This window comes from Lactuca saligna, chromosome 4, assembly GCF_052625555.1.
Source record: "Lactuca saligna cultivar CGN05327 chromosome 4, ASM5262555v1, whole genome shotgun sequence".
NCBI lineage: Eukaryota > Viridiplantae > Streptophyta > Magnoliopsida > Asterales > Asteraceae > Lactuca > Lactuca saligna.
The window spans coordinates 64,293,747-64,365,835 of record NC_136420.1 but is presented as its reverse complement, the minus strand read 5'-3'; the positions used below and the strand labels follow the sequence as shown (position 1 = coordinate 64,365,835).

The 72,089-nt window shown below is 36.8% G+C and overlaps 2 protein-coding genes across 3 annotated transcripts; one reads left to right on the top strand and one right to left on the bottom strand.

Annotated features, from left to right (window-relative positions):
• Positions 1 to 42,766: 42,766 nt before the first annotated feature.
• Positions 42,767 to 46,904, bottom strand: EMB2279 (pentatricopeptide (PPR) repeat-containing protein). Of its 2 annotated transcripts, none has more exons than XM_078990384.1 (10): positions 46,692 to 46,904; positions 45,073 to 46,074; positions 44,777 to 44,968; positions 44,596 to 44,677; positions 44,316 to 44,507; positions 44,130 to 44,243; positions 43,955 to 44,045; positions 43,719 to 43,876; positions 43,195 to 43,626; positions 42,767 to 43,112 (listed from the first exon to the last, which is right to left on the bottom strand). In XM_078990384.1, the coding sequence occupies exons 2-10, from the start codon at positions 46,002 to 46,004 to the stop codon at positions 42,789 to 42,791; spliced, it is 2,517 nt and encodes an 838-aa protein (XP_078846510.1). In that variant the 5' UTR covers positions 46,005 to 46,074; positions 46,692 to 46,904; the 3' UTR covers positions 42,767 to 42,788. The 2 variants fall into 2 exon arrangements, with proteins under 2 accessions (XP_078846510.1, XP_078846509.1); XM_078990383.1 differs by having other exon boundaries at positions 46,698 to 46,904.
• A 13,648-nt stretch (positions 46,905 to 60,552) lies between these two features.
• Positions 60,553 to 66,014, top strand: LOC145042029 (GDSL esterase/lipase At5g45960-like). The gene is made up of 5 exons (XM_078990382.1): positions 60,553 to 60,987; positions 61,124 to 61,254; positions 62,005 to 62,238; positions 65,184 to 65,451; positions 65,547 to 66,014. The coding sequence occupies exons 1-5, from the start codon at positions 60,693 to 60,695 to the stop codon at positions 65,738 to 65,740; spliced, it is 1,122 nt and encodes a 373-aa protein (XP_078846508.1). The 5' UTR covers positions 60,553 to 60,692; the 3' UTR covers positions 65,741 to 66,014.
• Positions 66,015 to 72,089: the final 6,075 nt, after the last annotated feature.

Genomic DNA, 72,089 nt, shown 5'->3' with positions numbered 1-72,089 from the left:
GATTTATATCAATAAAAAAACGTTTTGGTAACTATCCCACAGCCACAAGAACACAAAATCCCGATTTTCCCTCTTTCTGACCAGCTAACTCGTCGAGTCAGGCATGGACTCGGTGAGTTCACCATGGACTCGGCGAGTTCAGCCCCCAGAAACCCTAAATTTCGATCTTTAAGCAAGGATAATTCATAATAGCATCAAATACATCAAACAAACGACAATGGCTCTGATACCACTGATGGGTTTTGAGCAAAACATCATCCCTATGGTGTACATGCAAACCCTAATAGCTTTCGGATCTAGGTTGTCTAAAGAACATGCAATTGAATATCCAAAGCTATAAACCCTAGATCTAGCATACAATTAATCATATTAACATAAGATTGGGGTTTAGATCTTACCTTGATTGTTATGTAGCAATAACAATCTCAAATCCTCCTTTGTAATGGCTTTAGAAAGCTTAGAGTCACAAGTATCACTCCTCTAATGGCTCACAAACACCAAGAGCAAGAGGATGAAGAATGATAAGAGAGGAGGCACCCAAAAAACGTGTAGAAACCCTAAGGAATTAGTTGGCCACGTTTTTGGTGCCCTAAGGATCCTTAAATAGTGAGGCTATTAGGGTTATTTTTTTTTTTTTTTTTTTTTTTTGAAAGGGAACTTCCCTAACGAGGGTTTCCGGGCCAGCTTTCGCGCACCGACTAATCCCCCGCTGCAAACATAAAGCTTTTGCTTCATGCCCTGGAGTCACTGCAGACGAACCTCCATGGCCACAAGGGCTGAGTGGTGCCAGGATTTGAACATGGGTCAATAGGTTATCCACCATATCTTCCACATGCCTTACCAAGTCACCACAACCCAAGTGGTTAAGGCTATTAGGGTTATCTAACAAGGAAACCCTAATTTGACTGCTTAGGCCCTAAGCAACCCATGGACTCCCTCCTTAAAGGCCTTGGACGATTTCTAGTGGGTTTCCCCACAGAATTCGTCCACTCAATCCTTTATGGAGTCCATTAGCCCAATATCCAACTATCACACAATTGACTGTTCTAGTCCCCTTTATTTAATTAAGATCTTTTAGCCACAAAATTAATTCTTATTAATTCTTGACTAATATTAATTAAACAATATGATTTCTCCTTTAATATATTATTCCCATAATATATTTATAAATCATAATTAATCCTCTCTCTCTCCATAATTCATCCTATCAAGTTGTTTTGGTGAAGGCAACCCAAAAGGACCATGCACGATCAGGTAAAGTACATACCAAAATAGTTATGGACTTAGACACTAATCCAACAAACTGTTCTATTATTTTTTTTTGTTGGCTCATGCCACAAATGGGAAGTATAGTTATTACTCAACCCATTTAACTGGTTTTGTAAAATCAGTCATAAAATTGACTTAAAGTTCAAATTTGGTCCTTATAGTTTGCAAAAAATTACACCACATATAGAAAACTTGGTTTTATGTTTTGTAACTTCTTTATTTTCATTTATTTTTTATTTTTTAGTCAAAAATAAATTTGGTGTTATATTTTTTTTTCATTTTTTAAATATTTTTTGTATTTTTTTTGTTTTTTGTTTTTTTTATGTTTTTCGTATTTTTATATTTTTTATTTTTATATTTTTCGTGTGTGTGTGTGTGTGTGTATATATATATATAAATTTTCATTGTTAGATACAATTTTAATGTTTCCGCTTTGTTGGTATTCTTGACCTGATTTTATTATTTCATATTTTTTGTATTTGTGTATTATAAAAAATTTATCATTTTTTCTTCCTATTTTAATAATTATAAATCGCAAATATCACACATTGAAATATTAATTCTCAATAAACAAGTTGTTTGATTTTGTTTTCATAACACAAATATAATAGCACTAATTAATAAAAAATAAATAAAAATAAAAGAAGTTGGGCTGATAATAAAAATATATAAAGATAATTTTTTATTTACTTCAATAAAAATAAAAAAAATTACAAAACCACAAGTTACCAAAATTATAAAAAAAAAATAGAAAACCAAAAAAACAAAACACAAAAATTATAATATAGTCTAATATGTGGATACATTTTACATTTTTTAAAAAATGTCAAGAAAAAGTTATCAAATTCATGAAAAATAAAAAGAAAAAATTTAAAAAAAGGTACGAAAAAATTCAAAAATAAATACGAAAAAAAACTAAAAAAAATATGAAAAATATAAAATATATGAATGTAAAATAGTATATAAAAATGAAAATAAATAAAGTGTGTGTGTGTGTGTGTGTATATATATATATATATATATATATATATATATATATATATATATATATATATATATATATATAAAGAAGGTTTAGTTTTGACTATAAAATAAAAATAAATGAAAAAAAAAAGTTAAAAAACATAAAACTGAGTTTTGAACATGTGGTGTAATTTTTTACAAACTATAGGGCCAAGTTTTAACTTTAAACCCAATTTTAGTACTAATTTTGCATAAAAGATAACGGAGTTAACTATAAAACATGTTAAATAGGCTACAGTGATAACCCTACATCCCATTTGTGGCCAGAGCCAACAAAAAAATAATAGGACTTTTCACAATTACACGTGAAAATGTTGGGGCTTTTATGGTATTTGTCATTTCTAATTTATTGCGGTGAAATCAATAAAAAAAATTTGATTACTTTATGCCATCCTGCCATGTGCATGGGTATTGGTGTTCAAATCCTGGCACCACTCAGCCCTTGTGGCCATGGAGGTTCGCCTGCAGTGACTCCAGGGCATGAGGCAAAGCTTTATGTTTGCAGCGGGGGATTAGTCGGTGCGCGAAAGCTGGCCCGGAAACCCTCGTTAGGGAAGTTCCCTTTCCAAAAAAAAACACAACTTTGTTTTTCTTTTTTTTTTATCTCTGACCATTTCATTTATATATTCTACACTGAATTTACTCCAAATTTAATTTGTTAACCACCCCTCTAGGAGTACCAATGTACCTCCCCCTTTTGTACATTTGGTTTCTGATTCAATTTAATCAAATTCTATTACATATGGTATGTACCAAGTTGGTAATTTCAATTTAAAATTTTGAAAACATCATGATGTAAAGTGTAAAACTTAACTAAAAGAATTTCCTATGATTATCTTCTATGATGCATTGTATTCTACTTTATAGCGCTCTCCTATGACTCGTATTATCCCTAAAGTACAAGCCACAAATCGATCACCCTTTGATTTGATTTCCCTATATATTTTTTATTACCAAGTCTTTTTCTTACCTTATAGCACAAAAATAGTTTACAACATAATTCCTACAAATCAATCATGGGACCTTAGAATTTCTTTACAAGATTTCATTAAACTCAAATGAATTGTATTCGGTTCTTCATTTCTAGACAACAAAGTTTTACCTTATGAAGCATGTCCTCCTAAAAAGGTTAGGATTGTCTCTAAAAAGATGCAACCATGACTTTCTTGAATATTAATGCAATTCACTTGAAGGAAGAGAGATTAAATAGGAGAAAGTAGCAGCATAATCCTTTTTCCTCTATGTTCATACAAAATATCCCATCAACAAGAAGTGGTGGTGGGATTTGATCACCCTTAATCAAGTGTTTCCACGTTGACTCCACCAAATTCACCTACAAAATGGATTATTTAAGTAATCAACAGTCGAAAATATTTTATTAGAAAAGAAAAAAAATTACCTTTCCAGCCTTCCTGGCTTCTAATATGATACGGGAATGACGTATTGGGTTTAAAGTGGAATCCATGTTGTAGCGTCTTTGTGTAGATAAACTCAGCATCGTGCCATTTTTTATTCAAAAAATATGTGTCTAACATCAAGTTAAATGTATGAATATCTGGTAACACCACATGCCTATAATCATCATTACTTGTAACACATTTCCCATTCTCCAATAATTTACAAAACAACTTTTGTGCTTCTTCAAACCTATTATGATCAAGGTACCCTTTGAGCATAATATTATAAGTAACTAAATTTGGCTAGAAAAAGTTGCACATATTGTTGAATATCTTGACTCCACTTTTGATTTTCCCTGAATCTAAACAAGCTTGTATCAAACCAATATAAGTCATCACTAAAGGCTGATTCGCCACCTTACGTACCTTCTCGATATGTGCATGAAGAAAATATGTTACAAAGACTTGATAGCAAAACCACTTCTTTTATGATCTTCCTTCACAAACAAGAATGCACAAAACTCACTCAAAAGCTTCAACTCTCACTCCCAAGGCTAGGGTTTTTGTTCTTGGGGTTTAGAGGAATGGAGGCTGAGAGGTGAGAAGGGTTGGAGCCCATAAGGTCCTTAAATACGGTTCAAAGCCTAAAAATTAGTGTTTATCCCCTGCTTGCATACCCCCTGCATACATGTACGTACGCCCAATGTACGTGAGAGGATCCTGATTCACATGAAAGGCTCTTACGCCTGGTGTACCTGGCTCATACGCCCCACGTAGGGACCAATTTTCCAACTTTTAAGAATTATTGCTACAATGGAAAATTACCTGGGGCAATGACATTACACACCCTATAGTTAATCGAAAAGATCATCAATCCTAGGAAGTGGGTAACTATTCTTCATCGCCAACTTGTTCACTCCCGATAATTTATGCACATACTGTAATACTTGTTCAAGGTATTATTTAATTTTTCACGTTTTAGGGTTTTATGCTAGGACTTGACGAGTTGGGGAGCTCCAACTCGTCCAGGAGAGATCATTTATGAGGATGCGGGAATTAGATCCTACTCGACAATTCGGAAGGCCCCGACTCGACGAGTCAGTGCTGTAAAGGAAAACCCTAATTTTTAGGGTTTGCACCCTATATAAAGGACTTAATCCGCCTCTTGTGGCCTCCCTTACCACTTCATTACCCAGAGAAGAGACCATAAGCTGTTACTTGTTGTTCCTTGTGCTTGAGAGGCTAAGAGAGGGTTTTTTGTGCATTTTGTTGAAGGAGTTTGAAGGTTGAGAAGCTTGGAACGGGAAGGAGATTGTAGATCTAGCACCTACAACGTTTGGGCACTCATTTGAAGGCAACAAGTTGTTACCTTGATAATTCTAGCATTAGATCCTCTTTTTCTTGGGTTTTAGGCCATTTTTAGTATATTTGTGAAGCATTTCGGGTGTTGGGTAAGATTTGGAGTTGCAACTTCAGATTTGGACTCCTCTAAGTCCTTAGAGTTATAACGTCATTGAATTTATTAAGCATGGGCTCTTCTCTTTGGCTAAAATCCCTTCCTTAGCTTGGTTTTGACACTTAAGAGCTTGCATGCATGTAAAGTTTGCAAATTTAAATGGAAACCATGCCTTAGGAGGCTATATCTACAATTTGGAGCTTTGGGGTAGCTTAAAAACGTCTAGACACAAAAATGACTTAAGGAACTCATCGAAACCCTTAGCCAACTCAACGAGTCGGGTAGGGTTTACCCGTTTTCGAGATTCCGAGTGATTTCCATGAAGGATGGAGTTTTCTGTCTACAAGGGTTTTCAGTCTTCTGGACAGAGGAGAAACTCGACGAGTTACACAGGTAACTCGGTGAGTTGAAGAGTTACTCTGGTAACTCGACGAGTTGCTGGATGCACTCGATGAGTTGAGGTCAACATTGACTGTTGGTCTAACTTTGACCAAGGTTGACTTTGAGGACATTTATGGTATTCTAGGATTGTAACAAGTTAATCACATGATGATTTTAGGCAGTTGAGTCGGAGCAGCGCGTGGGATTTTGTGACAACCCGATATTTCAACTATATGTAAACGACCTAAAAAGTCAAGTATTGTAACCACGTTCGTTATAATAAAATTTACTTCGAAAATAAAATATCCAAAAACCACTAATTAAATTACCTATTATGTTAGATGTCATTAAACCATGATCGTACGTAAAAAGAACGCCCAAAACCGACTTCGTATAAGAAAGTTAGAATTTTCCAAGTTCGGCTTAACGACAAACGGCTAAAAACTGGAATCGGAGATCGAGCGACTTTTGGTTGGAATGACCTAAACGAGAAATCGAAGGTCTCGACAATGGTATTTCAGTGGTAAAAAGTCTGGCAAAAACTGACGTCAGATAAAGAAGTTATGAATTTCTAAAGAAATTTTCTTACCGCGGCCTTTTAAAAACAAATAATAAAAATAATTTCAAAATTTGCCGACGGGATCTAAACGAAAGTTGTAGAGTATGGTCTCACCTTCGTGTGGATATAAAGAACGTAGAAAACAGAGTTCGTATGAAGAAGATATGAATTTTTGAAGTTTATTAAATAATTAAAATATAAATTTTAATTATAAACCTTGGTATTATCCGAAGGCGAGTCATCAGATAAGGCCGAGTTACGCCCAGCGTACTCGAGGCCTTGGCCTCGGATCGTCCACGTCGCGCCCTATGTGAGGCTATGCCCCGTCCCATCCGAGCTCCGAGGCAGTCGAGGATTCGGTCATGCGTGACGCACGCGTACGCCCAGCGTACCGAGGCGGTTCCCAGCCCCTATAAAAGGGATGCGAGGGTTCCGGAGAAAAGGCACCATGTCTCTCATTTCTCTTGCGTTCTTGCCTCGTTTTCCGTGCCTGTGCTACCCCGAAGCCCCGATCACTTTGCTCAAGTCCCGAAGGTCGTTTGTGCTCCCGAGATTCCTGAGAATCCCGAGGAAATCCACTTTCTCGAGTCGAAATTCTGTCCGGTTTTCATCCCGCCTCCTCCAATCTTTCAAGTGAGTTCATACCCCTACAATTCACACTTTTAAATGTTTTATGAGTACTATTATATGCTTTTAGGGGGGGGAATACAAGTAAAACACTCGATTATTATTGTGTGTTATATAAACTTTCACTATACGTGTTTTATCAAAGGAATCATATGTGATTTATAACTATTATAAGGAAACTTTCATATGCAAATTATACCACGACAACGTTTTATCTTTTGAAATGAGAAATGATTTATGTATTTATATAAATCAGACACTTTGCTTATACTATATTTATGTGTGTCGGTTTTGGCACTACAAAAACTACACTTTTCATAACAAGTGAAACACACTTTTAGGAAACTATAATAGGTATAGTTTTACGACAATACTACGAACTTTTACGACAATACTACGAACTTTTACGTACATGGAAATACACTTTTAGGAAACTATAATAGGTATAGTTTCACTAAGGGTTTATTATACAAACGAAACACACTTTTAGGAAACTATAATAGGTATAGTTTTACGACAATACTACGAACTTTTACGTACATGGAAATACTATTTCAAGAAGCTACTTTCATATGCAATAACAAACGAACATTTTCACACGTAAATCTGTTTTATACTAAGTTTTGTGAGACATTAAACTTTACGTACGCATGAGTACACATTTCAAGTCTTGTATTATATACCAGAATCCCTTGGAGGGGGAGCATGGTGTTTGTGTATAGATCTATACGGGCTTGACAACCCCGCGCCCTGACTGTTAGCTACAGTACACCATTTGGGGTGACAAACGTCAGAACATTCCAACGCCTGAAGAACGTTGTGTATAGGCATTCCTTGTCAATAGCATGGTTATAAAACTCACATAGAGTATTAAAAACACATTGATTTACGGGGGTTTTCAGATATAATGGAGGTTTTATACATACATAAAGTTCATTTATTTTATGCATGAAAAACCCAATTGGGATATAAGTTTGGAACTTCTAACTACCACTCATAGATGGAAAAACATCAACTTTTTAACATATATTGGTCTTGATTTAAGGCTACATTTATACCAATATGAAATATGGGATTTTCTAGAGTCTAACGAACAAAAACGAACCATTTCATTTTCATACAAACACTATCATTAAATGCTTATGAAACTCACCAGCTTAAATGTTGATCTACTCTTTCAAAACTACTTGTATGTCCCAGGGACTCAGTAATTACAGTTACTAAACAGCTTTTGAAGAAGGAACGCTGCGACACTAGTTCAATTTCATATTTTGACATCATATTGAAATTGGTTTTGAACATGTACTCTTTTAAACAATGTAAACTTTCAATTATATATATGATGGTTGTATTGCTTTCTTTACTATGTATTCATTTGTTACGTTACCACATGAAGTCATCCGCCCCCGAACGTTTCCGCCGTTCTGGTTTGGGGGTGTGACAGATTGGTATCAGAGCAATGTTTATAGTGAACTAAGTATATCGAACCTCATAAGATATACAAACTATAAATGTTTTGGGACTCAAAGTCTCTAACAAAAGTTTTCATACCTAAAATCCTTATTTCATTTAAATAGATTATTTTAGGTCATGAAAATCCAAAATACATGCATACAACGACATATTTTCATGATGAGAACTATACAAAAGTATTAAGACAAGTTGGACACTACGATTAGTTCACGAGATATGTAATCAAATTTGGGACGAATATAACCTGATCAACTATGTTTATCCGAAACTAGACTAACGTATATCGAGGAATGATCGTAGTAAGCAACAAGTCAAAACTTACCAAAAATGGACACTAGTATCGAACATACAATTTAAACACTATAGGAGAATTTGGTGCATACAATAGATTAATTAGTATTACATGTTATCAAGTTTTGTTCAAATCTTACAACCCTATTCTCGTATAGTCAAATGGCTGGATTTCACCCGCATGGGGACCCCTACTACCCAAACCAAGGCAACGGAGGATGGGTAGAGGAGGATCCGGAAGAGGATGAAGAGCCTATCGAGTTGGATGGAGGGGACGACTCTGGTACAGACTCGGAACCAGAAGTAGTCAACCCTCCATCCATTAGGAGGAACTTCCAAGGACCGACTCCCGTTTGGGTAAGTCACCTCATCCATTGGAGCCAACAACAAGGGATACGCTCTCCCTACGGTATATGTCGAGACTTCTACGACATCAGGGACGGAGGTTCAGCTGACCGAGCACTTCCGGTCATGGTAGGTAAACTGGCCAACCAGTCCTTCCAATCGGGGGTCCAAGCAGATCGAATCCGCGAAGTCAACGTGGAAGTACAAGTCCACACGGCCGATATCCGTCGTCTAGATATGTTGCAGAATGACACCCACCTCTGCGCCGATGCATTCCAAACCCAAATGAATGCAGCCCTCGCAGAGTTGAGGGAACAACAAGCCGCCTTCGATAGGCGTCTTATGGAGTCAAAGCAATCAGATGCGGAGTGAAGCTCGAAACGCAACACACATCGCAAGTAGTACTTGTGAAAACCTCAAAACTTTGTTATAAGATAGGACATCGGCTAAAAGTTTTTACTTCCTTTAAATTCTTGTAATCGGAGAACCTTTTAAGGGTCAAATTTTCGTGATCGTTGTATCATCTATTATATTAATATAATTCACACGCTATTACTACTACGTTGAGTATCTCGTTCAATCTTAAAAATATTATGGAAAAACCATACGCTTGTTCATATATTCGGATTTACAAATAACCTTCGCTCTTCTATCTTTGAGACTCATACTATCATCTGTTGTTGAACTATAGCAATTTAGTTCATGAGACACATACATTTTCTATACTATGGACTTCTTACCCTTGTTTTTTTCAATCTTTAGTTGAAGGATGCCTCCGCGTAGAAATCCGAGATGAAACAACGGTGGGGAAGCACCGATACCACCACCACCTCCACCTCCACAATTTGATGTTGTCATGTTCCGGGCAGCAGTCACCGCAGATGTAGCAGCTACCATGTCACAGATCAATACCCCTGTTACTACTGGTTCAGGAATTGCCATACATCCTTCCAACCATGGCGATAGTCATGGGCAACCCCGGGAGTGCATCTATAAAGACTTTACAAATGCTAAGCCCCGGATGTTTAATGGAATGGGTGGTGTGATGATTTTAAAGCAGTGGATTGAAAGGACGGAATCGGTATTTGAAATATGCTCCTGCCCAGAGCACAGCAAAGTCAAGTTTGCAACTTACACACTTACTGATAGGGCTTTAACTTGGTGGAATGGCCACGTTAAGGTACTTACCCTGATATTGGCAAACTCAATAAGTTGGGATAGCTTGAAAATCATGTTGATGAGGGAGTACTGTCCACGAGGAGAGATTCAAAAACTCGAGCACGAACTCTGGACTCTGGGAATGATTGGTACCGACATAGCAACTTATACCAACAGATTCTGCAATCTGGCAATCCTTTGCCCAGATATGATTGCTCCCAAGAGCAAGAAAATAGAGCGATACATTTGGGGACTGTCGCCCTAAATTCAGTCAAGCATGTTAGCTTCAAAACCTGACACTTTTGAAAGTGCCAAGGAGCTGGCACAATCGCTTATTGATCACGGAAATCATCAAAACTCAACAACTTCTGCACCAGAACCACAAAAGGGAAACAACAATAACAACAACAACAAGAAGAGAGGGTGGAATAAGGGGAAGGGTGGGTCTTCCTAAGAATCCTCGAAGAAACAACAACTAGTTGCCGTAAACGTTGCGACGGTACCTACTACCGTTCCTACAAATCACTACCCAACAAATCCTTATGTGGGCAACCTCCCAAAGTGCACCAAGTGCACAATTACCACCACCACAGACCTTGTCGGGAAATGCAGTGCTCCAACTGCAACAGAAAAGGACACACTGTCCATTTCTGCAAGGCCCCCGTAAAACCGATCACTCAAGTTCCCAGTGCTGGTGTAGGCCAAGCATGCTACGGTTGTAGCGAGGTGGGCCACTACAAAAGAAACTGCCCAAAGGCAGCAAATATCGGCGGAGTGGGACGAGTATTAGCTATTGGTCACGAGGAAGTCGTAGTTGATCCTACATTAGTTGCTAGTACGTTTCTTCTCGATAATTCATATGCATGCATCCTATTCGATAGCGGAGCAGAGAGAACCTTTGTGAGCCAAAAATTTATTCACTTACTTAAACGTAAACCTAGCATGTTAGAAGAATCATTCACTGTAAATGGCAAATAGAAAAACGGAAAACACTAATTGCATATACATGGGTTGTACATTAACTTTAGACGGTCACTCTTTCCCAATCAACCTTATGCCAGTCCAAATAAAAAGTTTCGACGTTATAGATGGCATGGATTGGTTAAGTCCTCTTCGCGCCGACATCATCTTCTTTGAAAAATCCATTCGTCTAAATCTCCCTAACCATGAAACATTAGTGATTTACGGCGACAAATCAAGTACAAACCTTCGCATCATTTCGTTTATCCAAGCTCGAAAGTGTTTGCGGAAGGATTATCAGGCATTTCTTGCACACATTGTCGATACGAGTCGGGAAGTAAAGGATATAAACAACATCCCAGAGGTACGTGACTTCCCCGATATCTTTCCAAAAGAACTATCGGGATTACCACCACAACGCCAAGTTGAGTTCAGAATCAATTTAATTCCAGGGGCCACCCCTGTAGCAAAACCGCCTTATCGTCTGGCACCAGCAGAGATGCAAGAACTTTCCAGTCAACTTAACAAACTTCACCAAAAAGGATTCATTAGACCAAGTTTCTCACCTTGGGGAGCATCGATGTTGTTTGTGAAGAATAAAGACGGATCGTTCCGGATGTGCATCGACTACCGAGAACTGAACAAACTCACTGTCAAAAATCGTTACCCTCTACCCCGCATTGACGACCTATTTGATCAAATTCAAGGAGCGAGCTACTTCTCGAAGATAGATCTACGATCCGGATATCACCAATTACGAGTGCTGGAGGAAGATGTTCCCAAGACAGCCTTTCGAACCCGTTATGGACACGACGAATTTGTAGTGATGCCGTTCGGATTAACCAACGCACCAGCAGTATTCATGGACCTAATGAATAGAGTGTGCCATCCTTACTTGGGTCAGTTCGTCATCATATTCATCGATGATATACTTATCTACTCCCGAAGTAAGGAAGAACATAGTCAGCACCTACGAAGAGTCTTAGAAACACTACGATCAGAGAAGCTCTATGCGAAGTTCTCTAAATGTGAATTTTGGATTCGAAGATTCGAATTTTTAGGCCACGTTGTTAGCGAAAAAGGGATACATGTGGACCCCTCCAAAATTAAAGCCATTAAGAACTGGTTGACACCAAAGACACCTACAGAGATTCGTCAATTTCTAGGTCTAGCTGGCTACTATCGCAGATTCATAAAGAACTTCTCTAGCATCGCGAAACCTCTTACTACATTAACCCAGAAAGGAGTGATCTTTGACTGGGAAGCAAAACAAGAGAAGGCGTTCCAAACACTGAAACAAGCCTTATGCACCGCACCAATACTATCCCTCCCCGAAGGGATAGAAGATTTTGTAGTGTATTGCGATGCATCGAATCAAGGGCTTGGTTGTGTTCTTATGCAACAAGGGAAGTGTAACGCCCGTGTTTCTGGGCTTGCCATTTTTAGCAATGCAATAGTCTAGGTTAACCTTTGTAACCCAATTTGAAATAATAAGAACGTGTTATTTGAATATTATGTGTTTTGTGCTTAATTGCTTAATTGTGTGATATGATTAATTAAGAATAAAATGAGCGTCAAAATGTAAGTGTAAAATAAACTTGATATCATTGGATAATGTTGTAGTAGTTGAAACGAGGTTTCCGAATACATATAGAACGCCCAAATCTGACTTCGTATGAGGAAGTTATGATTTTCTGAAGTTTCGATGTGGCAGTATGCAGCCCGAATACTCGATTTGAAATCGAGCGGTTTTTAGCTGAAACAATCTAAACGAGAATCGAATATCTCATTGTTAGTAGCGAAACGATGAAAAGTTAGGCGAGAACGGACATCAGACGAAGAAGTTATGAATTTATAACGAAGTTTTTCTGTCCCGGCCTTCTAAAGATAAATAATAAAAATAAAAGTCAAAATTACCCGACGGAGTCTAAATGAAAGTTGTAGAGTATGGTCTGACCTACGCGTGAATACAAAGAACATCGAAAACGGAGCTCGTATGCGAAAGTTACGCAATTTAGAAGTTGACGAGTCAAATTACGTCGAGCGTAATTTGAGTACGCCCAGCGTACTCAGTCGGATGCAACTTGTCTGACCAATACTCGAGTGCCACCAGTCGACGCACACAATGATGTCAAAGTACGCCCAACGTAACCCAAGTACGCCCAGCGTACTGAGTACACCCAACGTAATTTGAAATTACGCCCAGCGTAATCCCAGACCCAACAGCCTATAAATAGAACTCGAAATAAGCCATTTTCTCTTGTTCAAACTCTTTCTTCCCTCTAGTTTTTGCCTCGTTTTGCATGTCGTTTGTACCCCGAAGCCCCAATAATATTTCCGAGCCCCGAAGTAAGATCCGAAGCCCCGAGGATCCCGAAGAGTGTTATTCCCGAGCCGAAGTGTTGCCCACGAGGAGCCGGTTTTTGTGAAGATCTTCCAGATCTACGGAGAAACACCTCTTCTGCAAGCCGTAGTGCTGCCCGATCATCTTCTGATCAAGTGAGTGTGTAGTTATTTTCATTCCAACGCAATATTATGAAGTATTTTATATAAACTACGTGTTATGTGTATATATTTGGTTGTTATACGTGTGAGTGCATATTCACTCTCTTCTATCTTATAGATCTGATGTATTCTCTATGAAATACGTGTTATGTGTGTATGCCTCATCTGTTTTGTGGAATATGTATTGATTAAAGCATGCTATACAGGTTTTTAAACAATGTATAAAAATGTATATTTTTATCTACTAATGTGTTGGGTAGAACATGGGTAGGTAATTGGTGTGTAATAAACAGATGAGAGGCCATGGTGTTATTGGTGTTATTCTAGTCATTCAGCAGAGCATGGATGACGACCACGGACTATTCTAGACTATCCTGTGGAACACTAGTAGGCTCATTACCTGTAGGTGTTGTGAACGACGTGTTCACCGGTGTACTCTATCCCCCACATGGTTGCCTTTAGGACACTTATTGTTGAGGAAGCCCCTCTGCAGTAATGTCCGTCCCGATGAAAATCCTGAATTAGGTTCCTTGTAATAGATGTTATTTTAGGGACGTAAAGTGAGGATAACGGGAATGGGTAATCGGGTTTATTGTTGATTGTTGAATTAAATATAATTATTTATTGTGGGTTGAAAACCCTACATTCTCGCCAGGCTCCCAAGTCTGACCCACTCAGTTTATTTGTATTACAGGAAGTGGCGCAAGAGCTTAAGATGGGCGAATCATCAAGTTGTTTTGTTTACAAGTCTGTATGTATATATCTGTTGAATGACTTGTAATGCTATCGTTTATGCTTTATGATCTGTATCGGAACATGACATCCCGACTTTTGATTATGAAATGAAATCATATTTCTTTACGAAATGTTTTGATAAATATCTATTTTATCATGTTTTGTTTTTGGGAACAAATTTTGCATCTCTTTTAAAATTAAAAGAATTTACTCTGAAAATGTTTAAAAAGCATAAATGAAATCGGTCTTTTCTGGCCGAGATTTTGGGGATGTCACAGTTCGTATCAGAGCATTAGTTTAAGCGAACTAGGAATTTGTAGGATTTCTAAACTTAAACTTAGAATGCTAAGTAGAGATTGCGAGGTGTGTGTCTGTTAAATTTTAGACACAAGCACTAGTTTATTTTAGGAAAGTTGCCTAAAATGCTTTTATGTGCTAAATGTTATATGTTGCCATATATGATATTATTTGTTCGGATCTACGGTTTGTTGCCAACCAGATCTGAAGGTTTATGTGTTTAGGATTCTAACCGTATGTCTACGATATTAGAACTAGCATGTAATCGTTTCGGAGTGATAAGGATGATTTGAATATCCATCGTGAATGAAGAGCTAAATTTCACCTTATTCGGTGTATAGATCAAAAATGGTGAGAACAAGAAGCAGTGTTGGAAACGCAAACGAGAACAGGAATCAACCGCTTGTAATACAACAAGTAGCTGTTGAAGCTGCAGCACCAGAACAGATCACCATGGCTGGAGTGCAAGCCATGATTCGGGCTATGTTAGCCGAACAAAGGGAAGAAATGCGACAGATGTTGCATGGAAATAGGGACGAACCTATCATACCTAACGTGGAACCCAAACCAATTCCCGAACGATCGGAGGAAGGGAACAATAGTCACATTGTGAGTCAAATTGGGACTCAAGAAGAACAAAGGAACAATCTGGAAAGGAGAAACAACAACGATGGGCGAATGTACAAGAATTTCTTAGGCGCCAAACCGCCAAGTCTTTCTGGGAGCCCAAAGCCTGTTGAAATTATGGATTGGATCTCCGAAATGGATATGGTATTTGAAAGTTGCGACTGCAGCAACAAATAGAAGACTGTCTTTGCAGTTAGGCAACTGAAGACTGGAGTCTTGAGCTGGTGGAAGTTGTTGGCAGATACTATGTCATGAGGAAAAGCTTTGAAAATGTCATGGGAGGAGTTCTTGGAACAACTAAGGGCGCAATATTGTTCAGAGATAGATCTGATTGATCTAAACAATGAGTTCCAAAACTTGAAGAAAGGGAAGATGAGTGTAGATAACTATGCTACGGCATTCACTGAGAAAATGAAGTTATTTCCGTACCTAGTGCCAACAGAACTCTCCAAAATTGAGAGGTTCGCTAATTGACTGCCTGCCGTGTAACATCCGGATTTTACCAGGTATCTTGTAAATCTAATTTTGTCATATTGTGAGAGGGACTCGGCGAGTTGGAGCTCAGACTCGCCGAGTAGAGACGCGGAATTGAACATTGGTGCGCGCCTGGACTCGGCGAGTCTGCGCTGTGTAATGAAACCCTAAATCTCCGGGTTTGAGGCCTATTTAAAGGGCCTTATGGCCGTCATTTGTGCTCACCCAACCCTCAGTGAGTGACCCTTGTGTTCTTGAGCTATTTGTGAAGAGAAAGGAGCCATTCTTGATCTTGTGTGTGTTATCTAGCAAGAAGAAGGAGACCCTAGGCAAGAGGAAGCAAAGGAGGTTGCTATTTCGTGGATTTGGAGCATAGATCATCACTCTAGAGGTATTATCTCGGACCATTTTCTGTTTAGTGAAGCATGATGCAATTTAGGGCTTGTGGTGGTCATTTATGGGATGATTTGATGCCCATTGGTTCCCTCTTTGAGTTGAGGCTATGGATCTGGATCCATAGAGGTCCAGAGAGCCTCACTCATCAAGCTTTATGAGTGACAATAGAGTCTTTGGCCTTGTGTTGTAGTATTTGAGTCATAAACATCATATATGGTCATATAAAGGTTGTATGTGCATCAAGATTGTAACTTTACGTGCTAAATGAGCTTGGAGGGACTGGATCTATGGATTAATGAACTGGATCTGACCTTTAGAGCAAGATTGAGTCAGTGCATGGCATGGACTCGCCGAGTCCGAAGAACAGACTCGGCGAGTAGCATGAATGTTGCCCGACCACTCTGTGAGTGGCCTCGCCGAGTTGGGAAAGGTGGACTCAGTGAGTCAAGGGGGAGTCAGAATGGACAGGTGGACTGAGTCTAGCTGGACTCGCCGAGTTGTTCTTGAGACTCGGCGAGTTGAGTTGTGGTGGCCCCACAACTCGTGCCAGGTGGAACTCGTCGAGTTGAGGGAATGCTCGACGTGTCAAGGGAGGATTCCAGGGAAAATGGTGTACACGCCCAAACTCGCCGAGTCGCCTGGGTACTCGCCGAGTCCGATCAAAAGTTGACCGTTGACCGTTGACCAGCGTTGACCTAGATTGACTTGTTATAGTGTGGTCAACCCCAGTGGGGAAAGTGTTAATTAGAGGTGTATTGTGCTATAGGGGGGCGACAGCTCGACAGGTCGAGTGATTAGCGATTTCAGGTTTACGATTTACCGAGACACGCGAGGTGAGTCTTCTAACTATACTTTACCTTGAGTAGGTAACCAGAGTTATGTGATAGAGTATTTGTATGCTATGTATGTTATGTGTTGTACTGCATTACTTCTATGTGTTTGATGCTGTGCATGTTTACAGAGTTAGAACCGGAAGGTTCACAGAGTTAGAACCCGAGGGTTCATAGAGTTTGGGTGCACGGACCCACAGAGTTATAGCCTCGAGTGGCTAATATGTGTTATATGTAGTATTTTGGGGAACTCACTAAGCCTTGTGCTTACAGTGTTGATGTTATTGTTTCAGGTACTAGTGACGACCGCGGGAAGGCGCCGGCTTGATCCGTACACACACACATTCGGAGCTTGATATCATGATCTTGGGATTTTGTATTGTCTTGTTTGGATAATTAAAATGGTTGTTTAATTAATATCAATGGAATTATGTTTTATAAAAATTGAAAATTTTTTTTGAAAATTTTCGGTGTTACATGCCGACTTTGGTCCGACAGTCAAGATGGCAACTACTCTGAAAACGGCTGTTCGAGCAGCTAAGAACATGGAGGCCCAACAGAAGGAAAAGGGTCTGGAAAGGATAGATGTTGGTGAAAAGAGGAAGTCCGAGGGATCTTCAGGATCCAGCAAGAAAAGTAAATTCTCAAAGTCTAGTTCGAGAGGAAGTGGAGGAAAGGTAGAGGCGAAATGGTGCGACAAGTACAAGAAAAAGCATCATGGGAAGTGTGGCGGGGAAACCACGTGCTTCAAATGTGGAAAGCCAGGGCATTATGCCAACGACTGCACCCTCACCAAGAATTTTTGTTATGGTTGCGGTGAGGAGGGGCACATCTCAAGGGATTGTCCGAAAAAGAAAAAAGCAGCTAGACCCAACATTCCGCCAAAGCCGAAGGCGAGAGCATTTCAGATGACACTGGAAGCTGCTAAAGATGAAGCTGATGTCGCTTCAGGTACCTTTCTCGTTAACAATTTGCCTGCCCAAATTTTATTTGATTCTGGAGCCAACAACTCCTTTATATCGCATGAATTTGGTAGAAAACTAGCTTTGCCTGTAGTTAGACTTGATAATGCTTTATTAGTCGAAGTTGCTAGTGGCAAGTTTGTACCAGTTAGCCATCGTATGAAAAACATCTTAATTGACTTAAATGGGAATAAGTTCCACGAGGAATTATTGCCTATAGAACTTAATGGTTTCGACATCGTATTGGGAATGGATTAGCTTAGCGCCAATGACGCCGAGATATTGTGCAGGAATAAGATAGTCAAAGTAAACCCGCCTGGGAAAGAGTCATTTATGGTGTATGGAGATAAACGCAGAGTAAATTCTGGAATCATTTCTCTAATGAAAGCCAGAAAATGTTTGACCAAAGGATGTACATCATACTTGGCATTCGTGATCGATGCTAAGAAGGAAAAGAAGGTGATGCAAAATATTCCCGTTGTATGTGATTATCCGGAAGTATTTCCCGAAGATCTTCCTGGATTATCGCCAGATTGACAAGTGGAATTCTGTATTGACTTGTTACCCGGAACAACGCCAATTACAAAAGCACCCTATCGATTAGCACCGACGGAGATGAAGGAGCTGATGATGCAACTTCGGGAGTTATTGGACAAAGGTTTCATTAGACCTAGTTCATCACCCTAGGGAGCGCCGATGTTATTCGTAAAGAAGAAAGATGGAAGCATGAGGATGTGCATTGATTACCAAGAGCTGAATAAGGCAACAATAAAGAATAGATATCAGTTGCCGAGGATTGATGACCTATTCGATCAACTACAAGGTTCAAGTTATTTTTCAAAAATCGACCTAAGGTCAGAATATCATCAGCTGAAAGTAAGGGAGCAGGATATCGAGAAGACTGCATTCAGAACGCGATATGGACACTATGAGTTCTTGGTTATGTCGTTTGGACTGACCAATGCTCCAGCAGCATTCATGGATTTAATGAACAGGGTTTGTAATCCGTTCCTAAATAAATATGTGATAGTGTTCATAGATGACATTTTGATTTATTCGAAAAGCCAAGAGGAGCATGGCAGACACTTGCGAGAAGTGTTGGAAGTATTGAAGAAGGAGAAGTTGTATGCGAAGTTCTCCAAATGTGATTTTTGGATTCGTGAAGTCCAATTCTTGGGTCACGTGGTCAACCAAGAAGGGATAATGGTTGATCCAGCGAAGATCGAAGCTGTGATGAAGTGGGAACAACCAAAAAGTCCCACAGAGATCCGAAGCTTTTTAGGATTATCTGGATATTACCGAAGGTTTATCCAAGGTTTTTCTTTGATCACTAGTCCATTAACAGCTTTGACCCACAAGGGAGCTACTTATTTTTGGAGTGATAAGCATAAAGAAGCGTTCGAGAAGCTAAAGAAGAAACTATGCGAGCCACCGATACTTTCTTTACCCGATGGAGTTGAAGACTTCGCTGTTTATAGCGATGCGTCTAGTGTTGGATTGGGTTGTGTTTTGACCCAAAGAGATAAAGTGATCGCGTATGCATCTCGGCAGCTGAAAGAGCATGAAAAGAACTACCCGACTCATGATTTGGAATTGGCAGCGGTAGTTTTCGCTCTGAAAATTTGGAGGCATTACCTCTATGGCACGAAGTGCAAACTTTTCACTGATCATAAGAGTCTCCAATATCTCTTTACTCAGAAGGAATTGAATATGAGGCAACGACGTTGGCTAGAATTACTTAAGGACTACGATTGTGAAATACTTTACCACCCTGGTAAAGCAAATGTTGTTGCTGATGCTCTCAGTCGAAAAGTCAATCTTGAAAGAAAAAGGCCAAGAGCATTGAGAATTGAAGTTGTCTCGACTATTTTGGAAAGTATAAAGAAAGCTCAAAGCGAAGCTTCTGAGAAGAATGACCGGAAGGAGGAACGTTTGGGCAAAATGTTGGTGTTCGGTGTAAACAGTCATGGACTGAAGGTGTTCCAAGATCGGATTTGGATACCTAAGACAGGAGGAGTCAAAGATCTTCTGATGGAAGAAGCTCACAAAACCATGTACTCGATTCATCCCGGTAGCACTAAAATGTATAGGGACCTGAAACCCTACTACTGGTGGCCGACGATGAAGCTTGACGTTGCAAAGTATGTGGCTGAGTGTGTGACGTGTGCAAGAGTCAAGACACAACATCAAAAACCATACGGGAGTTTAAAACCATTTCTCGTGCCTATGGGTAAGTGGGACGACATTGCTATGGATTTTGTCACTAAACCGCCCAGAACAAAGAATGGTCACGACATGATTTGGGTGGTCGTTGATCGATTCACTAAGAGTGCGCATTTCATAGCAGCCAAGGAGAAATGGTCTATGGAAAAGCTTGTGAATTCTTATGTGAAGGAAATTGTGAGACTTCACGGTGTTCCGCTAACAATTGTGTCGGATCGTGATAGTCGTTTCACCTCAAGATTTTGGAAAAGTCTACAAGAGGAATTGGGTACCAAGTTGTGTTTAAGTACAGCTTACCATCCGCAGACTGATGGTCAAAGCGAACGAACAATACAAACACTTGAAGATATGTTAAGAGCATGTACCTTAGAATTCCAAGGTAACTGGGATGAACATTTACCTTTGGTAGAATTTTCCTACAATAATAGTTTCCACTCGAGCATTAAGATGGCACCTTATCAGGCCTTGTACGGGCAGAAGTGTCGTACTCCATCTTGTTGGCTCGAGGCTAAGGAAAAGCAGTTTATGGGACCCGAGTTGGTTCATCAAACTGCTGAAAATTTGAAAATAATTAGGGAAAATATGTTAGCAGCTCAGGATCGTCAAAAGAGCTATGCTGACAACAAACGAAGACCGATGACATTTGAATTTGGAGATTCGGTTTTGCTTAAAGTCTCGCCATGGAAAGGACTTATAAGATTTGGTAAAAGCGGAAAATTAAGTCCAAGGTTTATTGGACCGTTTAAAGTTCTTCAGAGGATTGGGAACCAAGCTTACAAGCTCGAATTACCAGAAGAACTGAATGGAATTCATAACACTTTTCATGTGTGTTATTTGAGGAAGTTCACGGGAGAAGTTTCTGACATGATTCCACTTTTGGAGTTGAGGATCGATGAGAAGAAAAGGTTGATTGAAGAACCAGAAGCAATCGTTGACCGAAAAACTAAGAAGTTGCGACGTAAGATGGTTGAGTTAGTGCTTGTCCGATGGAAACACACGAATGGGCCGAATCTCACCTGGGAGACGGAGAGTGATATGATGGGTTGCTATCCGCATTTGTTTGATGATGTGTGATTCCGGGGACAAAATCATCCTAAGGTGGGGAGAATTGTAACGCCTGTGTTTCTAGGCTTGCCATTTTTAGCAATGTAATAGTCTAGGTTAACCTTTGTAACCCAATTTGAAATAATAAGAACGTGTTATTTGAATATTATGTGTTTTGTGCTTAATTGCTTAATTGTGTGATATGATTAATTAAGAATAAAATGAGCGTCAAAATTTAAGTGTAAAATAAACTTGATATCATTGGATCATGTTGTAGTAGTTGAAACGAGGTTTCCGAATATATATAGAACGCCCAAATCTGACTTCGTATGAGGAAGTTATGATTTTCTGAAGTTTCGACGTGGCAGTATGCAGCCCGAATACTCGATTTGAAATCGAGCGGTTTTTAGCCGAAACAATCTAAACGAGAATCGAATATCTCGTTGTTAGTAGCGAAACGATGAAAAGTTAGGCGAGAACGGACGTCAGACGAAGAAGTTATGAATTTATAACGAAGTTTTTTTGTCTCGGCCTTCTAAAAATAAATAATAAAAATAAAAGTCAAAATTAACCGACGGAGTCTAAATGAAAGTTGTGGAGTATGGTCTGACCTACGCGTGGATATAAAGAACGTTGAAAACGGAGCTCGTATGCGAAAGTTACGCAATTTAGAAGTTGACGAGTCAAATTACGCCGAGCGTAATTTGAGTACGCCCAGCGTACTCAGTCGGATGCAACTTGTCTGACCAATACTCGAGTGCCACCAGTCGACGCACGCAATGACGTCAAAGTACGCCCAACGTAACCCGAGTACGCCCAGCGTAATCCCAGACCCAGCAGCCTATAAATAGAACTCGAAATCAGCCATTTTCTCTTGTTCAAACTCTTTCTTCTCTCTAGTTTTTGCCTCGTTTTGCGTGCCGTTTGTACCCCGAAGCCCCGGTAATATTTCCGATCCTCGAAGTAAGATCCGAAGCCCCGAGGATCCCGAAGAGCGTTATTCCCGAGCCGAAGCGCTGCCCGCGAGGAGCCGGTTTTTGTGAAGATCTTCCAGATCTACGAAGAAACACCTCTTCTGCAAGCCGTAGTGCTGCCCGATCATCTTCTAATCAAGTGAGTGTGTAGTTATTTTCATTCCAACACAATATTATGAAGTATTTTATATAAAATACGTGTTATGTGTATATATTTGGTTGTTATACGTGTGAGTGCATATTCACTCTCTTCTATCTTATAGATCTGATGTATTCTCTATGAAATACGTGTTATGTGTGTATGCCTCATCTGTTATGTGGAATATGTATTGATTAAAGCATGCTATACAGGTTTTTTAAACAATGTATAAAAATGTATATTTTTATCTACTAATATGTTGGGTAGAACATGGGTAGGTAATTGGTGTGTAATAAACAGATGAGAGGCCTCAGTGTTATTGGTGTTATTCTAGTCATTCAGCAGAGTAAGGATGACGACCACGGACTATTCTAGATTGTCCTGTGGAACACTAGCAGGCTCATTACCTGTAGGTGTTGTGAACGACGTGTTCACCGGTGTACTCTATCCCCCACATGGTTGCCTTTAGGACACTTATTGTTGAGGAAGCCCCTCTGCAGTAATGTCCGTCCCGATGAAAATCCTGAATTAGGTTCCTTGTAATAGATGTTATTTTAGGGACGTAAAGTGAGGATAACGGGAATGGGTAATCGGGTTTATTGTTGATTGTTGAATTAAATATAATTATTTATTGTGGGTTGAAAACCCTACATGCTCGCCAGGCTCCCAAGTCTGACCCACTCAGTTTATTTGTATTACAGGAAGTGGCGCAAGAGCTTAAGATGGGCGAATCATCAAGTTGTTTTGTTTACAAGTCTGTATGTATATATCTGTTGAATGACTTGTAATGCTATCGTTTATGCTTTATGATCTATATCGGATCATGACATCCCGACTTTTGATTATGAAATGAAATCGTATTTCTTTACGAAATGTTTTGATAAATATCTATTTTATCATGTTTTGTTTTTTGGAACAAATTCCGCATCTCTTTTAAAATAAAAAGAATTTACTCTGAAAATGTTTAAAAAGCATAAATGAAATTGGTCTTTTCTGGCCGAGATTTTGGGGATGTCACAGGAAGGTTATTGCTTATGCCTCCCGTCAGCTTTAGACACACGAAGTAAACTATACAACACACGACCTTGAGTTAGGAGCAGTGGTATTTGCTTTAAAGATCTGGAGACACTACCTGTACGGAATGCAGAGTACTATTTACACCGATCACAATAGCCTTCAACACATTTTCGATCAGAAGGAGCTCAACATGCGACAACGACAATGGGTCGAGTTACTCAATGATTACGAATGTGAGATTCGTTATCATCCTGGCAAGGCCAATGTAGTAGCTGACGCCCTCAGTCGAAAAGAATACACTGGTCGGAGAGTGAAATCTTTGAATATAACCATCCATTCCCACTTATCCACACAAATTAAGGAGGCTCAACTGGAAGCTTTACAACCCGAGCATGTGACGGGTGAATCCCTTAGAGGAATGGAAAAGAATCTAGAAATGAAGGGTGGCGGAGCCTATTATCTCATGGATTGTATCTGGACACTGAGGCGTGGTGGTTTCAGGGATGTGGTCATGACTGAAGCGCACAACACGAGGTATTCCGTTCACCCAGGTTCAGATAAAATGTATTTGGATCTTAAGAAACTGTATTGGTGGCCTAACATGAAGGCAGAGATTGCTACCTTTGTAAGTAAATGTCTTACTTACGCTAAGGTTAAGGTCGAGTACCAGAAACCTTCAGGATTACTACAACAACCATAGATACCGGAATGGAAATGGGAATGGATTACTATGGATTTCATAACCAAGTTGCCCAAGACGACAGGTGGAGTTGATACCATATGGGTCATCATCGACAGATTGACCAAATCCGCGCATTTTCTACCCATCAAGGAGACTGACAAGATGGAAAGGCTTACAAGAACTTACATAAGAGAAATAGTACGATTGCATGGGGTTTCGATGTCCATTATCTCCGATAGAGATAGTAGATTTACATCAAGGTTCTGGCAGTCACTACAAAGTTCCCTAGGGACTACATTAGACATGAGTACAACCTACCATCCACAAACAGACGGGCAAAGTAAGAGAACGATACAAACTTTGGAAGATATGCTGAGAGCCTGTGTGATTGACTTTGGAAAGGCATGGGATATCCATTTCCCTCTTGTCGAATTTTCATACAACAATAGTTATCATACGAGCATAAAGGTTGCTCCATTTGAAGCCCTCTATGGCCGCAAGTGCAGATCCCCTCTATGCTGGACCGAAGTGGGCGACACACAACTAGCTAAAGGACGAGATACTGAAAACACTCTCAACGTTTCGGAAATCATACGAGAAACGACAGAGAAGATCGTTCAGATTCGTGAACGGTTGAAAGCATCTAGAGACCGACAGAAAAGCTACGCTGACCAACGGAGAAAACCTTTGGAATTCCAAGTAGGAGATCATGTTCTATTGAAAGTCTCACCATGGAAAGGATTAATACGCTTTGGAAAGCGTGGAAAGCTAAATCCAAGGTACATAGGGCCTTTCGAGATTCTCGCCAGAATCAGCCCTGTAGCATACAAACTTAATCTACCACAGGAACTTAGTAACATACACCCAACCTTTCACGTATCGAATTTGAAAAAGTGTCTGTCCGATGAGACTCTTGTTATCTCACTCGACGAGATCGAGATCAACAAGAGCCTCAACTTCGTGGAAGAACCGGTAGAAATCATGGACCGAGAGGTCAAACAAACGAAACAAAGTCGCATACTCATCGTGAAAGTCCGTTGGAACGCCAAGCGAGGACCTGAATTCACATGGGAACGCGAAGATCAGATGAAACAAAAGTACCCGCATCTTTTTCTCTGATTCACTTGTATCTTTCTTACTTTAAATTTCGGGACGAAATTCCCTCTAACAGGGGGATGATGTGAAAACTCGATATTTCAACTATATCTAAACGACCTAAAAAGTCAAGTATTGTAACCACGTTCGTTATAATAAAATTTATTTCGAAAATAAAATATCCAAAAACCACTAATTAAATTAACTGTTATGTTAGATGTCATTAAACCGTGATCGTACGTAAAAAGAACGCCCAAATCCGACTTCGTATAAGAAAGTTAGAAATTTTCCAAGTTCGGCTTAACGACAGACGGCTAAAAACTCGAATCGGAGATCGAGCGACTTTTGGCCGGAATGACCTAAACGAGAATCGAAGGTCTCGACAATTGTATTTCAGCGGTAAAAAGTCTGGCAAAAACTGACGTCAGATAAAGAAGTTATGAATTTCTAAAGAAATTTTTCTTACCGCAACCTTTTAAAAATAAATAATAAAAATAATTTCAAAATTTGCCGACGGGATCTAAATGAAAGTTGTAGAGTATGGTCTCACCTTCGCGTGGATATAAAGAACGTCGAAAACGGAGTTCGTATGAAGATGATATGAATTTTTGAAGTTTATTAAATAATTAAAATATAAATTTTAATTATAAACCTTGGTATTATCCGAAGGCGAATCATCAGATAGGGCCGAGTTATGCCCAACGTAAGCTCGTACGCCCAGCGTACTCGAGGCCTTGGCCTCGGATCATCCACGTCGCGCCCTATGCGAGGCTATGCCTCGTCCCATCCGAGCTCCGAGGCAGTCAAGGATTCGGTCATGCGTGATGCACGCGTACGCCCAGCGTACCGAGGCGGTTCCCAGCCCATATAAAAGGGATGCGATGGTTCCGAAGAAAAGGCACCATTTCTCTCATTTCTCTTGCGTTCTTGCCTCGTTTTCCGTGCCTGTGCTACCCCGAAGCCCCGATCACTTTGCTCAAGTCCCGAAGGTCGTTTGTGCTCCCAAGATTCCCGAGAATCCCAAGGAAATCCACTTTCTCGAGTCAAAATTCTGTCCGGTTTTCATCCCGCCTCCTCCGATCTTTCAAGTGAGTTCATACCCCTATAATTCACACTTTTAAATGTTTTATGAGTACTGTTATATGCCTTTAAGGGGGGGAGGGGGGAATACAAGTAAAACACTCGATTATTATTGTGTGTTATATAAACTTTCACTATACGCGTTTTATCAAAGGAATCATATGTGATTTATAACTATTATAGGGAAACTTTCATATGCAAATTATACCACGACAACGTTTTATCTTTTGAAATGAGAAATGATTTATGTATTTATATAAATCGGACACTTTGCTTATACTGTATTTATGTGTGTCGGTTTTGGCACTACAAAAACTACACTTTTCATAACAAGTGAACATTTTCACTAAGGGTTTATTATACAAACGAAACACACTTTTAGGAAACTATAATAGGTATAGTTTTACGACAATACTACGAACTTTTACGTACATGGAAATACTATTTCAAGAAGCTACTTTCATATACAATAACAAATGAACATTTTCACACGTAAATCTATTTTATACTAAGTTTTGTGAGACATGAAACTTCACGTACGCACGAGTACACATTTCAAGTCCTGTATTATATACCAGAATCCCTTGGAGGGGGAGCATGGTGTTTATGTATAGATCTATACGCGCTTGACAACCCCGCGCCCTAACTGTTAGCTACAGTACACCATTTGGGGTGACAAACGTCAGAACATTCCAACGCCTGAAGAACGTTGTGTATAGGCATTCCTTGTCAATATCATGGTTATAAAACTCACATAGAGTATTAAAAACACATTGATTTACGGGGGGTTTTCAGATATAATGGAGGTTTTATACATACATAAATTTCATTTATTTTATGCATGAAAAACCTAATTGGGATATAAGTTTGGAACTTCTAACCACCACTCATAGATGGAAAAACATCAACTTTTTCACATATATTGGTCTTGATTTAAGGCTACATTTATACCAGTAGGAAATATGGGATTTTCTAGAGTCTAACGAACAAAAACGAACCATTTCATTTTCATACAAACACTATCATTAAATGCTTATGAAACTCACCAGCTTAAATGTTGATCTACTCTTTCAAAACTACTTGTATGTCCCAGGGACTCAGTAATTACAGGTACTAAACAGCTTTTGATGAAGGAACGCTGCGGCACTAGTTCAATTTCATATTTTGACATCATATTGTAATTAGTCTTGAACATGTACTCTTTTAAACAATATAAACTTTCAGTTATATATATGATGGTTGTATTGCTTTCTTTACTATGTATTCATTTGTTACGTTACCACATGAAGTCATCCGCCCCCGAACGTTTCCGCCGTTCCGGTTTGGGGGTGTAACAGATTTATCTGATCTTATCTTGTCAGTTTAACATTCACGAGAGGCGAGTCGCCTCACCATACGAATGGGTCAAAGGTACCAACGTCAGCCCATTATTGTTATGAGTTATGATTAGTTGGTTATCGGATATGTGATATTCTAGTTATGTGTGATACTCGCATGAAAGACCTTGGGGGTTCCCGAGGCACTTATATGTAAGACCTTGGAGGGTCTCCATGGCATTCTAGTATATTTGCTTGTATGGTTTGTATGTCATCCCTTGATTGTAAAAACCGTGTGGGGGTTCCCACGGTAGGAAGACCATGCGGGCATTCCCATGGCAGGAAGACCATGTGGGGGTTCCCATGGCAGTTAGTTAAGACCAGGTGGGGGTTCCAATGGCATTAGGTGTAAGACCCTGGAGGGTTTTCATGGCTTCCTTATATGTTTATATGCATGGCTTATATGGTTTATGTAGCTTTTATAGATAATATGATTATATGATTATGTGGATTGTGTAGGATATGCTCTGGGAACTCACTAAGCATTAGCTTACAATTTGTTGATTGTTTTAGGTACTTCTGAGCCTAGGGCAAGGTCAAGGTCTGATGGCGCAACATGCACTGTCACAGGCGTGTTCTTTTGGGACACTCTGATATTTGATATAAAATTTGTTGATGTATGAATTTGAAAGCAATTCATTTGAGATTTAATGGATCAATAGAAATGTTCTGATATTTTAAAAATGAAATTTTTTCTTTTGAAAATTGGGTTGTTACATATACGGTGAGAAACATACTTCTTCTTCACAAACAAAATCAGTGCTCCTAAGGTGAACTACTCGGTCGGATCAACTGCTTGCCCAATAGCTCCTAGAGCTGAGAGGACAACTCCCGCATCTCAGGTGGTGCGAGGAGATGTATTGCCTTAGCAATCAGGGTCACACCAGGGACCAGATAAATCCTAAACTCAACTTGCCTCGTGGGAGGCACACAGGGCAACTCCTCCAGGAAAACATCTGGAAATTCCCTAATTGTTGGTACATCTACAACTGAATTCTTCCCCTCAAATCGAGTGTAAACCACATATGCAAGATAACCCAAACATCCATGTTGGAGATACTTCCTAACCCTAGAGGCCAAACAAAAAGTCGAACCAACCCTAGTACCCTCACCGTAAATGGTTAGTTCTCCCCCCACTTGGGGTTCAAACCACCACCAATTGCCTCTCGTAATCGATCATAGCTCCAAACCTGCTCAACCAGTTCACCCCCATAATCACGCATACATCCCCCATATGGATGGGAATCAATTCAATCAGGTAGGGCACCCCAAAAATATCCAAAGTGAAATCATGAAAAATACTCGAAGAAGAAACCTTATATTCGTTGGTGATGGAAACACGCAATTGTTGATCAAACTAAATTTCGAGTTTCGAGGTGTGTACTGTTGTGTCGAAACTTAGAAAAATCATAACTTCTTCATACAAAGTTAGATTTAGAAGTTCTTTTTTATGGACACTCTCTGTAACGTATGGTATAACTTTCATTTAGATAGTTAAGGCTAAAAAGTATTTTATCGAAAATTCACTATTTACGTTAAACAATGTTTTGCCAGTTTTGTCGCGAATTTTTGGTAGGTTATTACTTATTCGTTATAACTCGGATTTGGGAATTCTTTATATTTTTGGAATATTTGACACGATTTCTACCACTATATTCATCCCAATTAAGTTTATTTAATATTTCATTTTTTAGGATCGATTATGTAAATGCACGTAGTATATGGAATTTTCTCTTTATTATTTTAAAAAGAGCTACAAATTGCTCTATACTATTACATAGATTCAAAATAATGGGTTGTTACATTATCCCCCCCCCCCCCCCCATTAGAGAGAATTTCGTCCTGAAATTAAGACTATAGTGTTACAGAAAAGCTAGGGAAAAAGATGTGGATATTTCTGTTGCATTTGATCCTCCCACTCCTAAGTGAATTCAGGTTCCCGTTTTGCATTCCATCGAACCTTCATTATCGGGATACGATTTTGTTTGGTTCTCTTGACTTCCCTGTCTAGGATCTCTACGGGTTCTTCCACAAAATTTAGGCTCTCATTTAACTCGATCTCATCGATTGGGATCATAAGAGTCTCGTCGGATAAGCCCTTTTTCAAGTTAGAGACGTGGAAGGTAGGTTGTATGTTACTTAGTTCTTAAGGTAGTCGAAGTTTGTAAGTTACTGGACCGATTCTAGCAAGAATATCAAATGGTCCTATGTACCTTGGGTTCAGTTTTCCATGCTTTCCAAAGTGTATCATGCCCTTCCAGGGTGAGACCTTCAACAATACGTGGTCACCAAATTGGAATTCCAAGGGTTTTCTCCTTTTATCAGCGTAGCTTTTCTATCTATCTCTGGAGGCTTTAAGTCGCTCCCGAATTTGTATAATTTTCTCTGTGGTTTCTTGAATGATTTCCGGACTACTGAGAGTACTATCTGGAACTTGACCTCTAGCTAGTTGCATATCACCCACTTCAGCCCAGTATAGAGGTGATCTGCACTTACGGCCATAAAGGGCTTCGAATGGAGCGACCTTTATGCTAGTGTGATAACTGTTGTTGTAAGAGAACTCAACAAGGGGTAAATGAATATCCCATGCCTTTTCAAAGTCTATCACGTAGGCTCGCAACATATCTTCTAGAGTTTGAATCATCCTCTCACTTTGCCCGCCAGTTTGTGGATGGTAGGCTGTACTCATGTCCAGCCTAGTTCCCAAAGATTTTTGTAAAGACTGCCAGAAACGAGAAGTGAATCTACTATCTTGGTCAGAAATAATAGATATTGGCACACCATGAAGTCTAACTATTTCTCTGATGTAAGTTCTTGGTAGCTTCTCTATCTTATCAGTTTCCTTTATTGGTAAGAAGTGTGCGAATTTGGTTAATCTATCAATGATTACCCAAATAGAATCATAACCACCCGTTGTCTTGGGTAACTTAGTTATGAAATTCATCGTAATCTGCTCCAACTTCCATTCATGGATTTCAGGTTGTTGCAATAGATCTGAAGGACTCTGGTACTCTACCTTGACTTTGGCACAAGTAAGTCACTTTCCCACAAAGGTAGCAATCTCGGCCTTCATGTTAGGCCACCAGTAAAGTTTCTTGAGGTCCAGATATATTTTGTTTGAACCTGGATGAATGGAGTATCGGGTTTTGTGTGCTTCATTCATAACCACGTCTCTGTAACCACCAAACTTTGGTATCCAGATCTGGTTCATGAAATAATAGACTCCATCACCTCTAAATTCGAAGTTCTTATCCATTCCTCTCAAGAATTCACCTTCCATGTTTTCAGATTTTAAAGCCTCGAGTTGAGCCTCTTTAACTTGCATGGACAAATGTGAATGGATTGTCATGGTCAACGACTTTACTCGGCATCCCGAGTATTCTTTTCTGCTAAGGGCGTCAACTACAATATTGGTTTTACCAGGGTGATAACGAATCTCGCATTCGTAATCGTTCAATAGCTCCACCCACTATCGTTGTCTCATGTTCAGCTCCTTCTGGTCAAAGATATGCTGAAGACTGTTATGATCTGTGAATATCGTGCATTTTGTGCCATATAAGTAATGTCTCCAGATCTTCAAAGCAAATACCACTGCTCCTAGGTTCAAGGTAATGTGTCGTATAGTTGACCTCATGTGTCTTGAGTTGTCTCGAGGTGTAGGATATAACCTTTCCTCGTTGCATAAGAACACATTCAAGCCCTTGATTAGAAGCATCACAGTACAATATGAAGTCCTCTGTCCCTTCAGGAAGAGGCAATATCGGTGCACTGCATAAATCTTACTTCAGCGTTTGGAACGTTGTTTCTTGTTTCTCTCCCCATCTAAAAGTTACACCCTTTTGTGTCAAGGTGGTAAGTGGTTTAACAACTCGGGATAAATTATGGATGAATTTGCGATAGTAGCCAGCAAGACCTAAGAATTGTCAGATTTTTGTAGGTGTTTTAGGTGCTGACAAGTTCTCAATTGCCTTTATTTTGGAAGGGTCCACGTGTATTCCCTCTTGACTAACCACGTGGCCCAGGAAATCTACCTTCCTGATCCAAAATTCACATTTTGAGAACTTTGCATAAAGTTTCTCTATCCTTAGAGTTTGTAATACTTGACGAAGATGTTGGTCATGCTCATCTTTGCTTCTTGAGTAAATAAGGATGTCGTCAGTGAAGACTATAACGCATTTGTCCATGTATGGATGACACTCTGTTCATTAAGTCCATGAACACAACAGGTGCATTCGTCAATCCGAAAGACATCACTACAAACTCGTAATGACCATAATGAGTTTTGAACGCTGTTTTGGGAACGTCCTCCTCCAGAATTCGTAATTGGTGATACCCGAATCTTAAGTCTATTTTTGAGAAGTCGTTCGCACCTTGAAGTTGGTAAAATAGATCATCAATGTGAGGTATCTTAACGGTAAGTTTATTCAGCTCGCGATAGTCTATGCACATACGAAATGATCCATCCTTTTTCTTCACGAACAAGACCGATGCTCCCCATGGTGAGATGCTTGGCCTTATGAAGCCTTTTCTAAGGAGTTCGTTCAGCTGACTGGACAATTCCTATATTTCTGATGGTGCAAGATGATATGGGGATTTGGCTACAGGGGTAACCCCAGGAATTAAGTCGATTCTGAATTCGACTTGTCATTTAGGTGGCACTCATGGGAGATCGTCAGGAAATATGTCAGGAAAGTTGCAAACCTCAGGAATGGTCATGATGTCTTTCAAGCACATAACTCCTTGCGAAGATACTTTTGTGCCTTGATACAAGAAATGATCTGAAGGTTCGTTCCGAGTTTGTCACCGTAGATGATAAGAGTTTCGTTATTCGGAAAGTTCAGGCGAATGGCTCTTTCGTAACATAGGATGTCGACATGGTTAGAACACAACCAATCCATACCAATAATAACGTCGAAACTTTTGATAGAGATCGGCATAAGTTCTATTGGGAAAGAAAAGTTATTCAAGGTAAGGGTACATCCTATGTATATATCGTTAGTGTATTCGGATTTCCCATTGGCCATTTCTACTTTGAAGGTTTCATTTAGTGGTTGGGAGTTCTGTTTTAGTAGGTGTTCGAAATTATGGCTTACGAAGCTCTTCTTAGCACGACTTTCAAATAGAATGCATGCATAAGTATGGTTGAGAATAAATATACCCGTGACCATTGTAGGGTCTGCCACAGCTTCTTCGTGACCAATTGCCAATATCCTTCCAACTCCATCGACATTTCCAGCTTTCAGACAATCTCTTTTGAAATGTACAACTTCCCCGCATCCATAACATGCTTGACCTACTCCAGTGGTAGGTACTTGGTTAATTGATTGGGGTGGTGATTTACAGAATCGGGTAGTATGCCCTTTTCTGTTGCAATTCCGACACTGCATTTCTCGGGAATTTCTGTTGTGGTGGAAATTACACTTGTTGCATTTAGGGAGATTACCAGCATAAGGCTTAGCTGGTGTGGGGTTAGAAGGAACAACAACAGGTACAGTAGAAGCATGGACTGTCACTAATTGTTGCTTTTTCGAGGGTTCCTGAGAAGATTTACCCTTCCTTTTATTCCAGGTTTTCTTGTTGTTGTTGTTGTTGTTATTATTGTTGTTGTTGTTGTTTCCCTTGGGTTGTTCTAGAGTAGGAATCACAAAGTTTTGATGGGATCCATGGTCAATAAGTGACTATGTCGGCTCTTTGGCACTGTCAAAGGTAACAGGCCTGGAAGCAATAACACTTCCCTGAATCTGAGGTGACAGCCCCCATATGTACCTTTCAATCTTTTTGATCTCCAGAGCAACCATATCCGGACATAGGATCGCTAAGTCACTGAACCTATTAGCGTACTTTGTTATTTCTGTACCAACCATAGTAAGACCCCAAAGCTCTTGCTCGAGCTTCTGTATTTCACCCCACGAGCAGTACTCCCGCATCAGCATTGACTTTAGGTTCTCCCAACTTATTGAGTTATCTACTACTAGAGTCAGTGACTTAACATGGCCGTTCCACCATGTTAGGGCTCTATCAGCAAAGGTACAGGCAGCAAATTTAACCTTGCTACCTTCCGGGAAGGAGCATATCTCGAAGACTGCCTCTATTTTCTCACTCCATTATCTTAAAGCCATTACTCCCCCAGTCTTATTAAAGGTCCTAGGTTTGGCGTTTGTAAAGTCCTTATAGGTACACTCCTGATGGTGCCCGTGACTTTCACCCTAATTAGAGGGGTGTACGCCACTCCCTGATCCATCTGCGCTAGTGGTGTTTATATGTGACATAGTAGCTACGATAGCTACAGTGACCGCCGCCTGAAACATGGCAGCATTAAATTGAGGAGGTGGTGGTGGAGGTGGTGTTGGCGCTTCCTTAACATTTACACGCCTTGGGTTTCTTCGTGGAGGCATGTTTCACTTTAAGAATTAAAAGATGAAGAGACAGTTAGATATCGAAAATGAACATGAATTTGATATCTCTGAACTAATCTTGTAAAGGATTGGCAATAGAAGTCTACTACAAGTACAACTTGCAACGGGATAATATGAATTTGAGTAGATATTTTTCAAAGAGTATGAAAATGCATGTCGATTGTATTGGCATATTAAGTACATAGAGTTTGGAAAATTTGACCTTAAAACAGGTCTACAATATACCACAATACTGGGAAAACATCGACATCAAACCGACCAACCGAAAATGAAATTTCCACGTTCGTACCGATAAAAACATGAAAAATAATGCTAGAACATATCCGTAAACTTAAACTATAAGCAAAAGAGTAAGTAGAGAACGAGTAGAGTATGATCTACTTCCTACTAGTTCTGGCCCTGGATTTGGCTAACTGGCGTTCTATTCCGTACATATGCCTTTCTTGTGTTATTTGTCATTCTCGCAGTTCTCTAACTTCAGCTTGGGATGCTGTCATTTCTCTCAGCAAGAAATTAGTACGATCCATCGTCGCATTATGTTTGTCTTCTAGGTTATGAATGTGAACAGTGTTGATTCCTGTAGCAGCAACCTGCATGACTCGGTCGATAGCAGCTCTTCCTTGTTGATCGTTACATGCCACACGATGAACTAACACTGGGAGGGCTCTGTCTGTTGAGCCTCTTGTGCCCAGATTGTAGAAGCTTCGGTCTCCTTGGTAAGGATGGTTCTGGCCCTGTTTGTTACTCCACCTGTCTAAGTTTACCGCCCACAGAGGAGTCAGACCTTGGAAGTTTTTTGTGGATTGGGATTTTAGGCAACTGGTGGTAGATTGTAAGCTTTTGATCCTGAATCAACATCTTCAGGAAAATTTTCTTCAAAATCATCATCTAAGGGAATTTCAGGATTCACTTCTGGCTCTTCATCGAGCCATCCTTCATTTCCCTGATTGGGAAAGTATGGGTCTCCGGGTAGACGGAATCCATCCATTGTTATCTAAGAGAGAATAGGGATATAATAAATATCTAAAATAATTAGTAAAGATAAATTACAAATACAAGTTTCTATGAGAGAAACTTATAGTTAACAGATAATGAATTATGTTTGGAATAACTCCTACTGAGTCCTTCTATAAGTACGTAGTGTATACTAATTATATACAACTTGGGTCGAATAGGCCTTCCAATAAATGATCCTACTCTAAATCCATATCCAAACAAGGAAAAGGAAATAAAGCTTAGACCACTCATTCTGAGTCTATACAACCTTCATCATATATAATCGTGATGCATACACTTAGTTCTTATAGAACTATCAGCAAGAGTCCTTTGTTTTCATGTAGTTTGTTCTTAGTGTCTAGTGCCTAAAATACTCTTATAGTATTTTAATTTATGTTCTACTCTATATTTCTTATGTATATGTATAGTTGGTAAGTTTTATACTTGCTGCAACACTACCTTCACTCTCAAACACATGTTGGTCGTATCTCAAACCAATATAGTTAATCAGGCTATATTGATCCCGTATATGATTACATTACTGCCCAGGTTTGACTGTAGTGTCCAACATCCAAATATTTTTGAGTTGTTATGGCTGTGATACTGTTCTTGTATGTATGCGTGTTAGTATACTTCTTGTAAAATACTTAAAATTTTAAAACTATACTTGTAGTCAGAGCGCTTCAGCCCCATAGCATTTACAGTTTGTATATCTTTTATGGATTGATATACTGAGTTCACTATAAACAATGTTCTGATACCAATCTGTCACACCCCCAAACCAGACGGCGGAAACATCCGGGGGTGGATGACTTCATTTGTAGTATCACAACACATGAATTATAGTAATCAAAGTACAAACAACCATTACATTAACAAGTATACATCTATACATTTGTTCAATCACTGTATATTGACACCAAAATAGTTATAGCAAAAGACAGAAGACATGACTCAAAACAACTCAACTTCTCAAAAGCTCAGGGAGTACATGTTTACTGGTTCCCAAAGAATACAAGTAATTTGAAAAGAGAGTATCAACATAAAGTTGATTGAGTGCATAAGTATTTAGGTTTGAAAGTATTTTTTTGTTCCTTGAATATGTAAACTGTTCCAGAAAATCCTATATTTTCTGTTGTATATGAAAATAATTTTAATCTCATAAAACTGGTATGTTTGTAAAACCATTGTTCTGAATTTGTATTCCTTTGTAAAACCTGTAAAAGTGAGTGTGACTGGCTCCACCAGCTGTTATTGTAATTGTAATGTAATACTGTAAATTGTATCTTTGTAGACTAGTACTTTGAAAATGTACTCATGTTTATTTAATTATACACTAACCGTATTGTTAATATCTTTTTAATGAGTTATTATAACCATACTATGACTAGATGGCCTGAAACAACGCTTTGAAGGCGTCAAAACTGTTGATAACAATTGTCACTCATATGCGTGTATGCTCTGTTGTAGCTAGCAGTCTGAGTTCGGGGTTGTCAATTCCAATATAGATCTATATACATTTTTTTTGATCCCCGACTGGAGATTTTGGTTATAATATCAGGACTTTAACTATGTTGCTTAAATGAATAAACAACCTGAATAAATTGTCTCATAAAAAGCATATATGTATAATAGTAATGAAAACCCAATCATTCTGAAATAAATGCCTGATAGTAGGCTCCTTGTTTAGTATAATTGAAATGTATTTGTAAGTTGTATACTCTTGTTTAGTTTTGAATCAAACCCTTTTCTTGTAAAATAGTGCAAACCCATGTTCTTGTAAAATAGTGCAAACTCATGTTCTTGTAAACAGTGTAGTCTAGTATACTTGATTTGTGAGTTAGTGTTTTTGAATCATAATTTATACCTATTATAATTTATATGTGCTTTCTGTATTGATACTAACTGTTCATGAATGCAACCCCTTGCTCGACATGTTACAAAGGGTATTGAAACTGAATGAAATAACCTTTATATTTATATCCATATACTATATATATATATATATATATATATATATATATATATATATATATATATATATATATATATATATATAACTAAAATTTAAACGATATTCGGATAAATAACCGATACCCTAAGTCCACATCCAAACAAGGAAAAGGAAATAAAGCGAGTTATCAATCCTAAGCCCTTTAAATCTTATATATATATATATATATATATATATATATATATATATATATATATATATATATATATATGACTTTTGGGGAAAAATATAAGTTTATAAAATATTTTAAAGAGTTTAACATTTTGAAATACTTTTGATGACTTGATGTCATTTTAACACAATTTGAAACCATTTGATTTGAAGACAATTGAAATCCATCTTGCGAGATATTTTGAAACCATTTGTTGAAACACAAAATCCTTGTCTTAGACTTTTATCCCCCCCCCCCCCCCCCCCTTAAAAATATAAAAACTATGAAAATACGGGGGTATGAACTCACCTTTTAGAGGGTGATTCGATTTATAATTTGATATATGACGTTTATTTCCACAAGTGAAATCCCATAGTAAAACAAGTCCTATATAGCAATTTGTATAGTATATATGCAACCAATTAGCGAATATAATCATAGGAATGATTGGAAATTAGACTAATTTGTAAGTATAACTTACAAATAGGAGTGTTAGAAGCTACAATGGAGGTTGCAATGAGTTCATGGCCAGGAGGGGGTGTACACGACCCAAGAACACTCGATGTTCTTGAGTTTATGGCCCACTGATCTTGAAGATCTTGCAGATTTGAAGGTGAAACAAGCGTATAAGGGCTAGAAATCACTAGAATGAAGATAAAATGATAAAATACCTTGAAGATTCAAGCAACAATCTAAGAAGATTTGAAGGTTTGGAAGATGATATTTGAGAGAGAATGAGTGTGTATGCGGTTAAGGTGTGTGAAATGAGAGAAAAATCATCCATTTTGTATATATACATATGAGTCTTCGGTAGTAAACATATCCCGAGGAGATAAGATGCTCGGGTTCACGGCCGAGAAAATGAGTTCACGGCTATGCGAGGGATCACAGTCGAAGCTGATCACGGACCTAAGGCGGCAAATGGTTCACGGTCCTCATTTGCGGTCAGAAGGGAAAAGAAGAAAAAAAGGTGCGAAGTTTCTCAGATCAAAACTTATTCCCTTCTTAAACACATAATATTCGTAGGGTTTTAACATGTAAAGGTTATTATTCTAACCTTAATAAAAATCCAAACAATAAAGAGGACTTTAGTTGACCCAAGTTTGACTTTACAAGTAGAAAATAACGGGATGTTACAGAAACCATCAAGCTATCTTGTTGAGTATTGGATATATCTTTCTTTAGTTCGTATGTGTGAGGCACACTTTCCTTTCCAAACCTCTCCTGAAGGTCATACCACATTGCAGCGACAGTGTTGACATAATTAATGTTGGTACAAATCTCCTTTTCCATGGTAGTGGTGAGCCACCCTTTTATCATCGCATCATACTGCATCTAAGCCATATAATCTGCCTCCATCTTTTCTGGTTTCATTATGGATCAATTGATGAACCCGATCTTGTTCTTGGCGAACAAGAAATTTTCCATCTCTTGTACCCAATTGATATTTTTTATCTGTCAATGCATCATTCCCATGCATTGTTCGTAGGTAATCTGGCAGATGAAGATTAAAAAAAAAATTAAAAAAAAAAAAAGGAATTGACATCATGTCTGCTCCCTTCACTCTTCTTGTTGTTGTCATTCTTGTCGTCAACCATGAGATAGATGATGGTAGGCGATTTTTTTTTATCAATTGAGCGGTGATACGACCTTGTAATATCCCAAAAACCATAAAAAAATTCATTTTTATAAAATCATTTTCACACAAAAACCATAAGAAAATCAACCATTATTTTCAATCAAGTCCATAGAATTAGAGTATCAAATAATCTCTCAAAACATAAATCGGCAGAAGAATGTGTACGATCATGCCTTCGCCTTGCCCTGATCATCTGAAGTACCTGCAAACATTGAAATCCACAATTTTAAGTCAAAGCTTAATGAGTTTGCCCAAAATACCCCACACAACAACACATATACAATGCATGTACGCTGGACCTACAACATAAGACTTGATTGCCCCCGAGCCCACAACATAAGACTGGATTGCCCCCGAGCCCACGACATAAGACTGGATTGCCCCTCCAAGCCCTCAAGTTATGATTGGTTTGTTCCCGAGCCCACAATGTAAGACTAGATTACCCCCTCATAGTCCCTTAACTTATGACTATATTGGTCTCGGGTTTGTTGGCTTACAACATAGAGCAGTACCACCTCAACTCCACCATACTATGTCGACATATGCAAATAATAATCAATAACCATTGAATACATGTAATCATACAGATCTACCGATCTATTAGATCACTACAATATACAAACATACTACACACAAGGACACATACTGCAATATAAAGTATAGTAAGAAAACTCACCTCGCAGGCTAGCAGACAAACAACACTGCTCTAGCAAATCCAAAACAAGTACTAGTGTTTACCTATACAATAACCAGGAACTAGATTCTTAAACTACAACCTAATTTCCACTAGTTTATCCAAAGTCAAATTTGATCAAAGTCAATGGTCAACCTTCAGTTGACCTACCTCGGCGTAGAGCTCATGGCGGCAAAAACGGGACAATCCATAGTTATGCTCAGCATAGGGAAATTTATGCACAGCATAGCCGCCTGATGTCCAACCTTTTACTAAGTTATTAAAATAGAAGATGAGCTCCCCAAACTTTCAAATTTATATCAAATGGACGTCTTAGTGGATAAAGTCTCCAAATTTATCCAATTGCACGGTCTCAAAGAGCACAAAACCAAAACCTAGATCCAGAAATCCACCCATTGCTCAATAGCTCATGCATGGATGGATAAGAGTGACCAAGCTCTCAACTTTATGACTTATTAACCTTAAAAACATTTGGAAATGATACTCAAATGGTCTGGGGTAGCTCATACTCATATAGACCAAGGTTATACGGACAAAAGCATGTAAATCTTAAGAGTAACTAGATCTAACATAAATCATCATCAAGGTAGAAACTTTCTACCTTCTGTAGGAGGATTACAAGATGAAAATTCCAGATCTACAAGCTTGGAGCTTCCTGAGTACTTCCCCGGAGAGGTTCATCCTTCAACAATACACACAAAACCTTCTAAGGTCACAAAGCTCACACAAGATGGCTAGGGTTTCGAGGTGGATGCTTAGGAAGGTGGATGCTGATAATGGAAAGGGCCTTAAGGGGTTAGAGCCTTTATATAGGGCTCACAACCCTAAGGATTAGGGTTTTGGTGTTGCATACCTACGCTTGACGTAGCTTAACCTATGCTCAGTGTAGGTCACTAACTCCCTGCATCCAATATCCCACCTATGCTCAGTGTAGGGTATCAATTCTTGAAATAAAATTTTAAACATCATAATAATAATACCTACAAGGATCGGGTTTTACAGACATGCTCTGATACCATAAAGAATTTCAATTATTTATTGGTTAATTTTATAAACTTTACAGAAAACAAGGAAGGGGATTATATCAAATCCTATACAATTAATAAGCCAAGAATCAAGAGCTAGAAGAGCTGACATAAAAGGATCTATATACGAAGGATACACAAGGGAAAATAAGGAAAATATATTGAATTCCAATAGCTGCATCTTGGGGGAATCGCTCGAGGAATAGACTGTCACTTAATGTGATCCTTTACTCCTCACGTTGGAACATTTGGTTGGCTCGAAATAGCAAAATCTTAAACAAAATCAATATATCTCCTACAAGAACGACAAATCTCATTATTGCACAGGCTTTTGAGTGGTTTAAACACAAGGGTAATTTGGGAAAGACATGGATAGAATGGAGTTGTTCCACATTTGGTGGTTGATACATGTTATTACTCTTCTATTTTGGTTGTATTGTTATGTAAATATTCCAGTTCTCTTTTATTCCTTGTACTCCACTCTTTAGCTTCTTGCTAATGGTTTGGTTTTATCTATATAAATGCATATGTTTCAAAATAATAATAATAATAATAAATAACCTCAAAAACATTAAATATTTTTTTGGAAAACCCACCGTAACATAATGGTTTTTCCCAATGGGAAGTGATTCGTACACAACATTTTTTCTCCGTACACAACAATTTATGCTTTAAAGTGTTGTATTGTACAACTCTATAATGCATAAATTATTGTGTATGACAAAAAATTATTGTGTACAAAGGCGTCAGATTCTTCTTCTCTTACTTACGATATTTCGAGTTGGATGAACAGATCACTCCTAAAAGCAATTATATGATGATATGGAAAACCATTTTAAAAGATCAAAATTACTAAACATCAAGTCAAAATCACCTTTAATGGTATACAATCAAGTAGGCTTTCAATGGTACAGTATCAATATAACATCAAGCTTAACATGTAAAAAAAATTGTAAACATAAAAAAAATCAATATGTTGACAATGAGCACGATGAGTCGGATTAACATTGACCGCGAATAGCAAGAGTGTTTCTATTATTGTATTATTTATCCTAACTACAATTTTTTTTTCAAAAAATGTAATTAGATAGGTTAGTGTTGAACCTTAAAATATTTTAAACATTAAAACCAAAATGTATCTTTTAACTAGCAAATGGTGTGATTTGGAACTACATGAATAAGGGTTTTTTTTTTTTGGTTGATCCTGCTAAGTCTAAACAAAGTGTAATCTTGACTCTGCCGTATACCTTTTCTTTTCTCTATTGTCAATGGGAAGAGTTCTTATCATCTGTTGTGGACTGAATGGTTAATAAGCTTCAAGTAGCTTCTTCCAATATGTAAGAGTGTAAAAGTCTTTACTTCAGTTTTTACTAGGCTTGTGATTGGTGATAAGAATTGTTGTTAAATAAAAATGATATTTGTTTAAACAAATTAACAAATAAAAAGATTAAGCATCATGTTTTATGGCATGTTACATTGGGTTTTCTATATTTCGACGTAGAATATTGTAAAAAAATCAACAAAGAAATAGATATTATCAACAACTTAAGCTTTTATCAGTTATATAGAAAAAATATTGCTAAATTTCCAACAAATAAGTTTACTAGAAATAACAAGACAAAATATCCAAAAAAAAAAAAAAAAAAGGTTCTCTTGGTGATTAAATAACAATTTTTTTGTGGTTAACTCAGAAAAATAATTCTTCAGATAGGTAAATCAAAAAATACATAAGAACCTATAGTGGTTTTTGGAATTTAAAGTTTATGGTTTACCTGAAAACCCTTTGCAGCAAATTACGATAGTTTTTTTGAAAAATAATTTCAAATTTTAGGACTGTCGAATCAGAAAATAATTCTTCCAGTTAAACTAAAAAAATTATTGTTTTTATGGAATCTATCCTCTATTTTTTTAGATATAACTCAATGAAAATGTTCAAAATATTTCAGATTCATTTTTCATAAATATAATTTTTGGTATAACTTCAGCTCAATTTATTTATTGTCGGCATTTAATAGCCGATCATGTTGTTGTTTGGTACCATATTTTTATTTGAGAAATTAAATATCCTCCATTGGTCTATTTATCAGACCTAAAACTGGGATCCATTTATACACTTTCCTAATTTATTGCAGTGCAATCAGAAGCAAGCTTCGATTACTTTGTGCCTACATGCCATGTGCGTGGGTATTGGTGTTCGACACAAGTACAAATTGGTAATTTTAATTTAAACTGGTATATAATTTATTACCAATAAGGTAAATGAGTAAAGTGTAAAACTTAAGTAAAATAATTTCCTATGATTCTCTTCTATGAAGCATTGTATTGTAGTTTGTAGTGCTCTCCATTTGATTTGATTCATTTGATTTGATTTGATTTGATTTCCCTATATATTTTTTGATTACCAAGTCTATTTCTTACCTTATACCACAAAAACAGTTTACAACATAATTCCCATGAATCAATCATGGGACGCTAGAATTTCTTTACAAGATTTCATTAAATTCAAAAGAATTGTATTCGGTTCTTCATTTCTAGACAACAAAGTTTTCACCTTATGAAGTATTTCCTCCCTAAAAAGGTTAGGATTTTCTCTAAAAAGATTCAACCATGACTTTCGGGAATATTTATGCGATTCACTTGAAGGAAGAGAGATTAAACAGGAGAAAGCAGCAGCATAATCATCTCTCTCTATATTCACACAAAACATCTCTTCAACAAGAACTGGTGGTGGGATTTGATCACCCTCAATTAAATGTTTCCAAGTTGTCTCCAACAAATTCACCTACAAAATAAATCAATTAAGTAATTAATTAACAGACAAAAACATTTTATCAAAAAAAATTTTTTTTTTTTTTTTTTTTTACCTTTCCAGCCTTTCTGGCTTCTAATATGATACGGGAATGACGTTTGGGATTAAAGTGGAATCCATGTTGTAGCATCTTTGTGTAGATAAACTCAACATCGTCCCATTTTTTATTTAAAAAACACGTGTCTAACATCAAGTTAAATGTATGAATATCTGGTAACACCACGTGTCTATAATCATCATTACTTGTAACACGTTTCCCATTCTCCAATAACTTATAAAACAACTTCTGTGCTTCTTCAACCCTATTGTGATCAAGGTACCCTTTGAGCATAATATTATAAGTAACTAAATTCGGGGAGCAAAAGTTGCACATATGGTTGAATATCTTCACTCCACTTTCGATTTTCCCTGAATCCAAACAAGCTTGTATCAAACCAGTATAAGTCACCACTAAAGGCTTATTCGCCACCTTACACACCTTCTCTATCTGTGCATTAAAGAAAATACGTTATAATAAAAAAATTAAAAACCGAGTTTATAAATTAGTATGTATAAAGTGTTTTTTTTTTTTTTTATTACTTGTACAAGAGCCTCATCAGATCTTCCTGCACTACATAAGCATCTAGCAAGATCATAATAAACAGCTGCTGAACCAACTATTCCACGTTTTTCCATATCTTCAACAGCTGAAATTGCCTCATCAATTCTCCCTTCTTTCCAGAGTGTATTCACAACAACTATGGAATCGGAATGGAATTCAAAACCATGGAAACGGAATAATATAACATGGAATAACTCTATTGAAGTTAGCTTACCTTTGTAAGTTAAGGAATTTGGAATAAATGATTTCTGCATCTTTTTGAAAAACTCGTGAACGAGATTATACTTTTCACATGCAAGCATTACCTTCAGCACCATATAGAAAGCAAGTTAATATAAATATAAATGTAAGTTACAGAAAAGAAAACAAGAGAATAACAATGTGAATACCTCCATTACGAGTCCATATGTTATGGTATTTGGTTGTTGCCCCTGTTCCTTTAGCTGCTGCAATACCCAAAATGCCCCTTCTAGATTTTTTTGACGCACACATGCATTTAGCACCTACAATACATAATGCTAACATGAGTTGGATGATTTCCTTGAAATGGAAATTCAAGAAATGAAGAAACTGACAGCATTATAGACTATTATATCTGGTTGTAGACGTGGGTCCCACTTTTGAAGAGCACCAGTAGACAGCTTCTTTTTGGGAGGAGATTTCATGGAATCAATCACATGAAAAAGTTCCCTCATATGACCTGCTTGTCCAAGGGTGACAGCTATGCAACGATAAGCTACAAGGTCTGGATATGAGGCCATTTCTTGCTGCAAAAAAATACAAAAAAAAAATGTAAAATTTATAAAAGTCATGTTCATTTTCAAACTATAAAATTTAATCTTTATATGTGTTAACCTGCATGGTGTGAAATACATTCAGTGATTCCACAGGTCTTCTTGCCTTCCCAAGTGCATCAAGTGCAGCAGTGTAAATGTTTCTGTGAAAGTAAGAAATTAAGAATAAATAATAATAAGATATATGAATAATCTTTGATAGATTATATATAGTATTATTAAGGAAACAAAAATGAGAGGACCTTATCCTGTTAGACTTGAAGCGTTCTCTTGCTTGCATCCATTCAATGACTTGAAGCACCTGCTTCCAGTTTCCATAATTGCCTAAAATCTGGATAAGTCTTATCATTGAAAAATCTGCAAATCTGATTTTTGCACTTCTCATTATCTTGGAGAAATTCCATTCAGGAGAATCAACCGATGCACCATTCAAACTGTCAATTTAAATTCCACATATACAGTGAATCAAATTTATTCAAAACCAATTGTGAAACATTATATTGAAAAACACAAATGAAGTAGTAAAGTCATCACTTACCATTTTGCTAATCTTTGGATTCTCTCCTCCATATCGACCCTTGAAACCCTAGGCTGATCATAAACATCTTGAAATTCCTCAAGGGGTTTAAAAGCACTTCTTTCTACATCCATACTATCATAGTTATCATGTTTAACCACTCTGTTACTTTTCACACTCATCTTCTTCATGTCAAAGCTCTGTTCTTGAAATTTGGCATGTTTTACTTCGTTTTTCTGAAAGGTATTAGTATCTATTTTGCCTTCTTTTGAATCTAACTTCTGTCGAGTCCATTTCTTCATAACATCATCTTGCTTCGAATTCAACACAACAGTTTTTTCTTTATTTACAGCAGCATTTTTCAGATAACTTTCGCTTGAAACAGAGTTTATATCAGAACCCCTTTTCATGATAAACCTCTGTCCTTGAAAATTTTCATACTTTTCATTATTTTCTGGGATTCTGTTAATATCTCTGACCTTTTCAGCCACTTGAGTTTCTTTAGGATCGGTTTTCTTTCTATACCATGTCTTCTTAACTTCAACTTGCTTCAAATTTTCCACCTTTTGTATGCTAATTTGATCTTGGGAATCACTCAACTCAAGGGCTCTTTCATCAGTTTTAGGCAAAGGTGATGATGATGATGATGATGATGATGATGGTGTTTCTGTGGAGACTTTGCGCTTCTCCCTACGACTTTTAACAGTTTCCATGGCTTTCAAATACTCTTCAAATGAAGGCTTGAATTCCTCTTGTTTCTCAATCGCCATACCTGACTTTGCTGTGACCACAACAATTTTTAGAATTCTTCTTCGTTTACTGGTGGCATCAGAAAGACTTCTCTGAGACCTAGATGAAAAATGTAATCTTTGGGCATATTTTGGAGGTGTAATTGAACTTTTATCAGAACAAAGGAAACCCTGTTGAGGATATGAGACTGTTATAACTGTCATTCTTCCTCCCAATTTGAAGTTCTATTGACCCAATAAACCAAAAACAGTAACTGCATACACGACAATTAATCTGCAAGAAAGTAATATCAAATCCAAGAGAAAGAATTAGTAATGTAAAATCTTCTGAAACCATAATTCGTTCAAATAAAAGAAAGAGTTTAGGATTTGTTAAGTTTGATGCATAAATACAATCAAGAGTTTAGGATTTTCAAGTGTTATACTGCAATTTTCAAAATCAGAGAAAGGATTAGTGTAAAGTGTTCAAACACCTTCTTCAAACTCCATGTCAGCATAAAAGCCGGTAAGCTTTTCCAATTTTTGAGTGTTATATACTTATATTGCATGTAATTAACAGCCAAGAATTTAGGATTTGTTGAGTTTGATACATAAATACAAAGATGACAATTCATTTCTCTCAAGCAATATATCAAACAGGTGGTGTGCAAAAGAATGAAATAACTCTCGTTGCTTATTATCGTCATATTTTTGTAGACAAACATTATTAACATACATACATAATACAATTACTAATCTAGGTTCTTCCTAAATGGTTTTAACAAAAGCTTAAAGATTAAAAAGTTGTCGTTATTAGCTCATCGAAATACTCCAGCGAGTTCCTAAGTTCATAAATTACATTCTCATATGGTAATTATCGAGAAGGATAAATAATTTAGAGAGATAGAGTGCCTGAACTTGAAAGGATGAAGGTGGTTCGAGGAGAACAGCGATTTCTTGAATACGCGACCTCCATTGCTAATATGGGCTTACGTTTCTTGAATAATCGAGGCTCGATTCTGTATTGACCGATGGCAGCAAATTGACGGAAGAGAGAGGGATAAATCGATGGAAGCAGGGAGAGGCTTAGAGATAACGAAGGCTGTTGTTATTATTGTCATTTTCTAAAAATTTAAAAAATAGCCCCTTTCAAGAAATATAATTCTAACTTTATTCGAAAGACAATTTATATGTTATTAATATATCCTTACTTTATTAATATAATTCTAACTTTATTCTAACTTTATTAATATATATATATATATATATATATATATATATATATATATATATATATATATATATATATATATATATATATATATATATATATATATATCCTTACTAATAAATTAAGGTTTTTTTATCACATGTTATTTTCACACTTAGAATTTTAGAAATTTTACTTTCCACTTGTCATATTTTAAAGATTTTTATTTTCTTAAAATAAAATTTCATTAAATTGTAATGGGTTCTATAAGGAAATAAAATCATCATATTAATTTGGTAATAAATTCTCATAAATATTTCAGACGATTTAGTTTTTTTGCAAATTTTCAGAAGATTATATTATAAAATATTTCATATTTATATATTAATATTAAAATTTTATTTTTAATAAACTCGTAATACACGGATCTTACACCTAGTATAGAAAATAAAAGAAAACTAGGGTTGTATATATGGACCATTTTTATAATATTGTTATTTATGGTAGAGATGTTTATATGTTTTGACTCATATATTTTAATCCGGTCCTAAAAAATTAAATATTTTTAAAGGCTCCAGACGAATAAGAGAAAAATGATCATTATTTTTATTATAATTTTTTATTTTAAATAAAAATATATAATAAAAAAATTAAATCATATACAGTTGTCTATTTTACCCCTCTCAACGCCCTCATATATTTTAACATGTAATATTATGTATTTTAACATGTAATATTATCTTATACAACTATTTTACGGTTACACAAGTGACTTCATAAAATACATGGACTAAATGTAACTAATGCAAATTAAATTGTATGGGCCAAAACAAGTACCAGGTAAACCTTTGGTGGTTTACACAAAGCTTTTAGAACCAATTTTAAGGGAAAAAAGTAATGTATCTAGCATTGTCATCTACCTCTAACTTTTTTTTATGACATGCACGTTTAGTTTTTTGATATGATCTCACTTAAACACAGATTCAAAAAACACTCGATATGATGATTGAAGAAGTAAAGAAAAGAGAGTTAAAATCAGTAATTAAATGCTTTAATAAGATTGAAAATAAGGGTTCATGGCAATTCGAAGAATGTACAATGATCTCATTTCACCAAAAAGATAATGTATCCTCCCCTCTACTCCTTTAAATACTCTATTGCAACAAAGTAAATATAAAATACTTAAAATACCTCTCCTAATAATCAAACGTTTTTTTTAACGTTCCAAATTTCAAACAAAAATTTTTATTTTTTAAAGCATAAGTAAACCGTCAAAACCATTTTTCATAAAAGACCAAGGAAATAAATTGTTTTGACATCACCAAACCATATAAAAATAATGTATCATAATCATCACAAAAATCATCGGAAGTCTAAAATATAAAACCATCATTGATGCAGATGTGGTACAGTCATGTTGCGTCATTCCAGTAACAACCTGAAAAATATAACGTCACGAAAATCGCAAGTAAAAGTTTAATTTTCAATCACTCAAATCATTCATTCATTTGTTCCAAAAGATAATAAAGTAATAGTATTCTCAAAACATCAAAGTAAAATCACAAATAACCAATACGGAATAAACTCTCGGGGATGTTGTGCGATCACGTCAGGTCTTTCCGTCTGGAACTAGAAGAACCTGAAAATTGTTTAAACCACAAACCGTAAGCACAAAGCTTAATGAGTTTCCTCCCAAAATATTGTATACCATACATATCAACGAGCCTAGCCCGCACATTGGGCTCAACCCATAATAATAGGCCCCAACCCCACATATCAATGGGCCCAGTCCAGTATACAAATGGGCCCAAACAAACATGTTAATGGGCCCAATCCAACAAGAAAATAGGCTCATCCCAACAAGCATACTAACTGTTACATCCCAACACACAATACAAGAGTCATAAAGACAGCTAGAGTCATGCACAGTATAGTGAGAAGACTCACCTGACTCACGAGATCAGCTAAAAACACAAATCAAAGCCTCGCAAAAGATGCTACAACACTCCTATCAAAATATACAAGGTCCAACCTTAATCTACGTACTATATCCAGCAATCTTAACCAAAAGCCAACCAGGTCAACAAGTTAATGGTCCAAGGTCAACCCTCAAAGTCAGTAGCCCAAAAAAATCAACTCGGCGAATCTCCATGTTGTAGCCTTCTATTATTCATGTCGTGGCAAGGTAAAAACAAAACAGTCGAGTCCTCACCCTGTCGCTACAACGTGGCAGCCTGAGGCAATGTCGTGGGGACTGGTCTGAAAAGCTTAACATTTAAGTTGTTTTCCAACAACTCCAAGAGCTCCAAAGCTCAGGTCTGATACACCTGAAGGTCTTTATGTATAAAGTTTTCAACTTTATCCCTTTAGTCATCCCAATAGTCCCAAACTTCTAACCCTGACTCCTTAATGATATCATAAGACATAAGTTAACCCATTAAGCTCTTAATTGACCAAGTCACCCAACCAAACTTTCTAGAAGACTTTCATACCCAAAATACACCATAAAAATATTTGCTTTATGGTCATACATGTCCAATGCACGTCTCACCCAAAATAGATAAAAACCAAGAAAAAAAAGGGCTCAAACTTGTTCATGAGGCCAAATACACCAAGGAGCACTAGATCTGGAACATATAACTTCAAATGGGCCTCAAGGATCCATAAAGTTACCAACTTTATGGAATCCATTCCTCCAAACTCTTGCGATGTGAAGAAAAAGGGACAAAAACCCTAGATCTATAAGCACAAACTAGAAAGCTTGGAATTGGAATACTCACAAGGGTCTAGAATATGCTCAAGATGGTGATGATGAAGTTGCTTGTTGGATTAATGCACCAAAACACCTTCTTCTTCCTCTTCAAGGCACCAAGAATACCAAAATGAACCAATACTCTTTAAGGGAGGCTATGGTTTTGATGTAAATGATTGGAGGCTGAAGAGGATGCCCTAATACTTTGGAAACATTATTTAAATATGGGAGGAAACCGTAAAATTAAGGGCTTGGGCCAGAACAACTACCACACGGTGGCCAACCTATTGCCACGTCATGACACTCATTAGAAACACGCGCCCATTTATTTTATGCCACATTATGGGCATCCTTACACCACGTCGTGTCATAAAGTTTTTCCTAAAAACTCCATCTTTGGTCCCTAATAAATATTATGTTAAACCAATTTGGAACACGGGTGCTACAACTCTCCCATACTTATATTAGATTTCTTCCTTAAAATCATTCCTTACAAATTAATCTGCCACACCAGACGACCCTGCCAGGAACTTCTCGAATACCAACTAGGACTGAAAAGTTGCTTCACACCGACGACCGCCTACCAGTGATGTTAATGAAGCCCCGAATTAGTAGAAAACACATACCCTAATGAAGAACAAACCTTGACACTCCTCCCTAACACAACAAAAGAAAAAAATCCAACTGGTTTTCTTAAAAATGGAAATCCCCTAAACCATGTCTGACTCCACACTACAACCCGAGCCAAAACAAACCTTTCTGACGCTGAATTATCACGTTGGTAACTAGGCAACAGATATCCTAACCATTCACCAGTGTTGATATCCTTTAACCTTAATACAAAGGTAATCCCCACTACAAGTCTAAACCATTGGTGCCAAACCAATACATAACTCACATCCTGATAACCAAAAATTTGCATATTCGATCTATCTGAGATCCCCTGACTCCACATTGACTCCTAATAAACTGGGACGTAGAATCTTTACTTGCTTGATGAGACTGGCAATTCACACACGGTCGTACAATAAGACTCTGCCCAAGATTCTGACCGATAAAGGCTTCCCTAGCCTATCTACCACACAAACGCTGATCATTGAGCTTCCCTACTCAAAACTACAGATTCACAATATATTGCGACACCGTTTAATCCACCTGAATGTTAGGATCACGGGTCACCCTGATCTAATCAACATTTTGCCACTGGTCTGGGAACTTACCGCCAATACTACATGCCCATAGCATAAATTCAAATCTCCAAAAGATCCGCTCACTCAATATAACATGTAACATCCCAAAAATTCATATTAAAATTTTCATTTTAAAATCATAAACATTACAAACGAGTTGTTCCAAAACCAATCCAACATAATATATCATTTAAACATCAGAGTAAATATCACTAATAGCCAATGCAAAAAACTCTTGGGGATGTTGTTCGGTCATGTCGGGTCCTTCCCTTTAGAATTGGAAATAACTGAAACCATAAACATAAAACTGTAAGCACAAAGCTTAGTGAGTTCCCCAAAATACCATATACCATACATATCATTGAGCCTAGCCCGTACATTGGGCGCATCCCATAATAATGGGCCTAGCCCTTCCTAATCAACGGGCCCAACCACACATACAAATGGGTATATCTCAACATACAATAGGACTAGCCCAACATACAATGGGCCTAGCTCACTCATGCAAATGGGCCCAACCATTCACGCATGCCAATAGGCCCAGCCCAACATAAAAATGTAAGAGTCACAAAGACAATTAACATCCTACATAACACATTGTAGTGGGTTGGTATTGGTACCTTCGACCCACGAGTACAGTGACGATACTCACCTAACTCACAAATCGGCTAAACCATAGCTTAAAGCCTCGCAACCGCTGTTACAACACTCTTACCACATCATACAAGGTCCAAATTTAGTCCATACACTAAAACCATCCATCTTGAGCAAAATTTAACCTTGGTCAAAACTCATCGATAAAATTCAACAGTCAACGTTGACGTCAGTCAACCGACACGTCGTGGCCCTCATGCGATCATAAAGATAGGAAATTCCCAATCATCACGTCGTGGCGATCTATGGCCACGTTGTGGGAGCTGAGATTCCAACATCTTAATGGATTAAGTTGTTTTCTTTAATTCCAAGAGTTCCAAAGCTCATATTTGGTCCATTATATGGTATAAATATTTCCAATTTTACCCATTAAGACACCGAAAGAGATTAAGATTTGTAACCCTAGGTTCAAATAAAGCCAAAATACCACAATATAGAAGCTTTATATACATGCATATCCAAAACATGTCTAGGATCCATTTTAGGTCATAATAAGCTAAAAATACCCAAAAACTCATGCAAATGAAAAGAACTTCAACCAAAATCTAGATATACAACATATGATGTCATGGGACTCAGGAGAGTCATAAAGTTGCCAACTTTATAAGTTCCTTTCTTCCGAAATTGCTCAATCTCTAAGAACATAGGAAAATATATTAGATCTAGCCACTTCAAGCCTTAAAGTTAGAGCCTTTAACACTTACAAAGGTCCAAAAGTTATGAGAGATGTTGATGATGTTGGTTCCTTACATGATCCACCAATGGAGCACCTTCTTCTCCTTCTTCTCTTGTGCTCCTTTTCTCCAAGCCAAAAATGCTCTAAGAAGACCACAAATCACTAAGGAAAAGATGGCTAGGGTTTCTCTGAGGTATAAGGGTGTTGGAGGCTGGTAATTGTAACACCCGCAAATTCGGATCGGTCAATTTAGAGACAATAAGTGTTAAAAATGGCTTTTTGATAGAAGATTATTTAGAATAAATAATCTTAACCCAAGTATAGTATATGTCACAAGGATTCCATACATATAAAGAACGCTGAAATCCAACTTATAACGAAGAAATTATGACCCGTCGAAGTTTTACGACAAAACCGGCATGGCTTCGCGTATCGTAAAAAGTGAATTTTTGACAAAATACTTTTTAGCCTTATCAATCTAAACAAAAGTTGTAGTACATGTTAAACCGAGAACGTACAAAAAAGAATGTCCAAATCTGACTTCGTTTGAGGAAGTTATGATTTTTCCATATTTAGCATAGCAGTACACAACCCGGAAATCAAATTTTAGATTGATCGATTTTAGCCAACATAATATAAATGGGAATTAAAGATATCTTTAATAGGAGATCAACGATATAAAGACAGACAAAAACAGACGTCGGACTACAAAGTTATAAATTTTTAACGGACTTTAATTGTGTAAGTCTGTTAAAATATAATTCTAAAAATAAATTCAAATTTAGTCAACGGAGTCTAAACGAAAGTAGTATATCCCATCGATACCTACGCGTGGATATAAAGAACATAAAAACGAAGCTTGTATGCAAAAGTTATAGATTTTAGAAGATAATTAGTTTTTGGAATAACCAGGAGGTGACATGTGGCGTGATCTGAGACACTACTTGGCACCAGATGATGACACCTGGCCACGAACACCTAGAGTTCAGCAATGGAACGTCCCGTATTCAAACCAGACTCAGCCTATAAATAGAGGCGAGGATCACCCAAAAAACTCACACCTTTCCCATTTTTTCTCTCTCAAACACCCTTCTTAGCCCCTCCCATTCCCTTTCACTTCCTGAGTGCTAGAGGCGAGTCCTGGAGTGCCAGAAAGGCTACGAGAAGAAGAGCTTTTGACTCAGAAGTTATGCCCCCGCAGAGCCCGGCTCCTAGATAAACCCATTGTAAGTGAGTTATGCTTACCCTACTTTAAGTATAGCTTATGTTTAAATTCATTATCGTTATTATGAACCTATAAACAATAAATATGCTAAGTATTAGAAATTATACAAAGTGTAATTATAATATCTTTTAACTACTCGCGGTACAGGAATCCGGTTTGAAGGGCCTCATAAGGTTGTTGGATTTCAGAACAACTTAAATGCCAAAATGGTCTTGTCCTCATGTGTTTCATGTTTGGCCTCTATGTGTACATAGTAGGTGAAAGTTATTGTTTAACACACACACACACATACACACACACATATATATATATATATATAACAATATAGCCCGTAGACCTTGAGTTAATGATAAATCTAGACTAATAATTAGTCGCAATAAATATTAGACAAAAATCTAATGATAATGATACTAGATTTCGTCGAAGGAAAATAAAATTGTTAGAAGCGAAGTGTTGCCCGAGTTTGGAGTCATCACTTTAACAAGTGAGTGCATAGTTACATTCATCTTACACAAAGATATGAAGTATTTTATAATAATACATGCTATATGTGCTTATTATATGTGTTCCTGATATCTATGATAGATGAACGATTTATACATGTTTTACTTGATTTAAACTGTATATGTATTTTCTTACGTATAAGTAATTGGGTAAAGATGGGTAGATGAAAGATATGAGCATGATGAGAGATGAAAGATAATATAGATGATGATAGGTGAAAAATGATGAGAATCCTTGACCCAAGCAATGGTCCAGTCATCTAGTAGAGTATAGATGAAGACCACAGACTATTCTAGACAATTCAATGGAACGCTAGCAGGCTCGCAAGCTGTAGGTGTTGTGAACGATATGTTAACTAGATGTACTCTAAAAAACCTCGACATTTATGGACTTAGTGTGTTACAAATGAACATTGGCAGCCATGGATTTATTGTTTTATAAATGAGTATTGGCAGCTATGAACTTAGTGCCTAATATATAACATTGGCAGCTATGGACTTAGTACTTATTAGATAAACCCTGGTAACGATGGCCGCTTAGGTAGGACGGCACCCCAGAATGGCCGCTTGGGTAGGACGGCACCCCAGAATGGCTGCATGGGTAGGTCTGCACCCCAGAATGGTCGTACCGGGTAGGTCGGGCACCCCAAAATTATCCGGCAATATGTATGTTATGTGGTACGATGGGGGAACTCACTAAGCTTCGTGCATAAAGTTTACAGTTTTGGTTTCAAGTACCTCTTCGGCGAAGGGGAAGGAGTTGGCGCGGTAACGGCACATCATACACACACTCTTTGTTTTCCGCACTATGAGTTATTCTGGGATTTGTACTCTGACCTTATTATGTTTTTACGATTCGGTTTTCAGATACGAGACATGTCTTATTTAATGATATGATCGGATGATACTTTGTTACAAATGTTTTGTAAATTACTTAATCAAAAATGAAAATTTTGCATGTGAAAATTAGGTCGTTACATCTATCTTTGGAGAGCCTTGGAGCTGAGGAAGTGCTCCTGAAATTGGTCTCTTTCTTCCAAGCTGTAAGTGTTGGGGTTATTCTCGTTCTATCTTTTATTCTACCTTTTGATGACCTACTATGTCTTTGTTTTTGGTCTCTGATCATATTTCCGCCGATCTGATCTGTTGAGGAGAGTAGAGCTGATCAGCAAGGAGGAGGTAGAGAAGGAGGACGAACAATTGGAGGAAGTGATCTCTGATGCGAAGGTCAGTGTTGCAGTGGATGTTTGGGAGGCCAAGATCCGTCTCACAGAGGATTTCGAAAATGCAGGTTCCTGGGACGTGGACGGTTGGCGCGAGGCATTGGCAAAATTTACTGATAAGCATGTTAGCGCTAACGAGGATCCTGTATTGCGGCTAACTGAAGGAAAATACCATGTCATTCAAAAAAGGGCTGACCAAATTGACTGACATTCCTGTTACCGCTAACCAGGATCCTGTATTGCAGAAAGGGTACGACCGATGACGACCAGGCTAACGTCTAGGCCTGCAAAAAATTAGCTTAAGTACTTTTTGTTTTTATTAGTAGTGTAAAAACAATTAATCTTTCAGTTGGGTTGGTGCACAACCCTTTTTTGAATGACATGGTATTTTCCTTTCATATCTCTCCTTTGATTTTTCTGCATGATTGTTGTGATATTAGGATCCTTGAATAATTAGGATCCAAAAAACTAGGTTCCTGCAAATAATCCCGAAGCAAAATCCTCTTAGTGAAGACTTGCGAGGTCACAACAGGGGAAAACCGTCATTCGTTCTCCGAGACGGTATCCCAGGAAAACGCTATGATGGTCAAGTCAGTGAGTGAACTGAGAGTGTATGGTTTGAGCTCAGATAGAACCGATTATCGTTTGAGGTAGCGGAGGAGGCCTTTTTTATACTTAGACTTTCTGCGAGTTCGTATGTAAGACAAAGTTGTCAGATCCGATAGGATCTGACTCCTTGATTGGTTAATCATACTCCTCAATGTGCAAGAGCTAGCAATTGGTTCAGGTAGTAATTCTAAGCATACTCCTTGTCGCTTGGAGCCGTTAGATTTGTCGCGGAGTAGAAGACGCTCGTTGAGGGTTGAGCCTTCCACGCAGGCGTCTGGCTCTATAGGGATACCTGAGAGCACGAGAATTCATTGGGGCGGCTACGCTGGGAGTAGCTTGGCCTAGCAGCCTTCCTTGAGGCACCTTTGATGCAGTTGGGTGAAACTTCTAGCCTGTGTTAGGGGTCACGTTATCAGGTAATGTTTCCCCTATTGCAACAGTTATCACACCAGCATTGATCGACCTCCTTTTGAGATGCTCTATGGGAGTAAATGTAGGACTAAGATATGCTGGGTGAGGTTGGTCCATGAGCTATAAGTAGTACAGAGGTGGTACTTCGGACGATTGAGTTGATTCAGCAAGTTTGTGGCAAACTTCAGACATCACAGAGACGACAAAAGAGCTATGCAGATAGACGTCGGTCGAACTTAGAGTTCCAGGTTGGGGACATCGTACTCCTAAAGGTGTCATCTTGGAAAAGTGTCATCCGATTTAGGAAGGGGGCAGGTTGGGCCCCAGATATATTGGTCCTTTCAAGATATTATCCCAGGTGGGCTGGGTCGCGTATCGTATGGATTTACCTAAGGAGCTCAGTTAGATCTACAACACTTTTCACGTCTCTCAGCTACAGAAATGCTTGGTTGATGATTCCACAGTGGTTCTATTAGAGGACATTCATGTAGATGGTCGCCTGAATTATATAGAAAGACTAGTGACGATCCTCGCCAGAAAGACGAAGTCTCAACGGAACAAGGTGGTGGGCCTGGAAAAGGTGCAGTGGCAACACTGAAAAGGTTTATAATGGATGTGGTAGCTTAAAGATGAGATGATGGAGCATTATTCGGAGTTATTTGTAGCTACAGACTTCGAGGATGAAGTCTAATTCAAGAGGGGGAGATTTTTCATTCAGGTACTCTTCAATACCTTGAATAAGCCTTAAAAGTTTGCACTATAGTCCCTATTACGTTGGGCGTAACTTGTAGTATGTCGTACGTACTCCCTAAAGTTGGGCGCTAGGATTAACAGCATACGTTGGGCGTACCCATATATACGTCGGGCGCACATAAGCAAACCATAAACACTAATTTTTAGGGTTTGGCCCATATTTAAGTGTCATTATGGACCACGAGACTGCCCTCTCTTCAGCCTCCTTCCCTCTAAAGACTCCCTATTAAACCCTAGATTCTCCTTGAGTGTTCTTGAGCTGTAATGGTAAATTTTTGGTGTTTTTATGCATTTTGAAGAAGGAACTTGGTGATTAAGCATCAATTGAACTGGAGCTTGAAGATCCAGAATTTTCATCATCTTAGCAAGTCTTAGAAGGTATAAAGTTTCAATCTTGTTGATTCATCTCTTAGATCTAGTTAGCTTAGGGTTCTTGGCATGTTTTGGTCCCATGAGTTATTTCATTTAAGTATAAGCTACTCCAAAAGCTTAGGATTGTATATCTTAGTGTTTCTAAGGTCCCTTGTGCATAAAATGGTATCTTGATGGATTTAACTCAACCATGCAAGGTTTGATGTTCATTTCATGGGGTTAGAATGTTAAAATTAGGTATTGGGACTTATTAAGCCATGCAAAAGCTTAAATCTTTTAACTTTATGGATTAAGACATTGTTTTGTAGTAGATTTAAAGTTTGGATGTTAGGGTCTTAAGGGATTAAGCAATATATATAAGGAATTGTTCATTAACTAGTACGTTGGGCGTACTTCTGAGTACGTTGTGTGTAGTGGGTTTGAACCGCGTATCATGGTCGGTGTAAGTATTCATGATGTACGATTCGGGTATGCTCAGCGTACTCCCAACAGTGGGCTTAGAAGGTTTTGGGCCATTTTTGGGCTTCGTGTGTTTTTTGGGTCTGGGTCACGGTTATTTGGGCGAGAGTCGGGATTAATGAATTAGATTCTCGATTATGGTTTATGACCCAATTATTAATTAGGGTTTTATTTGATTGGTTAGCGCGGGGATTCTCCGATTCAGCAACCCGAGAATTTATTTGTTTATCAGCAGATCAATGTGAGTTTGCTCACTATATTGTAGGATATTAGGGTTGTATGTGCATGTTGTCTTTGTGACTCTTGTTGTATGTATGTGTGCCTGATTGTTATCTATATGTGGGGTGAAATAGACATGAGAGTGAAGAAGACTCTTACTGTTGAAAATGTTGATTTAGTTGAAATAGAATTGGGGGTGAAATAGACTCAAGGGTTAAATAGACTCGGTGTAGCCTTGAGCTGATATTTGAGTTGAAATAGACTCGGGGGTGAAATACACCTAGGAGTGAAATAGACCCGGTACAACCTTGAGCTGACGTATATGTATGTTATGTGGTATTTTAGGGAACTCACTAAATTTTGTGCTTACAGTTTTTAGTGTATGTTTCAGGTACTTCCGGTTCGAAGGGGAAGAACTCGGGATGATCGTATTGATGTATTTTTGGATGATTGTTAACATACTCTGATTTCCTTTATGATATTTATAAACATGGTTTACTTGATGGTTTTATTAATACAAAAAATGAAATTTTTGGTTATAAATTTGGTACGTTACAACGATAAGGCTTTATTTTATTTACAACCTCCTGTGTGTGAAGGAGAAAAGATTGTATTCTTATCAAATGATAGATAAAAGAGAGGAAAGGTGATTCTTGCATCTGTTTATACCCGCAGAGGCAAGGTTTAGCTTGTTGTGAACCGTCTTAGTCTTACAACGATGGGATGTTGGAGATTTGTTTGTCTATTAGGTTCGATAGTCGTGGTGGAGACCATGATGCAGGTCGAGTCTTCGACCCATATTTAAGAAGGTCGGGAGTCTCAAATGGAGACCGATATTTTGATTTTGGGTTCCCGATTTTCTCTTAAAACGTCCCATTGGACTCTTTTAAGGAACCACATGGTTTTCTATTCTAGAATCGTTACTGAGTTGAGACTATATGGAAGGGGTTAGGATGGGTGTTGATGTAGGGGTGGGGTGGGGTGTGATGTGATGTGGTGGGACTATAGGTATAGCATTTTTGGTTTCATTTTTTTTGGAACTGCAACCTGTTAGGTATGATAGGTTTTATAGGTTACAAAAAAATATGTAATGGAAGAACTTAACCCTAAGTTCACAGACAACCTATTGGATTTTTCTCTGTTGATAACAACAAACAATTAAGCATCAAGAACCCTAGTAATCCCCTACTATTTTTGAAAGTCTTAAAGGGTTTTAAGGTTTACATACTTTTTGATTATTATAGTAAATAATAAAAAATTCCTTCTTGAACAAGCTTCAGAAAGCAAACACTAGAAATCTCGTGCCTCTAATGGTTTGGACTCAAACCCTAGCAATAGAAGACTTGAGAGGAGAGAGGAGGGAGGTGGGAATTTTCAACTTCACTTTTGGAGAAAGGAGTGGCCAAAATTATGAGGTATAAGGCTCCTTATATAGCTGAACAAAGAAACCTGGAAACCCTGATTTGAATATAATATTGTTATCTCAAATTAGATGATTATCCATATTCCTAATTATCCTTAATGATTAATCTAGAAACCTAAGGATGCTTGAAATTTCGGGTCATCCCTATATAATTCTAGAATATTTCTCTTGTTCAACTATCGAACAATTACAGTTTAAGTTCTTGTATTTTTAGTTAATCTAATTAATCTTAAATTTAATTCTAGTTAATTTCTGATTAATCATTAATTAAATAATATTATTTTTAATTAATATATGAACCTCATAATATATTAATAAATCATTTGTTACTATCTATTAATCTTAAAATAAACCAATAAATCAACCATTTTTCTCTCCAAAAAAATCATCACGTCGATTACTAGTTTTGAGTACACTCCAAAAAAACTTTCCTTTTAATTAAAGTACGTACCAATTTAGTTATTGGTATAAACACCTAATCCAACAAGGTATTCATCGGAACCAATTTTATATATATATATATATATATATATATATATATATATATATATATATATATATATATATATATATATATATATATATATATATGTTTGTGTGTGTATGTGTGTTTTAGAAGAGACCCTTGGATATTGGTTTATATTTTGAACAATCCGATTTACAAAAAGGAACCCACAATTCTTTATTAATTCACCAATTTTTTGGTTTTAAAGTAGGAAAATAATCGACAGCTAGCAAAGTTTGGTTTCCAACTATATCAACTTAAAGATGATAATAAATGCTTGCATGTATGATTGATTGGTGATATGTGATTTATTAATATAAAAACATCAATGATCTAGTATCTAGAAAATGAATATTAAAAAAAAAAAAAAAAAACGTAAATTTATAATCAAGGCCCGATCAATTTTTTTTCTTTTTTTTAATGTAGAAAGTTATTATAATTTATTAGAAAATGTCCATTACTGTTTTCATATAAGACAAAATCATTTACACTTTAGACACTTTTTGTTGGATCACGTTGCAACATTGTTATACATATATATGTATAGCCTTATACCGTCAAATATATATTGTCGCATATATACACATATGGTTATGTCTTTTCAACTACGTACGGGAAGTCAAACCAACCACACTTGGAAGAGTATTTTAAGAAAGCATGTCAAGGTAACCATCTCAACGTCTATGATTTGAAGTCATATCTACTCTCCTTGAATCCCTCTCCAAAAAAATGACGTTTTCTCCGGCCTTAACTTTTTCTTTAAAGATTACACTAGTTTTCTTAGTCCAAATTCTTTTGATCTTTGTATCCAATGCTAAACCACAAGATCTTATCGTGAAAACGTCTACTCAAAACCACAAGGTTTCTGCTATTTTGGTGTTTGGAGACTCCACTTCTGATCCTGGAAACAACAACTACATTCTGACCCCTTTCAAGGGCAATTTCCCACCTTATGGGAGAGATTTTGCAAACCAAAAAGCGACAGGGAGGTTTACCAATGGATTGCTAACTAGTGACCTTATTGGTAATTTTCATTTCTTTACTCGTCTTTCTTTGTATTCATACGTGAATCTAGCTATGGAATTGAGTTTTATGATATGGGATTTGGTTGCATAGAAAAGATATATGTTAATTAGTTGTGGTGTTTGGATAATGTGTAGGTAGGTATCTTGGTGTAAAGGATAATGTGCCTCCTTATCTGGATCCTTCACTTACCATTCATGATCTGATGACTGGAGTTAGTTTTGCTTCTGCTGCATCTGGATTTGACCCTCTTACACCAACGATAAGCGTCTCTCTCTCTCTCTCTCTCTCTCTCTCTCTCTCTCTCTCTCTCTCTCTCTCTCTCTCTCTCTCTCTCTCTCTCTCTCTCTCTCTCTCTCTCTCTCTCTCTCTCTCTCTCTCTCTCTCTCTCTCTCTCTCTCATACACACACAATCATGACGCTAATGTAAAAATTCTTTCACTTATTTGAAATAACAGTAAAAAAAGGTACATTTCTATTGTAAATGATATTTATTTTTATACATAATTTAAATTTAACGATAAAGCCTATGTTTGGGAGAAAACGGACACTAAACCTGTTAAGAAAAATGTGCATTTAGAGTTTTTATGAACTTGTTTTTAATAAAACTTGAATTGTTATAACCTTTCATTTGAAAATACAAGGTTAAATTTTTTATTTAAAAAAAAAAAAAAAGCTTTTAATCCAAATTAATTCAGTCAAACCAAACTTACACATGAATTGGTGTTGCCAAAAGTACGTAAAAAGGACCAAAAGCCAGTCAAATCCAGATTACCCTTGTTTTGCCAAACATACGTAAAATAGGGGGAAAAAAAGTTTTATATATGTTGAATATAATATTTTAATTTTACAAAAAGTATGTTATTTATCATTCGTACATTTCCTAAAATTTACAAAATTATTACAAAGAAAATAATGAAGGAATTAATTTATCCTAATATATTGTGTATATGGAAAAAAAAATTGAAATATATGAAAGAACGTGAATTATATTTTGATTGTGAATTTGAATTTTCAGAACGTGATCCCCATGCATGTGCAATTAGAATATTTTAGAGAGTATAAAGTCCGATTAACTGCAAAGCTTGGGGTGTTGAGAGCAAAAGAAATTGTAAACAACGCTTTGTATATTGTGAGCGCGGGTACAAATGATTTTGTTGTGAATTATTTCACACTTCCGGTTAGAAGACATGAATACACTCTTCCCGGTTACATGGACTTCCTCCTCAACAAACACTTGGAATTCGTGCAGGTTTGCTATATTATTATATATTCACAATCACAATGCTATATATAATGGAATTGCATGTGTTTTTACAGAATAGTCAAATATTAAAAAGAAGAAGAATTATCAACATATATAATCAATTAAAAACCATCATTGAATCATAATAATAATAAAAGTGATAATATAAAATATGTTTTACATGTGTTGGATGGAAGGTGTGCATGCATGATATTATATGATTAATTATATATGTGGTCCTAGAGTTTTGGGGGTGCATCAAAGATGATTGATCAACCTAGCTATGGGACCTTTCAGGGTTTTAAAACTTCAAAGTGATCCAACTACCTTGCAACCCAACATTTAATTATATGTTTGTTTTTCTAATAAAGAATATTAAAATCCGTAAACATATTTTATGCTCAGAGTATCACGTTATGATAACCGTATACAAAATGGTATTGTAACATTGTTTTGAGACATGTGTTTAATTATATATCAAATCACTAAAAAGGGTTTGGTAAATATAAGGCAAGGTAATCAAATTATTTAGGTACCATTTGGCGGTTGTAGTCATTTGAATAGGAGGGAATTAGAATTCCTATATTTGATTCAAAACAAATAATTGGATTCTTAAATAGTTAAATGAGTCCATCTCGACGGAGGGAAATTCATTCTAGATGGAATTAAAATGTAATTTAAAAAGAAAAATTCAAACATAAAAATATTATATTGTTAACACTACATATAAAAATTTTCCACCGCCACCATCATCAACCCTTCACCACTACACCTGACAATTCGTGTATTCTGTTATGAAAACGTGTGAAATTTAATACAATATAATTACACAATGAGAAATAAGTTTTATCTTAATTTTCAAGATGTATTTGTGTCGTATCGTATCTTTTATAGATTCTTATATTCGTGTCTCGAAATGAAATGTCTACTCACCACCTCACCTGCCACCACCACCACCCACAACCATCACCACTACCACTTCACCCACCGTCACAGCCCGCCACCATCTCATCCACCATCACCCATCCATACTACTCATCACCATCATTTACTATGTTTAGAATTTATATAATATATCTTTACATATAAATTAAAAAATAAATTAAAATTAAACAAAAAAATAACAATTATTTCATTTTACATTATTGCAATTACATTTTCTACTAACCATGTAATATGAAATTCAATTACAATTCTAAATTACAGTTGTCCACACAATATGAAATTTAATTACAAATCCAAATTACAATTGTTTAATATATTCCAATTTCTTCTGAAACATTTTTTGAAACCTAATGCTATCTTGGAGTTCATTCCGATTTAATTCCGCTTGGTGTATTTATTTATTTATTTATTTTTATATATATTAGCCTAAAAGATAATGATAAAAGAAATACTTGAATCGGCCAAAGGTTATTTCTTATGGGTTTTATATGAGAGCCAAAGATTATTACATGACCTTTTACGTTGTATTTCTTATTTCGTTGATCGTTGATGTTAAAGTATTCTTCTTAGAAATCAAGTATTTTGCTCACAAAATAACGTCGATGTTACACATTTGATAAGAAATTAAAAACATCAACCGTGTTTGGCACAAAACTTTTGGAAGCGTTTAGAAGCTTCTAGCTTTTAGCTTTTGACAAAACAAACTAGGTTTAAATAAAAAGTTTCGTTTGTTGTATGAACGTTTAACTTTTAGTTTAAACAAAACATTAAGGTGCTGTTTGTTTTTTTGAAGCCAAAATGTCTGCAGTCTGCGGACCACATCTGCAAGCCTCTGTGGCAGAAGAGGTGGACCAAATGTCTGCAGTCTGCAATAAGAAGACTGTTTGTTTTTAACGTCTGCAGCTATTGAAATAAATTAATTTTTCAAACTTAATATCATGTCATAACGATTAAAAATGCATTTTCAGCAAAAAGATAAAGAAAAAAAAACGGGTGGTCTTTTTTTTTTTTTTTTTTGTTAAAATGAGGTCTAAAGACCTTTGAAGACAGTGACTCATGTCTGCGCCAGGAAGACCTCGCGCAGACGTTTTTTGGTCTGCGCACTTCCAAAAAACAAACACTCTGCGAGGGCATATGTCTGCGCGTTGTCTGCGCGGCGCAGACAAAAGTGGTTGCGCAACTCTTCACAAGAAAAACAAACAACCCCTAAATCTAAAAACTACTTCATGTAGCGTTTAACAAAACGCTACTGAATTTTTGAAATCAAATTTCATAATTACCCTTAAAAATATATTTATATATTTATTTATTGTTAATTAATTGTCCTTTCATATAATTTTATATATTTCAAAATCTTCCAATTATTTTTGCTAAACACTCATATAACAAATAAAATTTACAGCTTTCTGCTACCAGCTACACGTTATTAAACACTCATATAACAAATAAAATTTACAGTTTTCCGCTACCAGCTACACGTTATCCGCTACCAGCTAATTACTAATCGCTAATCACTTCCAGTTAACAGCTACTTTTTTCAAACACACCCTAAGATTCGTCTAGGTAGGACAAATATAGTAAAAGATGGATTATTCTCTACATTGAACAAGACCAACTACCATAATTAGTATAAACAGGTAAGAATAAACACATGGTCTCATAATTAATGATTAACATTCAAGAAATCAAGGGCTCTATCACCAAACGTAATAAATAAATTCCTACCTAAAACCTAGAAGATCAAGGATATATGTTAATTTGTTATTTAAAAGATTCGACTAATCATCATATTGTACTGGGTTTTCACTCGAAAGAAATACCACAACGTAGAGTGACAAGACTACGTACATTAATTAACACCATTAAATTATATCAGTTTAACCGTTCAAAAAAAATTCTCAGTTTAAAGCCATATAGTAAAGTTTATCTTAAGAAAAATCACATAAAAGGAACCTTATTAAAAAGATTACAAACTTTTTTTCTCTTATAATTTGTTATCCGATTAGGGGTTGTTGGATGAAGGAGCTCGCAAGATTGGAGTTGCTGGACTGCCTCCAATGGGTTGCTTGCCAATTGTCATCACTCTTTTCTCTGAAGATGCAGTTTTTGATCGTGGTTGTATTGATTACTTCTCATCAGTGGGCAGGACTTACAATTCCATGCTCCAATCAGGACTAAACATCATGCAATTCAACAATGCGCACCAAGGTGGTCGAATCACCTATTTTGATACTTATTCACCCTTATTTGACGTAGTTGCAGGTCATAAATATGGTAAGTTCAATTCCTCTTATCGAGATAATCAAGCTTCTCTGTTCTATATAATATCATCTTCCTTATATATCATGTGTGTGTGTGTGTGTTTTCAGGTTTCAAAGAAGTTAAGCTTGGATGTTGTGGGACTGGCTTATTAGAAACGACATTCCTATGCAATCCTAAGTCAAACATATGCCCAGATGCGTCTAAGTATGTATTTTGGGACTCGATACATCCAACGCAAGAGATGTATAAAATTGTTTTCGAATCTCTTCAACCTACCATTGACTACATGATCAAGGACTAAACTAATATATACTTAATTTAAAGCTATACATAGTGCATGGTATAAGACTGTGATTCATACAGCTTTTCATTATTCAAGATTAAACCATGTTAAAATGATGTATTTGCTTATTTGTTTTGCTCCCAAACATATAATCAAAATGTATAATCATGTATCCTTGTTCATGTATCCAAATAAACTAGACATGCGATTTAATAATGCTCATGAAAGCGAATATGAGTATGTACCTAGCCTACATAATTTAATGAATATATTATATACATATGTGGATGTCGATTGTCGGGTAATGTATGAAACAAAATTATATATATATATATATATATATATATATATATATATATATATATATATATATATATATATATATATATATAGAGAGAGAGAGAGAGAGAGAGAGATTTCAATTGAGAAAAAAAAATCAAAAAATAAGGAATGAATCTGGGTCAATCATTTCAAATTTACCGCTTAAGCGTTCCAGCATGTCGAACAAGGGAGTAGATCATATTCACATTTAGATATACGTGTGTGTGAATAAATATATATATATATATATATATATATATATATATATATATATATATAATTGTATTCATATCTAAATAAGTATAAATGAAATGATTATTCATATATAAATATATATGGTGGTGGACGTTGTTGGCAAAGGTGGTTGTGGTAGTTGGAGGCGGATGAGAGGTCGTGGACTCATATATGAATACACTTATACTTATATTCAAATTTGAATATTACTCATTCTCCGTCGCGCTGTTATATTGAAGCGTTTTGCGGGAAAAAAAATTGCTGATAACGATTCCCTCATTCTCAACATTATATATATATATATATATATATATATATATATATATATATATATAGAGAGAGAGAGAGAGAGTGAGAGAGAGAGAGAGAGAGATTCAAGTATTCTAACTAATTATTGTGTGAATATTGTATGCTATGAGAATGATAAAGAAAATATGTTATTTGATAATATATATACGTTCAATCGTACATAACTATTATCATTAACACACATTCACACCAATTAAATCGTCTATAAGGTTATTATACACTTATTATTATTAATCTCATTTCTGTCAGAATGTTTATTGGGGTCGTATTTTGTCAGAATGAAAATGAGTGAAAAACGATGTGTGAGAACAAAAATAAATAATAATTAGCAAGAATGCATGAATATAACAATATTTTTTGAAGTTTGAACGTATTTGCATTGTTAAACAACTTATTCTCTTAGTAATTTTCATAACATATGATCTCCGCACAATAATTAGTTACAAAATATATATATATATATATATATATATATATATATATATATATATATATATATATATATATAGCCAATAACGGTGCCTCTAATATTTACAGTTGGCTTTACAACTTTTTATAAGTATTTATGATTAAATAATTTTATAAGATTTTCATCTCTCATAATTTAAACTTAAATTATGGGAAATTGACTTATTAAGGTAATAAGTTTTTTGTTGTGTTCAGATATGGTTAATTTTTTTTTCTATATATTTAAGTAACGAACTTGTAAGAAATGTTCACATATAACTATAATGATCGGTCGTAGCAAGTTACAGTCGATCATAATGACCATATGTGAACATTTATTCTAACAAGTTCGTTATCTAAATGTATACAAAAAAAAAAATTACTCATATGTGAAAAAAAAGTGATTACCCTGGTAATTTAATTTACATTATTTTCATTTTACCTTCTAATTTTGATTTGGTATAATATTTAATCCAAACAGTAAATATTTTAAAACCATACCATTTTGGTAAATATCTTTTTAAAACCACAACATTTTGGTAAATATCTTTTTACCAAAGTTGTGTATTTTGAAAAGTTATTTACCAAAATTGTGTTGTTTTAAAAATATTTACCATTTAGGTTAAACTTTATATCAAATCAAAATTAAAAGGTAAAACAAAAAGAAGGGAAATTGAATTATCAGGGTAATTACATTTTCATTTTATTCACATCTGGGTAACTTGTTGTTTTACACATTTAGGTAACGGACTTGTTGTGTCGCACCCCCGAACCAGACGGCGGAAACGTCAGAGAGCTCGCGTGACTAAAATTGAATATCATCACAATGAATATACATGAATCATAACATAAACATCACCATGCATCAATATATTACAATTGACATTGTTCGCATCAAGTACATCGTTTAAACATTACATAACCATAACATAAATTGTTTGATAGTTTTCAAAAGCATAACACCCTAACGTACTCGGTATTACTCCTCAGCTAACTTATTACCTGAGAATGCAAGTTATTTTGAAAAACATCAACATATGGAATGTTGGTGAGTTCATAAGCATGGTTGTTATGAAAATGTTTTGTGTAGTTTATAAAACCCAGAAAATCCGAGATTTTCTGAAAAAAGACAATTGTTTATATCAAAGTGTGAAGATCCATAGGTTTATGTGTGAATGATTTCAAAGCGTGTAGAAATGAAAAGTTTTGCATTGTAGTTATTGAAAAGTACCACGAATGGTGTTGAGTTACTCGAAAAACCCGATGTTTTTCGATCAGACGATATAATTGTTTCAAAATTGTTAAACTGACACAACGAATGATTACGATTTTTCCCTAATTACTCGGATAATATTAGATTTGTTTATGTGAGTCGTTATAACCATGCATGATAATGACTAGTTCGTCTGTCTTGGCATTCTAACGAACGCCGAAATTGATCTTAAGAATTTGTCACCCTAGACTGGCCGAGTCTAACTGTAGCGAACAGCTAAGGTGTGGGGGAGTCACCCCCGTATAGATCTATACACAAACTCTTGCTCTCTCTCCAGAAGACTTTGATTATAACTACAGACTATAGACGACCCATAGAGGTGTTGTCCGCTATTACTCACTAAATCTAACATGAATTTGATTACCATTGATTAACTACCTGTATATGTTTACTGAATTGAAGGTATGCCTAATAAACGAGGAGAAGAGGATTACAAAGTCCTACTAATCACACGTATTATTTATGGTTATTGGGTATACGAAGGGCACGTTGGCCCATTTCACATTTGATTTACTTGGACCTTACTAGCAATGTTAATGGGCCACTAAGGCCCAATAGCACTTAAAAGCCATTGAGGGTCCCTTAAATATGAAATTGAGTCATAGAAGGCCCAATAACATTTATTATTATCCTTTGGGCCCAAAAGTCATGTTCTTGGGTTACAAAGGCCCAACAAGCATGATTGGAACTTTCAAGCCTAAAGATTTGAATATTTAATTGTTTTAGGTATTGCATAATTGTCGAAAAGATTGATTTTTAGATTTGTAACGACACGAGACCGATCGGTTATTTATAACGATATTTAGAATTTCATGTATATTCGTGTTTCTATTTTTTGTAAGTTGTAGTTTGGTGTTTTTGACTCAATATCTTAAAAATAAAATCATTGATTCAAAAATATTGGTTTGAACCCTTTCATCCCTTATTTAGTAAAAAAAAATGACAATTTTAGTCCTTTATTAATAAATAAATAAATAAATAAATAAATAAATAAGACATTTTAAGCCCTTAAACCATTTTCTTGACACGTTTGACCCAATGACTTGTTCAAGTGATATTTTTAGCTCAAAACTTATTCTTTGGCTATTTCATCCCTTCCAGAAAAGTCTTTTTCGGTTAAATCCTAAACTTGTGCAACTTTTACAATTTTGGCCCAAAATCCAAAAACTTTACATTTTGATCCTTATTTGGAAAAAATATCCTTTTAATCCCCTGAATTAATTTTGTTTACTTTTTTCCCCTTGTTTTGAGAACTTTACCATTTACACTTTTAGTCATTTTAAAAATCAAGATTGTTATAGTAACTCATATTTTAACTGATTTGACCTTTTTGACCCTTATAAAACTGTAAATGACATTTATTTCCCATCGTTTACTTATTTGTCAAAAATGGTTCATAATTTGGATTTGTGTTTTGTTTTGCTTATTTTGAACTTGTATAATATTTTGATCTTGATAATAACATGTTTTAAGATGTAATTGAACGTATATTTCCTAGTCATGGTTAAGGATCTCGGCTAGATCATGATTTTTCACACATATTTATAAAATAAATTTAAGAAATCACACATATCATACAAAAACACATAGATCTACACATCTGGCTAACCCTCCTTATTTCACTAGTTTCTATTTTTTTTTATCCTCTTGGGCCGAGAAAGGGAGAAGAAAGAATAGAATTTGGGCCTTTTGTGATTAAGTCCATATTATGGGCCCATTTTGATGATTTTCGGCCCAAATGTTCTTTGGAGATGGTTCACGGCCCAATGTAAATTAAAGTATGACTCTTATGGCCCATTTGGGCTTGTTAGATTTGTTATGGCCCAATAAGGCCCATTAGAGATAACCAGTCCATTTTAGATCCATTCTGGTCCAAAATGTTAAGTTTCATAAATGTGGGTCCAATTATGGCCCATTTAAGAGTTCTAGGCCCAAAATAGTCAATTTGGAAGCTTATTGGCCCATTAGTCCCAATAAGGAATACTAGTCCATGGTGGACCTAAATCGGGATTTCTAGGGTTTCCAATTCTTTATTGACTATTTGTAGTGTTTGTATAGAGTGTTTGATGAAATTTTGTTGTTATTGAATAAGCATCATACATGCTTTCAAGTTTTAATCACCATGTTATAATTGTTCAATGCTTACAAAGCATAAAAATTCCTAGTTGTGACATGTTGAAAGTGTTCATATATGACCATTATGATCGGTCATAATTTGCTACATCCAGTTATAATGGTTATATGTGAACAGTTCCAACAAGTTCGTTACCTAAATGTATACAAAAAAAGTTACCAAGATGTGAACAAAACAAAAAGGTAATTATGTAACATCCCCCTATGGCACGTATCACAATATTGGCCGTTTTGGGCTCCCAATACAAAAACTTTATGGTGGGTCACCCATCCCCGAAATGCTCTCGCACGAGCACGCTTAACTACAAAGTTCTTATAGGATCTGCTGCCCTCACGGATTTAAAACGCATTGTGACAAGGAAGATATCCACACCCCGTATAAGGAAATGTTCCGTTCTCCTTCCCAGCCGATGTAGGATCAAGTGCAACCCACCATCACCCCCCCCCCCCATTATAGGGTTTGTGTAACATTCCGTTTGAAATAAAGTAATTAAATAATAAACCTGGAACCCCAAGATGTAAATTTATATTTTATATTATTTTATAGTAGCCCTAAAATCCATAATATTTAGCGGGGTGTTGGTTTCAAGGAGCCAAATGATATAATTTGGATATTTGGGAGTTAAACTGTAATTTTGGGATTTATTTTGTAAAGCTTTTCAGAAGTCAGAGGTGTTTGGTAAATATTGGACTTAAATTGAAAGAATTTCGGAATGCTGAGGGTTGAATGGTAATATTTTGATTTAATTTGATAGAAAGAGAAAAAGGAGGGGTTGAAAGTGTATGTGTGAACAAAGGTCTCATATAAGCGGGTATAAACCCGTCACCTTTCTCCAAACCCTAACCATAGAGGGTGATCCTCTAGCCACCAACCCCATTCTTCCCTCCGGTCGGCGCCGCCATTATGCCACCATGGTTGCTGTCGATGAAGCCGAGAATGTCAAAGACCGACATCGTGGCTGTGTGTCGCCATTCTCAGACGTGCCTCACCCTTCTTCTTCTATTAACCATCATTCACGTCGTCGGTATCACGCAATGACCGCCAAGGAGTTACGCCGTCCACCGATGTTGTTGTCGTGGCTCGTTGTCGCCGTTGCCGCCTTGCGGCTGGCTCGTTCTGTCAATGTTCTCGATTGTCGCCTGTTGCCTCGAGGATGTCTGTGTTTGGTGTGTGTTTCAATGGATTCATGAAGGTTTGTGTGATGTTCTTGTTAGTTGGGATGTGTATGTATGTTTTTTGTTGGCCATAATTCGTGAGAAACCACCATGGCCGCCAACCATGGTGATTGCCGTTATATCATCTTCTTCTACTGCCACTAGCCACCGTGAGGAGGTGGCTGTGTGTATGATTTGGTGTGTGTATTAATGTATTTCATGAGTTTAATATTGTATGGATTTTTCTTGGCCAGTAAACCAATATGTCACCTGCTGTCACCGTTCCGCCACTGCTAGCCACCATCTCCAATGGCTGTGGGTTTTCGGGTGCATTTGGATCATTGTTTGGAGTGCTTTTGGTGTTGCTTTAGCCTAAGATCGTAATCACCACCATTGTAAGGTGGTGACTACCACCGTGAACCACCGCCAACCACTACTGCTCGAGGTGGTAGTGGGTGGTACTCGACTTGTTAGACTTTAATTAATGTAAAAACT

What these genes read in the sequence shown, in the direction of transcription:
- EMB2279 (XM_078990384.1), bottom strand. Translation starts at nt 46,004, where the DNA reads ATGACAGTTATAACAGTCTCATATCCTCAACAGGGTTTCCTTTGTTCT. An exon ending in ATCCAAAGATTAGCAAAATG is followed by an intron (nt 44,969 to 45,072) that starts GTAAGTGATGAC and finishes TTAAATTGACAG; the next exon opens with TTTGAATGGTGCATCGGTTG. An exon ending in AAATTCCTTAACTTACAAAG is followed by an intron (nt 43,877 to 43,954) that starts GTAAGCTAACTT and finishes CCGATTCCATAG; the next exon opens with TTGTTGTGAATACACTCTGG.
- LOC145042029 (XM_078990382.1), top strand. Translation starts at nt 60,693, where the DNA reads ATGACGTTTTCTCCGGCCTTAACTTTTTCTTTAAAGATTACACTAGTT. An exon ending in GCTAACTAGTGACCTTATTG is followed by an intron (nt 60,988 to 61,123) that starts GTAATTTTCATT and finishes GATAATGTGTAG; the next exon opens with GTAGGTATCTTGGTGTAAAG. An exon ending in AACACTTGGAATTCGTGCAG is followed by an intron (nt 62,239 to 65,183) that starts GTTTGCTATATT and finishes TTATCCGATTAG; the next exon opens with GGGTTGTTGGATGAAGGAGC.